The 72,089-nt window shown below is 40.8% G+C and overlaps 4 protein-coding genes across 5 annotated transcripts in view; 3 read left to right on the top strand and 1 right to left on the bottom strand.

The window, feature by feature from the left end:
- The window catches only part of znf385b (zinc finger protein 385B), a 43,258-nt gene extending 23,950 nt beyond the window's left edge, over nt 1–19,308 (top strand). For both annotated transcript variants that reach the window (XM_079667345.1, XM_079667344.1), the window contains exons 5-11: nt 11,784–11,920; nt 12,088–12,198; nt 14,032–14,203; nt 14,312–14,698; nt 15,600–15,784; nt 16,246–16,341; nt 16,667–19,308. In XM_079667345.1, the coding sequence (XP_079523471.1) occupies nt 11,784–11,920; nt 12,088–12,198; nt 14,032–14,203; nt 14,312–14,698; nt 15,600–15,784; nt 16,246–16,341; nt 16,667–16,933 (1,355 nt within the window). In that variant the 3' untranslated portion in view covers nt 16,934–19,308. The remainder of the gene's footprint in view (nt 1–11,783; nt 11,921–12,087; nt 12,199–14,031; nt 14,204–14,311; nt 14,699–15,599; nt 15,785–16,245; nt 16,342–16,666) is intronic.
- Nucleotides 19,309–32,815: 13,507 nt separating this feature from the next.
- Nucleotides 32,816–43,953, top strand: LOC307028159 (solute carrier family 22 member 4-like). The gene is made up of 11 exons (XM_079662961.1): nt 32,816–33,566; nt 34,187–34,390; nt 35,605–35,708; nt 36,061–36,215; nt 36,328–36,499; nt 36,906–37,032; nt 37,114–37,214; nt 40,169–40,383; nt 41,701–41,883; nt 42,349–42,484; nt 42,947–43,953. The coding sequence occupies exons 1-11, from the start codon at nt 33,357–33,359 to the stop codon at nt 43,041–43,043; spliced, it is 1,704 nt and encodes a 567-aa protein (XP_079519087.1). The 5' UTR covers nt 32,816–33,356; the 3' UTR covers nt 43,044–43,953.
- A 973-nt stretch (nt 43,954–44,926) lies between these two features.
- sestd1 (SEC14 and spectrin domains 1) lies at nt 44,927–65,486 on the top strand. Its single transcript, XM_079665121.1, has 19 exons — nt 44,927–45,182; nt 47,165–47,234; nt 47,595–47,703; nt 48,635–48,725; nt 48,820–48,933; nt 52,521–52,634; nt 52,749–52,843; nt 53,286–53,341; nt 54,198–54,263; nt 55,256–55,413; nt 57,710–57,832; nt 58,021–58,215; nt 58,651–58,765; nt 58,855–59,020; nt 61,055–61,136; nt 61,240–61,362; nt 61,769–61,960; nt 62,111–62,214; nt 63,673–65,486. Exons 2-19 carry the CDS (start codon nt 47,165–47,167, stop codon nt 63,959–63,961), a joined length of 2,262 nt encoding a protein of 753 aa, XP_079521247.1. The 5' UTR covers nt 44,927–45,182; the 3' UTR covers nt 63,962–65,486.
- A 71-nt stretch (nt 65,487–65,557) lies between these two features.
- On the bottom strand, nt 65,558–68,024 carry dnajc15 (DnaJ (Hsp40) homolog, subfamily C, member 15). Its single transcript, XM_079665122.1, has 6 exons — nt 67,885–68,024; nt 66,974–67,025; nt 66,805–66,881; nt 66,480–66,556; nt 66,294–66,364; nt 65,558–65,991 (listed from the first exon to the last, which is right to left on the bottom strand). The coding sequence occupies exons 1-6, from the start codon at nt 67,990–67,992 to the stop codon at nt 65,921–65,923; spliced, it is 456 nt and encodes a 151-aa protein (XP_079521248.1). The 5' UTR covers nt 67,993–68,024; the 3' UTR covers nt 65,558–65,920.
- Nucleotides 68,025–72,089: the final 4,065 nt, after the last annotated feature.

Genomic DNA, 72,089 nt, shown 5'->3' with positions numbered 1-72,089 from the left:
GTGTATTAATACCCAGCGTTCTCCCAGGCTTTATCTCCAGCTGCAGGGATTTCAGCTGCAGTGGGAAGCACGTGAGGGATCCTGCAAACGTACTTTTAGGAGGGAAATTAAAATAAACGTGTTTCCCACTCTTTGAAGTAGACTGAGTTTTATAAACTGAGTCTCTTATAACAGGACTGAGCTGAAATATAGCTTTACTTTTCTTTTTTTATCTAATCAGGACATATTTGTAGTAGCTTAAAGCATAAACACAAGAAGCAGTGGAATATAGCTAGCCTTACTGTGTCAAAAGTAATAAAACAAACCTACTTTTAAGCTTACTAAATAATAAAGTCTTGTACACAAAGAGACCGTAACTATTTGATAATCTATTGTTTATCAATTGTTTTGAGTCAATTTTCTAAGAATAAATCCTGCACGTTCAAGCCTTCAAAATGTACAAAACAACAATTGACTGTATATATTTGGCTTTTTAGACTGTTTATTATACAGAACAAGACATTATCATCTTTGGATTTGGAAAAATATCAGGAGCACTTTTCATTATTTACTGAAAAAACTAAAAATGTTGAAGGCAGCGTTCAGAAGTTTAGAAAGGTGAGGGAGGAGGAGGCTTCAGATGTCTAATATAAGCACTAATGTTGAAGCGTTTCGACGCCTTTACTGTGCTGGCTGGACAACTAAAACATCTGGGATCACACTGTGTTCTTTATTTCAACGCCTGTGTGTGAACCAGCTGGTTTTGTGTCTCTCTTTCTCACACACTGTGTTCTGTGTAACAGAAGACGGTGTGAACCAACAACACACACACACACACACACACACACACACACACACACACACACACACACACACACACACACACACACACACACACACACACACACACACACACACACACACACACACACACACACACACACACAAGAGGGAATTACCTGAATGTTTCTATTACTGAACTTCACCGTCTTGTCTTGACGGTTGATTTACCTTAACAATTGTCTACTGATTTACAAACGTCTCATTCCTAAGGTAAGTCTGATGGAACATTTCTTTTTGCATGAGCTAATGAGGCAAACATTGAAATTCCACAATTAAATGGGAAGATTTCCTTAAACCGGGAATTATGCTATCAAAGCATTTTACTTCTCCTTTATCTCACATCAAGTTGGTTTTCTAACCATTCAAGCTGGCTTCGTCCACATCGTCTGAATACACTGTGTCAAACATCCTGGGTGGTTTGATTTTCCTCGAACACTCGGAGGAAAAGACCCAGTTTGCATTCTTTTAATTCCCTGTAGACACAAGTGCTACCTTGGACAGTTAAAAACAACAACACATTTGTTCTTTGTAGATGGGAAATGTTTCAATTTGCAAATAGAGCGGTAATAAGAGATCTGATTACAAATGGTCACGTGATATGCACGAAGAGACACTTTCTGTCCCCTTGTGTTCAGATCACCCAAGACCAATGTTCATGCCAGGTTTGAGCAGGGCTTGTTCTCTCTCTTCCCCCGCTCTCATTTTCACACTATCTCTCCTTTCTCAGTGTGTATGTCTCTCCCCCCCCCCACACACACACACTCCCTCGTTCTCTCTCTTTCCGTTCTCTCACTCCCTCTCATCCCCAGGGATAGAGTTTCTCTCTGGAGGAAATGGCAGCAGGGGATTAAGAAGAAGTAACGCACGCGCACACACGCGCGCACACACACACGCGCACACACACACACACACACACACACACACACACACACACACACACACACACACACACACCTGACGCTCAGTTTGGGAGTTCAGATAGCGACGATGACACATGCCACTCTTAGTCCAGTCACCCGATACACGTCTCTCTCTTTCTCTCACTCTCTCACATATTCACACTCACAGTGAGTGGTCGGTAAAAAGACGAGAACAGAGGAACACGGTCAGAGCGAGAAAAGCAAGAGTACAGTAGCTAACAGACAAGAGTGCTACATACAGACAGCAAACGGAGAGGAAGTTGAAAAGTCGATCTTGATTTGAGATACAGAAAAAAAAGGCTTCTGTTTCAGGTAGGAAATATTTAATTTAAATAAATGCCATCATCTTCATTGCCATCTTCAGGCTTTATCACTTCCTGCTGTGCGTGTGAGAAACGTCTCTCGCTGCTGTCAGTTTCACTTTAACTGCATCGCTTTACAGTCTGATTAACAGCACCAGATGTTTCTCTGCTGGATGAAGCTGTAATAAAGATATACCGATGTTTGTACCACGGACAATTCGACATCGCTCTCGCACAGTTCACATTTATTCACCAAACTCTGAAATGAGTCACTTAATTTAACTTAATTTAAAGAGATTGCAGTACACTTTATTTAGAAAATGAGGGTAAAAGAAGATTTGTGTTGTTTTCTTATTGACATTTGTGTTGTTCTGCTTACCAAAGACTCTGCAGAACAGCAACACTGCAGAATGCTCTCAAAGAAAAAGGTATACAGTAAATTCTACAAGTGTGATTGTTTTAATAATTCCCTCTGGATATTTCAAATGATTTTTTCTTGGATTAGCATGAGTTTCCAAGATTGAAATACTCCGACCAGATTTATTTTTGATTGTATATAATACAATACAATATGATGAGCTTTTTTACTACCGGATCAAGTCTGAAGCTTTTCTTGAATCATTTTGATCCTCATTTTCCCGATCAAAAGCATCTGTTCAGATTAAAAACTTAAATTCGAATGCATATTGGCAAGCATTTGGCGATGTGATGTGATATTATGAAACATGGGGCAGGATTCAATATGTTGTGATTAACTAGGCCTTATAGCAACTTTTGTAATGTCATTTATGGATAAATTGTCATAGTATCAATTACAAACCACTGTATGCAAAACTATGTGGTGGGATCTGCATTTGCATTCCTCACAGTTCCTGTAACATCCAACATCATGGCATTACAATTTGTCCAATCTGAACCACTGTTTCAGATATGATACCTTATCTCCCAAAATATCGCAATACTAACGTGTATCAATATCTTTTCGAACCTTTATCATTTTCAATAATTTAACAAAGTGCACTAAGGGGGGGATTTTAACTTTCTTCCCCTGTTACATTTAGTGAAGAGCAATGATTATTAGTTGCTTTAAAGATATACATTTGACACATAATATTACAATTTATATGACAAAATACACGCTCCACCTCAGTTTGCAAAACGTTTGCCTACACTTTTCTACATTGATGAACATTTTCAATTATATAATTCTGTTACTAATATAACAATGAAAAAAGTAATTATACTGTTCAATGTGACTGTGGATTTTGATCTTGATACTTTGGTAATTTCTTTTAATGCAGAACTTTCACTTAAAATGGAATACCTTGTATGACGTGGTATGGATATTTGTATATAAGTAAAGGATATGAGCTAGCGGGCTGTCAGTGTATAGTTTGTAACGGTCATTAATTCACATAGTTTCTTTGAGAGACATATTTGTTGTACACTCTAGGGTTTCAACTTTCTGCCATCCATTCCTCCTTCGTGGACCAGCTTTTTTGTAAAACTGTATGATGCAATGCATCTCATTAGCCATGATATGCTCTTCTATTTGAGACTTTCCGGGCTCTTTATTCCCTCAAAGGTCAGCTCTTTCAACTTGGCCTACTACTGACCAACAACCTTTTCATGGATTTAAATTAAATCCGCTGCATGTAGTTTGGCTGTAGTGTTTGGCTACTCCATGCCTGCTGAAGGATGTCAAAGTATCTGTCATCCACTGCTATGAATGAGAAACTCTACACAGTGTGCCGGGTAACGTACAGATCATATTAAGCTGTTAAGGTGATTAATGTTAAGCTGTCAAAAGAAGATGTAATTTTCCCCATTGGTTATAATAATGTTTCACCATTGTTAAAGGCTCCACACAGCTCGCCGCGGATTTCTTTTTACAAAACTGAAAATGTTTTGCTTCTAAGTTTAGCCCTCTCTTTCACTTAGGTTGTATTCATTTTATATATCTGTTCTTGGAAAATCAAACCAGAAAGCAAACAGGCACACATAGGGTGAAAAAGAAACATGAGATCATAGCAATTTATTCCTGGAGTCTCTTCTCTTTCTGAAAAAAGACAATCTTCCAGGGATCCTTAATGAGTTTCTAGAAGTTACAGAAACGATATTCTCAATCTTTAAGGAACTTGAAGTTCCTGCAAAAACCTGAGAGGTTTGTCCCATCTGGTTTTATCTACCTGAGGTGGATTAGGGGGGAATTAAATATCATCCACACTTCTTGGTAACCACGGTGGCTGAATTACAGAGGTGATTTGTGACGGATGACGCTGAGCTCCGTAATTTAGATCGGTTGCAGGAGCTTTAGTCTGCAGCTGACGGTACAACAGAGCAATGTGCAGATACGTCTTCATGCTATGAGAGTGTGTATGTAAATGTGTGTGTGTGTGTGTGGTGTGTGTGTGTGTGTGTGTGTGTGTGTGTGTGTGTGTGTGTGTGTGTGTGTGTGTGTGTGTGTGTGTGTGTGTGTGTGTGTGTGTGTGTGTGTGTGTGTGTGTGTGTGTGTGTGTGTGTGTGTGTGTGTGTGTGTGTGTGTGTGTGTGTGTGTGTGTGTGTGTGTGTGTAAGGTGTGTGTGTGTGTAAGGTGTGAATACCAGAGATAACCCTGATTCCAGCCACAAACATAAATCAAACTGCAGCACATAAAACTGGACTGACCAGTGGGAAACTAGACACTGCAAATAAGAAAGGGTTTACAATGAATTTATAGAACATGTAAGCTATGGCAGCTGCTGATGTCAACAAACACAGCACCCGGAAAGAAACGTCACTCCTTTCTCAATCATTTAGAAGTTTACAGCTGCATTTAAAATACAATTCCGCAGCTAAATTAATTTATTTCAATGTTATCACAGATATGTCTGCCCATCTTAACCCTGAGTGGGCTTGTGATCATTCAGGATAAATGAGGGTCTGCAGAGCCGTTGACCTCCTGTCAGCATATTTTAACGGCTCCTTAGAGGACGGTTTGGGGAATTTGTAGACAGGAGTTGTGTAAACCACTTGTCCCGTTAGGGGTCAGTCTAACCAGCTCACCAGGCCTGATAGCTTGTTTCCTTCTTTGGTTACTCTTTATTCATTGAACAGATTCAGAGTGTATTATGCTAAAGGAGACCAAACTAAAGAGTTGAAAATAAAGACTTTTGCATTTCTTATTTTCTCTCACTGTATTTATTATGACCATGCACCAAAACACTGAGGAGAATTCCTCGTGATCTGATTTACACCACTCAGCATACTTACATACATTACAGACACCCGATCTGCAGTCACTGTTGACATCTTTCAAAAGCAGCCAAAGTTCCACTTATTTTACCTGCCATTGGTTTAGTGTTTATTTTGTGTGTATGTTTTTTAATTTTTAATTTATGATTTATTCACGAGAAGCCCTTTGTGTTCAATGTCTGTCACAGTTTGAAACCCCTGAGCACTTTTGTTGTTACTTCATTCTTCAGATATACAGGATGCAGATGCAGGAGAAGCGTTGTTTAAAGAAACGTGTGCTATGTAAAGCTCTGAACTGAGAGTGTTTGTTTACATATTGGGCAGCGTTTCAAGGATCTGTTGACCATTCAGCAGCAGCCTGAAATAAAACTGTCTGGTTAGTTACTTAGTTGATGGCAAGTTTTCAATGCTAGTTTACAGAGCCTCTCAGTGGTGAACGCAGTAGCAGATGTGGAGCTGTATTTATAGCAGCTTCTTAGATCAGCAACTTATTGTAAGTTGTGTGTGTGTGTGTGTGTGTGTGTGTGTGTGTGTGTGTGTGTGTGTGTGTGTGTGTGTGTGTGTGTGTGTGTGTGTGTGTGTGTGTGTGTGTGTGTGTGTGTGTGTGTGTGTGTGCGTGTGTGCGTGTGTGCATGTGTGCATGTGTGCATGTGTGTGTGTTGTAACCAGATCTCAGAGGACAGAATTAAGACGACCCTGTCAACACACCCTCGATCACACACACACATACCAACCCACATCTCAAGTTCTCCCTGATCATACAGGGAACATGTCCGACTGCAAACTTAATATGACTCAGTTTTCAGTGTGTCGTACATTCAGATAGTAAAAATGACAAAATGAAGTGTCGTTAAAAAATACAAGCATGCAGAATAAAGCTCCCTGTATATTTGAGCGGGTGTTTATGCGCCCTGACACACTGACTCTGGAAAAAGTAGGTCAAGATGGGATTTGGAAAGGCATCACAAATCATCGGTATTGTTTTGTTATTGAGAATTTATTCACATTTCCATCTGAGTGAATTCGACCAAACTCTTTAAACTGTCAACCACACACGCTCAGAGGGTCACATACTATGTGCTTACCCCCTCTTGAAAACCCTATAAACTTTAGTACACCATACACATTAAAGCTGGGAGTGCACTCAGTACAGAGTAACTGTATGTTCTCTACTGTTTTGGTTCTCAAATGATATAATACAACCTGGCAATCAAATTGTTCTTTTGAATACTGTTGACTTTTGAATACTGTTGACAGGTTGATGACAAATGTTCTGCCTCACAATGGCATCTTTAATTTTGTATTTTTATAAATAGATCTGAGTTCAAATGTAGTTTAAAAGCTTCTTCATTGTGATACATTGTTGATGGGGTGTAACTCATTGCAAAGTTACTCAAATGACTCAGTGACTTATGACAGTAACGAGTGCTCTAATGCCGGATTTAATTTATTTGCTTGACTAAATTACCGTTACTTAAGGGCTTGTTAGATCAAATGTTATGTCGCAAATGCTCTGGTAAATCCACGACCAGCAGGCAGCTTTGGTTAAGCTTAACCCTCTCTATGCCACTCTGTCTCTTTTTCAATTTCAGGATGCAATACACAGAAAGAAAGTCGGCTGAAAATATTACCAACATTTAAAGAATAATACAAAATATATATACAGTTCATTAATTACATTGCATTGCATTTAGCTGACGCTTTTATCCAAAGCGACTTACAATAAGTGCATTCGACCAGGAAGATACAAACTTGAAGAAAACCGAATCATATAATATATATAATATATATCAGGTTTCATAGAGCCAAAACATTTCAACTGCTACTCAACTGGCTTTAGATAAGCCAGTCCTTTATTAGTATATAAGTGCTTTGTTAGTAATTCTATCGCTCGAAGTGGAGTCGAAAGAGATGAGTTTTCAGTCTGCGCCGGAAGATGTGTAGGCTTTCTGCTGTCCTGATGTCAATGGGGAGTTCATTCCACCATTTTGGAGCCAGGATAGCAAACCCACGTGTTTTTGCTGATGGGAACTTGGGTCCCCCTCGCAGCGAGGGTGCAGCGAGCCGTTTGATGATGCAGAGCGGAGTGCACGTGCTGGGGTGTACAGTTTAACCATGTCCTGGATGTAGGAAAGGCCAGATCCATTCTCAGCATGGTATGCAAGTACCAGTGTCTTGAAGTGGATTCTAGCAGTTACTGGAAGCCAGTGAAGGGAGCGGAGGAGCGGAGTGGTGTGGGAGAATTTTGGAAGGTTGAAGACCAGACGAGCCGCTGCATTCTGGATGAGCTGCAGAGGTCGGATGGCACATGCAGGTAGACCAGCCTGGAGGGAGTTGTAGTAGTCTAGGCGTGAGATGACGAGAGCCTGGACCAGAACCTGCGTCGTTTTCTGGGTCAGGTGGGGACGTATCCTTCTGATGTTGTAAAGAGTGTATCTGCAGCAGCGGGTTGTAGCAGCGATGTTTTCAGTGAAGAACAGTTTGTTATCTAGGGTCACACCCAGATTCCTTGCAGTCTGAGTCGGGGAAACAGTAGAGGTGCCGATGTTGATTGCCAGGTCGAGAGTGGGGCAATCTTTTCCCGGAAGGAAAAGCAGTTCAGTCTTGTCAAGGTTGAGCTTGAGGTGGTGAGCAGATATCCACTGAGAGATGTGTGCTAGACAAGCAGAGATGCGTGCGACGACCTGGGTCTCTGAGCGGGGAAAGGACAGAATGAATTGGGTGTCGTCAGCGTAGCAGTGGTATGAAAAACCATGCGGGCTAATGACAGATCCGAGCGAGTTTGTGTACAAAGAGAAGAGGAGGGGACCAAGAACAGAGCCCTGAGGGACCCCTGTAGTTAATTGACAAGGGTCGGACTCGGACCCTCTCCAAGTTACCCTGTAGGTGCGGTCTTTGAGGTATGAGGTGAGGAGGGAAAGTGCAGAGCCTGAAACTTCAAGTTCTTGGAGAGTGCGAAGGAGGATCTGATGGTTCACCGTGTCGAATGCAGCAGACAGGTCCAGAAGGATGATGACAGAGGAGAGGGAGGCTGCTTTAGCCGTGTGCAGTTCCTCAGAGACAGCAAGGAGGGCAATTTCTGTTGAGTGACCTGCCTTGAAACAAGACTGGTGCGGATCCAGAAGGTTGTTCTGATGGAGATAACAGGAGAGTTGTTTAAAGACAGCGTGTTCAAGTGTTTTAGACAGGAACGGGAGGAGAGAGACAGGCCTGTAGTTTATAACATCAGACGGGTTGAGAGTGGGTTTCTTTAGGAGAGGGTTTACTCTTGCCTCCTTAAGACTGTTTGGAAAGTGACCAGAAGTTAGAGAAGTGTTGATGAAATGGGTGAGAAACTGTAGAATATCAGGAGCGATAGTCTGAAGGAGGTTTGAGGAGATAGGGTCCAGAGGACAAGTGGTAGGACGGGCAGAGGTAAACTAAAACATTATGTAAAAAGGCAAATTTCCAATGGCAGCATTTCAAAGTAACTTATCAAATAAACACATTATTTTGGTTTAAGTAATCTCTTAAATTTGACCTATTAACTGTAACTATTCACTATTACGATTATTGAAGGTGGAGCTCTTTTTTGGCAGGTCCACCAGATGTCCGGTTACACAATCTTTAAATAGACACTAATCTGTATTTACAATCATAAATAATCTCCCAGCTAATAGGAGCGCAGTGACAGTAATCTGAGCTGCTGTGTGTCGGCTTCGTGTTTGATTACAGCTCTGTGTTGTGTCATGTTGTGACAAACTTAATGATGAGCTGTAGTGGTAAATGCAGACAATGACTAACAGCTCTGCTTTATGAGGATAAACTCAGCAGCAGCACGGCAGACTGTTAATCTACAGATATTTTAATGTCAGTCAGAAAACACACACACAGCCCTCCTGGCAGGACCTGGCCCAGCAGATTTTGGCTTTTTAATATTGCTTTTTGTTTTTTTTACAACTGCAAGTGGCGCAAGAGGGTGGACCAAAATGTTATTATTAACGTTAATGAACTGAAAACACAATGTGAAGCACTAAGGTGTTTATAACGTTCAATGACAAAAAACCCAAACAACAACCAAACTTGAAAACACAATGAGGTGTTGCCATGCCCTAGAGCACATGTGTCAAACTCAAGGCCCAGGGGCCAAATCAGGCCCTTGGTGGATTTAATTCCGGCCCGCAGGATAATTTTTTATTATTATTAGATCTGGCCCGCCGGTATATTGCACGCACACCTTCACTCAATCCTGAGGGTGTCCTCAGCTCAGAGCCTGACCCCAAACATTGATGAACTTGCACCCAAGATGAGATGCCAAGTATCTGCTTGAACTAGCATCACAGAGCAGCACACTGAGTTTCAATGGATGTTTCCTTCTGCATTTTCTTTCTTGAGACAACAGGGCATGTTTGTTTTTTCTTTGAGGGAAATTGTTTTTTTAAAGCTGTTGTTGGCCTGTGGAAAAATGTAATCATAAGAAATGACTGAGGAAAAGCTGCAGATAGAGCCATAAGAAATGAATGCAACTGATTATTTAATGTTTAATGTTGTTTTTATAGGCAATAATTTAAGCTTTGTTAGTTCCAGGTTTAATATGTGCAATAAGTTCATTTCAATACGTAAACATTGAACCAGTCGGGCTCTCGACTAGTACAGATTTTTTAATTTTGGCCCACTTTGTATTTGAGTTTGACACCCCTGCATACCCTGCCTAATTGTCCATTTCAGTCCTTATTTGACAATCATTTTCATAACGATTGCATTATGCTGTATTGAAAAAGTCTAAAAACTAGCTAATGTCTTCATAAACTCATTAGAAAAATATTAAGTAGTGTCATCTTCTCACAGACGTCCATAATATCAGGCTTCATTTAAAACCAGTGGATTCTCCCCCTCCTGGATATTTGAATCAATACAAGTTTAATGCACTTCCACATTGGCTTTATTTTCAGGCATGGGGGTTTACCACTTGGATTTACCTTCAATCCAGATGGATTATAATGCATTTAGATTAAGATGTGTTAAACTGGGTTGTGATTGCTTAGTCTGGTTTAAGTACATGTTAACGCTAAAAACCAAGCCTCAATCCAGTTTATCCAGATCAACATCCAGAGCTGTTTTAGTAATCCTCATCTACAAGGGTTAGGGCTGGATTTGGATTATAGTGCATGTGAAATAGGTGTCAGTAGATTTGAGTGCATCCAAAGTTTGCTAAAGCACAAACAGAATGGCTTGAAATACATTATAAAGCATTTAGAATTGCTTAAACTGGTTTATAGTGTATTGAAAATGTTGTCAGGTTGGACTGATGCTACAAATCAATGACACAAAAACTTCTCCTCCTCCTCCTCCTCCTCCTCTTCCTCCTCTTCCTCCCCGGTCAGGGCTGATTTAGTTGCTCTCTGTTTCCACCCACACTGTTGTTATCAAGGAATTTACTGCAGGGCTTCTACAAGCTGTGACTATAATCTACTTAGAGAGATAGAAGTAATACATGAATGTTTATTTAGAACAACTCTCCTGTGATCACTGTGTGTATATGTAACCACTGCTCACACCAACATTTGGATTTACACTATAGAACCATACTTTTCCTCGAAAGGCGCTCCATAACACTGAGTGGCTCTTAAATGTTGAGATATGAGATAACAGTCATTTGTTTTGCAATAGTCTTGTTGTTTTTATTGTGTGCTGTGTGTATAACCCTTCATTTGGTCACTGGGCAGTAAATGTACCTCTCTGCTTCTTTAAACGGAGATGAAGGACTCTTACTGGCCCTGTAGTGACTGGACACATGGGCTCATTATGTGAGCCACTCATTCACGTTCTTACTCTCGATCTCCGCATTATTACCACTCTCTGACTCCAGCTGCTGCAGCGCCATATGTTCCTCATGTTGTTACTGTAAAGCATCAGCATCAGCTGCTCAGGTCTCCAGGTTGAAATGACACGAATATCAGAGAGAGATGGATTTCCTCTATTTGCTTTTCTCAGGCTTTGCCAAGAAGTGTCAGTATCACTCAGCTAACAGGCCAGCTGAAGATACGTTCACCGGCATTCCTATGTTAAAACAAATGGTTACCGTTTTAACAGTTTATCTGAAAATCAGCTTTTTTCAAATCAAATCCCATCTGTTCTCTTCCACTCAAACCAAAGAGAAATACTAAAGACTGTATTTTATAATGACTCCTACAGCAGTGGTTTGTTTCCTCAAAGGTATTTGAATGATGTCACAGCTGTCTCCAGTTTGACAAGAAGCACTATTATACATCTTCCATCCATAAAGACAATGACGCAAGCAAAGTGGATCAATCTGTAGACATTTTATATTTAAAACTTGGTTTCCTGAAGGTGTTGGGTGTTGTCATGTGTCTAGCAATTTTTCTAAATACATCATCCTCTCTGTTTAATGTTAAACAAGTCGCCAATAAGCTCCAAGAACTGAAGAGCTCTCAAAGTCATCAATAACAGTGCCATCAGTGATCTAAAACCCATTATTCAAACCCTGTTTCTCTCTTTTATGCAGGGAGTGTGTGTGGTGCAGTGGGCGGTACGTTGCCAGGGTTGATCGGCGCCACTGGTTCCTCCATGATGATGAAACCATTCCTGTCGTTTCCTGTCGAGACGGCTTCGCCAGTCGGACTGTTCCCAAACTTCAACACGGTATGACTGTGTGAACGTGTGTGTGTGTGAGGGACAGTAAAAGTGACAGCGTGTCGCAGCTGCAGGCCATACAGGCTGACTGTGATAAAGAGACCTGTCAGCATCACTCTGGCATCATCCCAACCTAAGCAGGCTCTTGACCTCTGACCTCTGTTCGCCTCCTGCAGATGGACCCGGTTCAGAAGGCCGTCATCAACCACACTTTTGGCGTTACGTTGGTACCCAAGAAGAAACAGGTCATCTCATGCACCGTGTGCCAGCTGAGGTTCAACTCTGACGTAAGTTTTTATGTTTGTGTTTCCACGTAGGTTTGGCATCTAAATCCGTCTCTTCACACTCTTCCAGTCAGTTTGATTATGTCTCTGTGATCATCGTCCAGTCATATGAGTCATCTCTGTGGTCATGTTGCTATCAACATTTCCTGAAATCCTTTGCTCTGTCTTCCCCAGAGTCAGAGGAGAAGAATGATACCAGTTTCATCACCTATTGTTTCTCCATTCAGTATATGTTTAGCCTAGCTTAGAACTAAAACCTAGACCAAGGCAGGAGGAAAGTGCTAGCCTAGGTCCATGAAAACTGATGGAAATGAAATGCACACTAAGAATAAATCAATGTGGTCTTCATTTATTGTAAATGTTGTCTTTACGATCTGACCGCTCCACAATGTGGACAGGAGTTTAGACATGGAGCATCCTAGTAACTGTCTCCAGGGATTGGTCAACAAATAGCTTGAACGCTTATTCCTGCTAATCTCCTTTTGACTTATCAATGTCTACACCTGCTCATTAAACAAGATATAGCAATGTAGCTGTAGTTGTTGATGGTAGGGTTTATTTGGAGCTAGGCTAGCAGTTCCACACTGCTATTAGTCTTTGTGCTATGCTAAACTAAACCACCTGGAACTATCTCTATTCACTTATAGATTATGATATCCATCTACTCATCATAAGACCGATAGTAAGATGATTTTATATAACTTGTTAGGTGACACTTTCTATGCCACTAATGTTGAAAATGGCAAAGATGTGCAGTATCATTTCTCACTATTTTCCTTTAAGCTCGAGCTAGAATTCATGTAGGTCCAGGACTAAATTCATCCTGGACCTACATGCTTTCAGATGCACAGAGATTCATCTGACTGAAGTTGAAGTGTTTCTTGAATATTTTCTGTCAAAACATTTTGTCCGCAGGAAACTTCTAAGGAAAATGTTTGGTTATGATAAAGCCGAGACGTATACTTTGTGAAGCTTGTTTGTATTTTGTATAATGGATATTCCTGTCAGAAGAGCCAGTGTGTATCAACAGGTGCGACCCCTACCCTCTTTGTTATTGCAGCGCTGTGTGAATGACACACTCTCCTTCAAGTAATGATTGCTGAAAGCTAACAAGCTGCATCGTTAGTGACATGCCAGTCAAACATGAAATATTTATGAGCTGTTCAAATTATTCATGAGTGGACATGAAAACAGGAATCACTTCCGTAGGGAGGAGAGGAGTAAAAGGGAAGCAAGGGCTCGAGTACATTGAATAAAAGCTGAGTCATTGAGAATCCAGACAGTCACATGAGGACACTGTTAACCTGGAGGTTTGTTGGAACAAAGACAACATCTCTACCTTCCATTTGGATACCTTATCTGGATAATGAAAAACAAGATAATGCACACAGGTTATTGCAACCAAGTGAACATTGTTATTTGTTCATTACTTTGGCACAGGACCTACTTCCAGAACTAATTCAATTCTAATCTGGTTCTGTAGTTAAGATGAAGCGGCAAAGTTGAAGATTGCAACCAAGGGAATTACCTCACAAAAAATAAGTTAACTTTCAGGGATTTCTGCCAGTTCTCTTTTTAGGTTTAAGCTGAAGGCAAACTCCGGGAAAAGTGAAACATATGTAGAAGTGCCTAAAACCTACATTCTCTCCAATATTCAGTATCTAAACTTGTTGCAAGTCTAATTGAATAGAAATCTATGAGAAAATTGATGACAGAAACTCTCATTTAGAGTCTGTAGAGACTCTAAAGCTAGTGGACGAGGGGCTGAACAGGAAGTCACATCAGGACTTTAGCCCAAACAGAAAGTAAAATCTCTCCGTGTGTCTCTTGCTTCAGTCTCAGGCAGAGGCTCATTTCAGGGGCAGTCGTCACGCCAAGAAGCTCAAGTCTCAGGAGAACAAGACCAAGGCCAAGCTGTCAATCACCGGAGAGACCAATGGGAGCAGAACGAGTCCTGTTTGCCCCGCCCCTCCTGTCTCAGCAAACAGCATCACCAATCAGCACACAGGTTCATTTTAACTGTTAAAGTTACTGATTTTCATTTTGAGAATTGATTTTAGTGAGTTTTTTAATTTATTACTCCTCTTCTTCCTCCTTTTACCCATCCTTCCTCCAGATCTCTTATCTGGCCTCACAGACTCCTTTACTCTCAATCCCTTCGTCCTCCCCTCCTTCTCCCCTCCCTCCTCCACCTCCCCCTCCTCCAGCAGACCAGGCAGTGAGCCTCCTCCCTCCAGTCCTCCCACCGCTCTCCCTGCCCCGGGCCTCTTCTCCTCCTCTTCCTCACCCTCTTTCCCTTCTTCCAAAGCCTCTCCGCCTCTCCCTCCTCCAGCTCCTGCCACCTACTCTTCATCCCCTACTCCTCCTCCTCCCTCCCTGGCCTCTTCCCAGGATGCTCCTTCCTCGGCAGAGACAGAGGATGAGAAGGCGAAGAAGCTGATGTACTGCTCTTTGTGTAAAGTCGCCGTCAACTCTCTCTCTCAGCTGGAGGCTCACAATGCAGGTGAAGGGGGAATAGATGAAGTATGCATGTGGTTTCAGCTGCTGCCGTTTTTCATGTCTTCAGTTGAAGCTTGAAAACTTTTCAATGACATGCTTCATATACCTGACGATTGGTCTGCTAAGTTTTTTGTTGTTGTTGTTGTTGTTGTTGTTGTTGTTGTTATAGACCTATCAACTGTGTCACCTTAGCTACATGTACAAACTTTTTGCAACAGATAGATGTTGTATGTGTGTTCTCTGATAAGCAGCCAACTCTCACATTTGTAAGTGTCCTTGAATGCATCAACAGGCAGCGCTTTCAACACTCATGTTACCACGTGATGATGATTCCTATACTTTCATGACTTCAACAAGTTGGAAGTCTCCGCAGGTTGATTAAGAAAGAAATGAACTGAAAGAAATGGGCTTGATGGAAGTAAATCTATCTTTAAACAACAGCAAAAAGTTTAGCATTAAAGGTGGGGTAGGACATTTTGGAGAAACCAGCTCGAGTGCGCTAGAATTTGAAAATACACAACCGGAGAAAATCTGCCACTTCCTCACAGAACCCCTTCTCCAACACACACGAACGCGCACATGACCAATGAGGGCACGAGATAAGTTTGTGCACAGATGGAAGGCTGACAGGCAGGTAGGCCACCCAGTTATTTTAGCCGGGCCGGCTAGAATGATTGGTCGTGTTTTTTACAGTACTACGGCTTCCACAGATGACATTTTTTAATGGATTTTTTGTCAAAGCACTTCAGATATTCATTGCTATCGGGATGTTAAGAGCATTCCATGGAATATAACAAAAAGTGTATCTCGAGACGGTTTCTCAAACTTACCTACCCCACTGTAAGGCTTTGTGATTCTGTGTTGTTTTGTATGGAAGTTTAGTTTCTGATTGTTTCTATCTGCAGGTTCAAAGCACAAGACGATGATGGAGGCTCGGAGCGGTGCCGGGCCGATCAAGGCGTACCCTCGTGCCGGGGCCAAGCTGAAGAACGGCAGCAGCTCCGTGCTGAAGGGCTCCGGCCTGCAGAACAAAACCTTCCACTGCCAGATCTGTGACGTTCATGTCAACTCTGAGATCCAGCTCAAACAGGTAGAAACCCAGGGAGCTTTATTCTAATGTTACACAGAGCCCAATCTGTGACTTATCCTGTTCGGATCTACAGATCTGGATTGTTCCTTCTGAACAAAGCCACAAAGCAGCTTGTTTTACCCAACGAGCAGTAACATTGAAATATCAACTTGAAAGGCACCTTTCTATTCATGTTTTTGTTTCTAATAGCTTTTGTATCTCCATTATCTAGCTAGAAAATGATTTACTGTACTGTTTTAAACAACTCAACATTTTGGAAGCAAAAGGCATTAATTGTGAAATATCTGAGTTCACATTTTTGGGAGACTTTACGTATTGGAATTTGGAGATAAAAAAATTAACTAAAACTACAAACTAAAAGAATGTGGTTTCAGGCACTGCCACAGTTTAACAGTGTGATATTAAAGTTATGGTGGAAAGAACAGAGTAATATAATAACTTTGTTTTTGTTGTTGTTGCAGCACATCTCCAGCAGGAGGCACAAGGACAGAGTGGCTGGAAAACCCAGCAAACCCAAATACAGCCCTTACAACAAACAGCAGCGCAGCCCACTCTCTGTAAGTGTCTCTCTCCCGCTCTCTCTCTCTCTCAAATTTAATACAAATTGCTTTATTGGCATGAACTATGTGTACAATATCGTGCAGATCAACAAACTCATCAAGTAATGCTGTTATGGATCAATATTTGGGGACTGTAGTAAATCATTTCAGAATACATTTTTGAATCCTTAATTATTAATCAATTCATCTATTTGCTTTTTTAAATATGTACTTGTTTAACCTACTTTTACCTCCTTTTTTCTACTCGCCTTTCCCAAACTCCTGTCCTCACACTGTTTTCTCCTTGTCTCCTGTCTTTTTTGTCTTCTCCTCTCCTCCTCAGGGCGAGTTGTTGAATCCCTCCATCTCTCCGTCCTTCCTCTCCACTCCCTTTGCTCCTCCTCCCTGCTCCCTCACCACAACCATCTCCCTCTCTCCCTCCTCTCTCTCCTCCCCCCTCTTCACTGCCAACTCCACACCCCTCAGCCCCACCATGTCTCTTCATCCTCGCCCTCTCTGCTCCTCGTCTATCTTCACCACCTCCTTCCTGCGTCCGGCTCCTGGACCAATGAGAGCGAGCCAAGGATCGATCCTCTTTGCACCCTACTGAGCTCGGCGTCGGGGAACGGGAATCAAACCTGTGACCTTTGACGTCTGACCTCCAGTTTGTTGGAGTGACAGATAGTCCAAAAGAGACATAAGCTTTGCCATCGTGGCTGCAGGGATTCAAACCTGCAACCTGCTCACCTGGCTTCGAAGTGAGACTGAACCTCCTCCGTCTTCTGGATGTTCTCGGGACGAAACTTAACAACTGGCCCGACTGCAACCGAGGATTTTATAAACCAGAACCGAACAGAGACTAAAAGAAATGTACTCTGACATTTCAAGAAAAGCAATACCTCTCTCAACTAAATAAACACTCAACTTATGAATGCTTACTAGATTTGTTTCTTTCTTTGACATTTTACCAAAAAAGAGTCCCTATAGCTACTAAAGAAGATGGAGTCTGTTGTTCTCATGTATCTGCGGTTAACCAGGATTTGTGAAGAACCATAATGGACGAGCAGAATCTAAAAACTCCTGCTGGAGGAGCGAACCAGCACACACCTGATGTCAGACGTCCTCCGTCATGAACAAATGCTACTGCTGATGTCTTTATATCATATCAACACTGGATTACGATGCCACGAATGTTGTCCTGCACTAAGTTTTGACCTGTTCCTAACATACATCATCTCGAGCAAACAAACTGGGAAGAAGGATAAAGATAAGGCTGGCAATATTCTTTATTTATTTTATTGTCAACAATAGGACACATAGACACAAATGTGTTTGTCGAGCAATACTTTCTGACCTCCTCAGTCCCAAACCTATTAGCCCTTGTTGAGAAAATGCTTGGCTATCTACCTAGACAGCTGACCTTGCAAATGTGTCTCTAACTGGAGGACATAGTGTTTGGTTGGGAACCATTGTCTGATCTGTCCGTCCAATTATTTTAGAAACGTTACATGAATGAGAGACTCAGCCTCATTATTTTTACTCTAGTGCCATCCTCAGGATACACTCCACACGACAAGTGTCTGAACGCTCTTCTATCATTGGCTATGAGCTCAACTAAAGGATATTAAAAGGATGCAAATAGGTCCTGATCGATCGTCCTTATATTCAAGGTGGGGGTGAAAAAACAAAAAATTATGAAAACACATTTAATAAGTACGATGCATTTCAAATAACTTTTTAAAGCTTACATTTATTTATTTGTCAAATGGCAAATTAGATGTCTAATGTAAGAACCATTTACGGATGAAGTGCAAAAGTTAACTAGTATTCTCCAAGCAATAATCAAAACATTTACAGTGCAAATGAACGCCATGGAGCAGAAATAAGTCCGAAATAACATAACAAGCACCATTTTTATGTAAAATGAGAGTGATAACACTGGAGGTTATTTTCTATGGATTGAAATGGTCGATATTTTCCTGTCCGTCTTCCTGCCTCCTCCTGAAGCACTTGAAGCATCTCGGTCTTCCAATAATGAACAAAAATCTGTTTAAAGGACAGTATGTTTGTGTGTGTTTATCTATGCAGTATTTTGGTCTCATGGTGTGGTAACTATCTCATCTCCTCACCATGCAACTACTCAAATGTTGATGAAGCTGGTCAACTCACGAAAACAAAGCTCTAAACTCTTTAACTGAACTTTTTCCTCCTTTGTCAAATGATGTCTTCATGATGCAATAATGTAAAGATCAGCTGCTGCTTTTCTATTTGCTTCCAACACTGAGGCCTGAGAGTCTTCACTGGGGTCAAGTTACGATTCTGGAATGAAACAAAACTGAATGCACTGAAGTGTTATTTCAGGTTGTAGAAAATGTCTTGAAAACTGAGATTGTGAGTGTGTGTGAATGTGTGTATTCTCTCCGCGCTTCATCAAATTGAATCACTTTGCTTCCAAAATAAAAGCGTGTATGTTTCCCATAGGACATGCGCACATTGAGTAAATTAAGTGTTTTTAAAAGGGGGGTTTAAACTGCCACACACAGGGCTCTTATCTTTCATTAAATATATTTAAAAATGATTAAATCTGTTTTTGAAAATCAAAGTTATAATTGTGGTTGCACATATATAGTTCTCTGACTCACCTATCATCGCCCTTTCTGAGTTTAGATTGAATAATGCACCATTCAAATATTTCATACATGGAAACAGGGTAGCTTTAATCAAGTTTTAAAACAATAAATAGTTCAGATATTTCAAAAAGAAAAGAAAGAAAGACATATCGTTTAAGTTCAGAACAGCAACATGTAATCATCCTCTTTCATTTCATTCTGTACAGTATTTATTCGTCCGACCTTGTTTTTTTTTATGATGATTGTGATGCAAATATGCAAATGAAAACGTGTCAGGTTGAGAATCATTTTTCTTCTTATCATCTTATTGCTGTACATTTGTTTTATTTGTTTTCATTAAAAAATGCTGAACTTACTTAAGCAAAACACCTGAGTAATTATTCCACTGTGATGAAACCTCAACCACTCGCAAAGAACCTAAAAGATCCCCATGTTTCTCTAATAACCCTCTGTCCACTAGAGGGCACTTAACCTACAACAAGAATGTTCACTCAATCATTTGCTTCAAAAGTAAACTGTGGAAAGTTTGGAGGGAAATGTGAAATAAAATGATGTGAAAAAGAGCTGCAGAAATTATTTAGAAACTTTTCATCCAAGGCTGGAAATATCTGGAAGAGGCTCTATTATGCTTCTTTTTTATTTATTTGTTTAGGTTTTTCCCTTTCCTGTAGTGTGTTGTATAGGTTTTTGTGCATGTCAATGGTCTGCAAAGGCAACAATCCCTAAGTTCCCTCCAGAGGGAGTTTCTCTCCCCCCCCCCCCCACTCCCTTGTTGACTTTAATAATATATATATATATATATATATATATATGTATAGATAGATAGATAGCAAGATACATAGCATACAGTTAGCATAGAGGATGAGCGGTAAAGAAAAGCGATTGGCCTTCCAGCGGGTAAGAAAGTCGGCATTACATTGCTGTGTGCCCCTTTGTACAAATAAGTCCCGTTATAATCGGGAGATAAGTTTCCATTCATTTCCTATTGATGCTGAGGTAAAGGCTCAGTGGCTGATCAAGGTCCGTAGGGACAATTTCAGCCCCACAACAAATACCCGTATGTGTAGTAGGCACTTTCGACCAGGAGACTTATTGGTCACAGCTGGAGGACTGAACACAGTAAAGAAAGGAGCTACACCTGTTCTCTTTGCTTGGAATAACTACGAGCTACCTACACCAAGACGTAATGTTTGATGTAACCATCAACAACGGTAAGCAGCATACAAGCATGGATGTATATTAATAATTATAAACGCTGCGAACTATACCACCGTTCACACACACACACACACACACACACACACACACACACACACACACACACACACACACACACACACACACACACACACACACACACACACACACACACACACACACACACACACACACACACACACACACACACAACAACAATCCCCAGGAAAATTTGTTAACTTACAACTGTACCCGTTCTCCCCTATAACAGTATCTACACTATGCCTAACACTTATTTGTTTTCACAGAAACTTCCACCCATAGATGAGCTGCTGCTGTTCCTCATGCACCTGTCAGTGGGCCTACATCTGAGGGATCTAGCAGAGCGGTTTGGCATTCACCGCACCACAGTCAGCAGAATTATTTCCACCTGGACACACTTCCTCTACCAACTGCTTGGAAGCAAACGTCTGTGGATCCCACACGAAGTTGTCAAAGCTCACCTTCCACCAGAGTTTTCAGCTTTCCCTGACACACAAGTGGTGCTTGACTGCACTCAAGTATTCTGCCAGACTCCATCATCTCTCCTGCTGCAGAGTGAGGTGTTTTCTGCATACAAGTCGCATGCTACATTCAAGGCCATGATCGGCATGGCACCACATGGTGCCATTACATTTGTGTCTGGCCTGTATGCAGGATCTATGAGTGACCGGGAGATCTTCAAGCTGTCTGGCATCGTGAGCCTGCTCACACCAGACATGGCGATAATGGTCGACAAAGGGTTCCTTGTGGACAATCTGGTTGAGTGTAAAGGCCCAGATACACCGGCCAGTCACCTGAGAAGTCGCCAACACCGACTGTTGCGTCGCCGGACTCTCCTGCGTATTTGCCGACTTCGCGCACTGGAACACACCGCAAATCCGAGCCGAGCCTCTATGAACTGCGTATGCGTGAGTGGCAATAACTCTCCTTACCAGCAGGCGGCGGTAGTGTGTATTCATCATTCAAAAGAGGCAACAACCGAAAGACAGAGAAGAAGAACAGACTCCGTGATATAAACAAACAACAAATAGCGTTTTTCACTCTCGTCCATTGAAAACATGAACGAACAGAAGCTCTATAAACCGATGAGGTGAAATAGCCGTCCGTGTGTGTTCCATCTTCCATTTTAAATCATTTGTTTACCTCCCTCACTTCCGTCAACGCTTCTCATGCACTGATTCGCTAGCTGAACAGCCAATCGGTGTTATCCCTTTGTCCGACTTCCGGTGGTGTTCCCGACGCCGATTCAACATCGGCAAGAAAAGGCGCCAGGTCGGCAGAAAAGACCCGACGGTGCGGCGCACACCACTCCGAATAGGGCGTGCCCACGCTCATGTTCGGCCCGACTGCCATTTACTGCCGATTTCGGGCCGGTGTATCTGGGCCTTTAAAGTGTACCGGACCTGCCTTTCTGCACAAAAAAACCCAAATGAGCAGGGAGGATGTCAGGCAGACTCAATCCATTGCACGTCTGAGGGTCCATCTGGAGAGGTGCATCAGAGGAGTCAAAGAGAACAAACTATTTGACAAAGCCATACCACTGTCTGTGTGTGGAAGCATTGAGGAGCTCTTCAATGTGGCTTGCTTCCTGGTCAACTACCAGAACGGACCGCTGGTAAAAGCATGGGCAAGCCTGGGCAGCAATTAGTGATGGTAATGATGGCTCTTTGAAGGGAAAATAAGCGAAATAATCACCAGGATAATGATTGACTGTATTATCAGACCTAATGTCAATAATCTTCTTTGTAAACATGACACAAGGTGGCACCATATCCGTGTCAGTGAATGTACTACTTTGAATTTACCCTTTGTATGTGTTAAGTAAATAAAGTTGTCTTGCCTTGAATGAAATTCACGCAACTCTTTATATTAGATACTGTGTTTTTAAGTGGCGATGGAGATTATTTGTTGACCCTGCTTTAAAGGATAGTTTGCCTTTACAAATGGTGCGCTTTATCATTGCCTAGGTTTTGGTTGAAGTGCATCCAAATGCTGGTGCGTTTGGCTCATTTTCCATTTTCAAAAGAATCGGCTAATGAATATAACTAATATATATATATATTATATATAACTAATGAATTATAACCTCAAAACAAATGCACACAAAAATAACATAGGACAATACATAATATAATAAATCCACAATATGATAACATATGATGTAGTGTGGTACACTAATGTTTCATTTCATTTCAAACCTTTATTTATTCAGATTGGTCCCTTGAGATCATAGATCTCTTTTACAAGGGAGACCTGCAGCGATTTAAGTTCCACATGAAACATAAAACAACATAAAAACAAAAAATAGAGGATATCATACAACATATTTACATACTTATCAACATTTACAAATACCCATAGTTTCAGAAAGCATTTCACTTAGACGTGCTTTAAAAACATTCAGAGAAATAAAATTGCTCAATTTCAATTTTAGCTGTAGACTGTTCCAAGCAAGTGGAGCTGCGCACATAAAAGCTGTCTTACCTAAGACAGTCCTTACTCTTGGCACATCTAACAATACTACATCATGCGATCTCAGACAATAGCTGCTTGTAACTTTGTGCTTTATCAGTGAACAGATGTAATACGGGAGTTTGCCCAACATAGCTTTATAAATAAAGGTTTAGGTCGGCGTTAGGTCTTGGAGACATCGAGTGTAAAATAGTGCCATCACGTTCAATCTATGCTATCTATCAGTAACTATATCGCTATCTGTCTGCTATGTATCTTGCTCTCTCTCTCTCTCTCTCTCTCTCTCTCTCTCTCTCTCTCTCTCTCTCTCTCTCTCTCTCTCTCTCTCTCTCTCTCTCTCTCTCTCTCTCTCTCTCTCTCTCTCTCTCTCTCTCTTTCTATCTATCGTATGTATATCGCTAACTCCACAAACAACTCCACAACGAAGACCGGAAGTACTCGGGCTCACACCCAGCCGCCGAAAGTTGATAGACGCCATCTTGTGCAACTAGCCTATTTCGGAAAAATTATGTATTGAAGTCATTGGGGAGAGAAAACGTATCTTTCGATCCCGTTTGTCGTAAAACTGTTGAAATATAAGACTATGAAAAATACGCAACAAGAAAGACTACAGTCGCGTAAGTGATTCCTCCACTAAATATAAGAGATAGCTAAGATAAGATAACTTTAACAAGATGCCTGTGTGCTTAGTACCAGGTTGTAATCATACCAGCAATGGGTCTTGCTCGTACTTTCGCTTCCCGTCTGATGAGAGGACCAGGAGTGGCTGGATCAAGTTAGCTACCTAGCTAGTAGCAAGCCCGCTAGTTAGCATTACAGCCTCCATTTGTATTAGCCTTAACATGAAGTAACATCAAGTAACCCAAAATGTTAAACGTTAAGAGTACTAGTCATATTTTGTGAACCCTTTGAAGAGTACTGTCACACCGGTGTGATCATTCTATAATACACCGTTTAAGCTATTATATATAGGGGGATAAATGCTAACGCTACATTAGCATCTGCAATCTTTTCTACTTCATGCTATCTTCACAAATGGTTAACATTGAACCAGAAAAATATCAGGCCGTTCAGGGAGAATCGAAGGAAGGCAGGCAGGCAGCTCTGCATGACATTCTTCTGGACGTGTTTCATTGGGGTGATAGTGAGGGTAGTCAATACGCTTGTTTGAGATGAGCTGCGGCTCTCCTCGAAAGTAGACGAGAATAGCCGATTGCAGCCGGGGGAGGTCTTAAAAAGCTCGCCTGAAGTCGGACAGCTAAGGTTGCGTTCCGATAATCCAAAAATCAGCTCCTAAGTTCTAACCCTATCTCCTATTCCATGACCTCTGAGTGAAACGTCACGGGGTTAAGGGATAGTGGATAGGGGATAGGAGAATTCAAAAGGACTTAGGAGAAGAGACCGCGGTACTTTAGAGAATCCGAATGCACTTTCACTATCCGACGTGTTTATGATGCGCCAGCGGACGTCATGAATGTGCGTCTGCTGCTGTGGGGAAACTATGGAAACTACAGTTTCTATAGCGGACTACAACATGGATGTATAATAAGAAGGAGGGACTACTAAACTCATCTAGAGACTCTGCACCGTACTCTGATGCTGTTGTTTTATGCTTTATGAACGTGGACAACAGGTTTAAAAGAAACATATTCTTCATGACCAAAGTTGGAATTGAAATAAAAAAGGAAACTGAAACTGATGCTCGTCACCCTCTCCCTCCGGTCCACATTAATACAAATGATCCCAATACGTATGATTGTATGAACTATGAAAAAATCTTACATATACATATACAATATGTGTGACATTTTAAAGTTGGAATGAGGTTTCTGAGTGAAAGTATGAAGGAGCAGTTAGCAGTTGAAGGAGTAGCAGTTGAAGATTGTTGAAGTCTGAAGACTTCTCCATTGACTTCCATGTTAAAAATGAGATGTATTATGGGATGTATCTCTGGAATTATGAAAGTTATGAATGATGAAAGTAATAGCCATTGATTCCCGACCGAGCTGAATGTTTTGATGTTTGAACGGAGTTTCTGCGATGTTCAATGTGGGAGAAGAAGCAGCGCAAAATAACCAGGCGGAATCATAAAGAATTATGTGCGTAGCATAACAGATAGTTGGAATGCTGTGTCAGCAATCCCGCTAAATGATCCCAATACGTATGATTGTATGAACTATGAAAAGATCTTAAAATAAATACAAATTTATTTAATTATAAACGTTAGTCCTTAACATCTATCACTGTGTATATCACCATTCAAACATCTTTTAAAAGTTGAACAAACCCCACACAGCTCAGTGAAATGTTGACTTTATTTGATAATTTCAGTCAAAACTAACGTTCATATTTCTCTTTTTGATTATAATACTGATGAACGTTCAAAACAAAGCATTTTGGCAACTTACCACATACGTTTTAAAAAGCTTAATAAGCACCGTAACTTTCATGATATAATTTCTCTGTCATAATCGGTTGTTTCCGTGCCGAATGTTGTGTGACGGCAAATGCTGCGGCTGCAAGGCATTGTGGGGCAGCATTTTATCCTCTCCTTTCGGTGAGGGAGGTCCAGTGGTTCTTCTTCTTCTTCTTCTTCTTTTTTCTTTAATGGCGAATCGCTTCCACTTGGAGCATATATCGCCACCTACTGTTGAGTTATTACATGTTCATATTAAATCCTTATCCTCAGACCAGTGCTTTTGAGGAATTTGAAGATCAGCTTGTTTGCTTCATTTCTTGATTTACTTTCATATATTGCCTTGAAATCCATGTCCTTGATGTTGAGTTGTTCCAGTGCAGTTTTCAGAATGAATCTTTGTCTGTTATAATCCGGGCAGCTAAAAAATACATGATGAATTGTCTCTGGTTGTTGGCAACCATCACAACTGCCATTTGGATGTTTTCCAATCAGATGCAGTGATGAGTTTAGTCCAGAGTGTCCCAATGTTATCCTGCTGTTAATGCTCTGTTCTCTTCTACTACTCCCCCAAGTGCTTCCTGTTCCTACTTCCCTTTGTATCTGATATAAATGTCTTCCTTTGGTGTTACAGTCCCATAGTTTTTGCCATTGTTGCTTGATAACCAGTTTTGTAAAAGATTTGACTTCTGCTATACTGATGGGTACCATAATATCAATCTGGTTTGCTTTCAAACCACATTTTGCCAGTTGATCCACTACTTCATTCCCTTTAATACCCACATGCGCTGGAACTCACACAAATTGAACAACAATTCCCAGATGAACTAACCTAAACATGCTTTGTAGAATTTCATGTAAAATATCCTGACGACATTCTGAAGAGAAGTTGTTTATACTCTCCAGAGCTGCACTGGAGTCAGAGCAAATGACCACTCGCATTGGCTGTATTTCCTCTACCCACTGAAGTGCTAGAGAGATAGCCATCATCTCTACTGCACTACTCATACTGCAATGTGATCACTTGTACGCTTTTCCACTTTGACTTTTAACTCAGGAACATAAAATGCACAACTAGTTAGACCATTTTCTGGATTTTTGGATCCATCAGTAAATATTTTTATAAAGTGCCCATATTGTTCATGTTGAACAGTGTTCACATAAGCCTGTACATTGAATTTGTTTTTCATTGAATGTACCCGTTTCAATAGTGATAAATCTACTATAGGTTGAGTTAGCAACCATGGTGGAACAGCTGATAACAACACCGTCGGACTAATATTCCATTCTTTAACTTTGAATTCCTTACATATTTCCGAAACACAAAAACAAAAACTTTCTTTTTTTATTTTGTTACTTTCCCAACTTGTTTGTACAGTTTGTTTAGTAGGGTGAGTATCTTTATGACCCTGTAGATTTGCCCAGTAATTAACAATTAACTGCTTTCTCCTCAAAGAAATAGGTACTTCTCCGACCTCTACCTGAAGTGCCGACACTGGTGTAGATCTTACTGCCCCACAGCATATCCTTAGTGCTTGTGCCTGGACTCTATCTAATTTTTGAAGAGAAGAATATGCAGCTGACCCATACACTATTAGTCCGTATTCTATGGCTGATCTTATTAAGGCTGTGTATACGTTCCTCAAAGCAGCTTTATCAGCCCCCCACTTAGTGCCTGCCAAGCACCTCATAACATTTAAAACCCTTTTACATTTATCTACTACTTTATCAATGTGAGTTCTCCATGTGACTCTCTCGTCCAACCATATTCCCAGAAATGTAAATGTCTTCACTTTCTTTAGATCTTGTCCATAAAGTTTTAACCTAACCTCCTCACCTATCCTTTTCCTCGTAAAAAATAAAGTTTCAGTTTTTTCCACCGACAATCTAAACCCCCATGTCAGAGACCAGCTTTCAATTTCCGTAATGGCTTCCTGAATCTTAGCTACAATATATTTTACATTTCTGCCCCTTTTCCAAATAGCTCCATCATCTGCAAAAAGTGACTTACCAATATCAGATCTTACTTGTGTATATATATCATTGATCATGATAGAAAATAAAAGAGGACTGATGACACTCCCCTGCGGGGTTCCATTTTCAACTTCATGCCCGCGAGAATATGACTCGCCAACTCGGACTCTGATGGCACGGCCAAACAAAAAATCCATAATCCAATTATATACATTACCTCCCAGACCCATAATGTCCAGTTTTATTAATAATCCTTCCTTCCACATCATATCGTAAGCTTTTTCCACATCAAAGAATACAGCTACAACACACTCCTTGTTCGCTTGGGCTTTCCTGACTTCAGACTCCAGGCACAGCAGTGGATCTAAAGTACTCCGCCCTCTTCTAAACCCACTCTGATAAGGAGTCATTAGTTGATTTTTCTCAATGTAGTATGTAAGCCTTTCTGTTATCATTCTTTCCATAACTTTACACAAGTGTGATGTCAGAGCTATAGGTCTATAACTGCCTGGACTGGTTGGATCTTTCCCAGGTTTCCTAATAGGAATAATGACAGACTCTTTCCATATTATTGGCAGCTTCCCTTTCTCCCAGATCTTATTGTACATCTCCAGCAGCTTTCCTAATGCAAAATCACTTAATTTGGTCAACATTATATAACATACATTATCTTTCCCAGGAGCAGTCATTTTACACTTACTTAATGCTCTTCTCAACTCTTGAATAGAGAAAGGTATATTTACAACACTCTGCGACGAATGTCTTTCTTCATATACATTAGGATGCTCATCTAACACTTCCTGCTTCCTGATCTTACCTTCTTCTGTCAAATTTGCCGAAGAATGAACTTTGACAACATTTTCAGCTAGAATTTCTGCCTTCTCCAAAGCACCAGTGGCAACTTCCCCTCCAATCTCTAATACTGGCAGGTTACTCTGATGTCTTATTCCCCTCATCTTCTTAATCATTCCCCATACTTTATCTAATGGTGTAGTTCTCCCAATACTTGAACAGAATCCTCTCCAACACTCCCTTTTTGCTCTTTTAACAATGTTCCTTACCTGAGCCTGTGCCTTTTTATATTCTAATAAATTATGTAATGAATGTGTCTTTCTTAACTTTCCAAACAGCCTGATTTTGTTTCGGATTGCATCATTACAGTCTTTGTTCCACCATGGTACCATCATAACACATTTACCAAGTTTCCCAGTTTTATTCCCAATAGTTTGATTAGCGCTTTTAATTATATTTGAAGTAAATTGCTCATTTATTTCATCAATACTTTCTGCCATATCAATCTGATCCAATTCATTATCGCACAATTTAGCAAACATCTCCCAATTTCCTTTAGAAAAAGTCCATCTCATGATACCGTCTAGCTCAACCACATGATTTATATCAAACTTGATTATAATCGGAAGATGATCACTCCCAATACTGTTATTTGCCAATACTTCCCAACTGCTACCAGAAGCTAATTCACTTGTTACAAGATTTAGGTCGATCGCAGACTCTGTTCCATCTCTAAAATTGATCCTTGTACCTTGCCCATTATTTAAACAAACTAATTCCTTTGCCTCCATTAAGTCCTCCACCACCTGTTCGTTGTAATCTGTTGATCTCCCTCCCCACATTGTATTATGTGCATTAAAATCACCACACCATATTATTTCATTTCCTTGGCAAAGACTGTCTAATTCCTCTATTTTGAGTTTATTACATGGATTATAAAAATTCGGGACACTAATTTTCCTTTTATTAATCCAAACTTCTACACCCACTATTTCTAAATCATGACTGTTCTTAAAAGTTAGCTTACTATAAGACATGACTTCTCTGATACAGATTGCACATCCCCCTCCCTGGCCATCATTTCTATCTTGTCTTATAGCATTATATCCCCCAATTATGAAGTCCAAATGAGTCTTCAGCCATGTTTCTTGAATACAAATAACGTCTGGTTTTTCTTTTAACTGATATATATAGGTCTTGAATTCTTGTCCATTTGCAATAAGGCTTCTAGCATTCCATTGCAGAATGAGAAAAACCATTCATCAACTCACTAATCTGTGAATCATCATTATTGGTGGCTAGCATTTCATGTATAATTTCAACGGTTATATCCTTTATCCCCAAAAATTCACCTGCTGCTTCCACTATTGTTTTCAGTCTTGACCTCTTTTTTGTCTGTTGTAAAGCAACATTCACCACTTTTCCAATAAAGGCCACAAACTTGTACTTATTAACAATCAATGCATCCTCTCCTATCACAACTTATGTGAACACTTTGTGGAGCTTTCCTTTGCCTGTGGGAGTTTGGGAAAATCTTTTGAAGAGAACATACTTGATGCTACTTGGGATTTCCTAGCTATGTTTAGTGAAACCTTTTCTGTTGCTTCAGCATATGAGACTTTATTTTGCACTTTGTATCTCTGCACCTCCTTGGCCTTTTTCTGCACTTCACAGCCCTGATACGCAGCACTATGTTCCCCACCACAGTTACAACATTTCACCTTAGCACCTGCAGTACAACTACCATATTCATGTTCCCCCGCACATGTTGGACACCTGGGCTTAGTTGCTTTGCACTTGTCTGCCACATGCCCAAACCTTTGGCACTTAAAGCACCGCAGAGGTTTAGGGATGAATTCTCTTACTGGAAAGCTCATGCAACCGATCATTATCTTCTGTTGCATTGTTTCTTCAAACTGAAGAAGAACAGACAAACTATCCACTATCTTACCTTGGTACCTAGTAGGAAGACGCTTTACTACAGTCACTTTCCCCCCTTTAATTTCCTTCTTGAGTTCTTCTATGCCGATTTCTATGGGAACTCCACTGATAACTCCAAGTATTTTCCGATTTGCTCCAGGAACATGGCATTTAATTCGAACTTCATTCAGGGTCTTCATTTTCAGTAACTTTTCCGGTTGTCTTGCATTAATCAACTCAACCAACATCCGTCCTTTGCTCACAAATCTTGCTTGTTTTATCGATCCAATTTCTTTGTGAATTGCTTTAGTCAGGGCCACAGGATGTAGCTTAGCTGCGGATTGCTCACCAAACTCCACAATCACTTTCCACTCTTCATTCTCAATCCTTTTCTTTACTCTCTTCAATTCATTCTGTGAATCAGATTCACTAAGACTGTCACTTGACATGTCTATCTTCTTTCTTTAAGTCTTTTTCCTTACTTCATTCCATCCTCTTTCAGATGCACTTTCCATATCCTCCTCTCCAGGACTCAAAGAAGCCATTCCACCAGCTGCTCTCAATCTCGCACTCACTTCAACGTTCACTCCTATCTCCGTCAACTCAGTCTCAGCACGTGTCCTCCGGATCCTTTCAAGAGCAGTTCAGCCTTCTCCTGGTCAGCCGGTCCAGTGGTTCCTAAGCTAAGGGAGGTTATAAAGGAAGTTTGAAACATCCTTTCCTATCATCTTTCAAACGGCACTTATCATGGCTGTCACTGAGGGACTTCCGGCTCATTTCACTCCGTTAGGAAGGTTCCTAAGCTAAATGGACTATTCGACTTCAGTCAAGGTCCCATGGAGGTCCACCGGAAAGGGAGGGACTTCATCTCTCTATACACTCCAACACATTGTACGTGATAAACTAAGGGGCGTGACATCTCTAAATGGTTGACCAATCACAACAGAGCTTGCCAGCTAACTAATCAGAGCAGACTGGGTGCTGCAGCACAGGCAGTTTGAAAAAAAAACTTTAAACCATGTTAACATGTCACAGTAGAAGCACAACATACAAATATGAACCTGAAAATGAGCATCATATCCTCTTTAAAGAAAAAAAAAATTAGAGCTTTTCTTTGCATGTTTAACAGAGCTTTCTACAGAAAGGATTCAACACCGATACAGAGTACATGTGTTTTACATTCAACCTTTTCAAAGTCAGAAAAGGTTGAATGAAGAGTGCTTGTGTTGTTTAATCTTTATCTGGTTGGCCACAGCCAAAAACAGAACTGTTTCAAACTAGCTGTAAACAGTTTGTGTTCAGATGTATAAAAAAAAGAGACTGTGTTTAAAAAGTCCTTATATGTTGAAACCAGACAAAGCAAACAGCACTTTTTGATTTGTGCTGACATCAAACATAGTGTCATGCAAACAAAGTTTATTCCTAAAATGTCCTGTTCAATCAATCTGTTACACTCCCCAAGGGAAAGAAGTTTTCTGACATAATTACAAAACAGTAACTCTTCCACCCAACTCCAGTGACACATTGAAAACATGTTGTACATCCAGCCCTGGATGGATAAGACATTAAGGCCTGATGGGAACAGCTCGCTCACATCCTCCTCCCTCCTTTAGTAATTCGGAGTCTGCATGCGTTGCTGATAAGAACTATCAAAGGAGCATTTGTGTTTCCAACACAGACTTGTGATTTTTTTTTTGGTCTTATTGTCACTTCAAGAAAGTAAAATACACTTTTTGGGGGGTTTACCATAAGTCATTGAATGCAGCTTCAACATCGTCTGAAGAGAAATAAAAACACTGAGTTAGTCTGACCTGAACAAACTGGTACTGCGGATGTTATCTGACAGGCAAAGAGAAATCTGGACTGGACTTGAATCTTTGTACTTGTTTAATCACTTACTTTAAGTCCCTTGCACAGTAGAAATAAATGATCAGGCTTGAAATGTTAAAAGTTGACAAACCGTGTTAACATCCAGCTCACACCGATCATGAGCCTGTAAAACATTACTACACTCACACACTCATGCAGTACACACACAATGGCTGACTTTCTGTTAGATCAGGGGTGTCAAACTCAAGGCCCGGGGGCCAAATCCGGCCCGTGACTTCATTTAATGTGGCCCACAAGAGCTTGCAAAGAATATAGTATGTTTATTATACGGTTACATGCAGTTTACAGAAGCACGTCACCCATAAACTACATGTCCCACAATGCATCTCAAATTTGACCTTTTTCTCAGAATTTGTCTTGTTTCTTAGCATTTTGATTTTTTTCTTCAAAATATTCATTTTTTCTCAAAATCTGACTTTTTTCCCATAATGTTACTTTTTTTCAAAATGTTACTTTCTTTTTCTTTTCTTCTTTTCTTTTTTTCCAGAATGTGGCTTTTCTTTTTAAATCATTTTGTGACATTCTCACTGAGGAGACTTGCATTTTTTGCCCTAGACTTCTGCTTTCAGACGTAGTTAATTATGAAGTTATTACCCTATCTGATATGAATCCAATGCAGAGGCAATGATGTAATATAATACATTATTTTATTAAATATTTATATATGTATTTTTATATAGTCTTAAAGTTACAACCGGCCCCAACCATAATGCTAATGTGGTCCGAGATGAAAATGAGTTTGACACCCCTGTGTTAGATGATCACATGCAGGACAGATTATTGTCAGAAGTCAATTGAGAACAGGAAATGTTAGTGATGTTAAAAACAAGGGTATTTTCTGGAATCCTTCCTCCTGACCTTTCAATTGAAGCATGAAAATAACCATCAGCCTCTCACGAAATGATTTGATCATTAATACATTGAAAATCTTGCACACATTTTCAAAATAATTATTTCTACAACATTTTAAATAATAAGAACTTTAACTTTATTTTTAATGATAATCTGCAAAAGTCAAATTCATAAATAGAACATCAAAAAAATGTTACGTATTTTTTTCAAAAGCACGTCACATAAGCTTCACGTTTACCCTTTAAGGGAGACACAGTGTTTCTTCCCAACTTGCTCTCTCTGTCTATTATCTGTAAAGTGTGAGTTTTTTCCCAACATGAGGAGTTGCAACAAGTAGTTAGTATACTCTGAGCTCAGACTTTGGGAGGAGGAGAAGGAGGAGGAGTTTTTTTTGTGTTGTCTGGAATAAATGAGGTTTAAAATCTTCAGAGAGATCCTGCAGAGAGAAGCTAACAACTGCCGAAACAGGAGTATAAGACGCCTTTTTGTATTCACATAGTCCAAATATTTGTACTTACTGTACTATTTATAGTTGGGAGATGCAGTCATTGTACTTGTAGTAACAGAGGATATTATATTTATTTTTTAATGATGCCCATTTATCTGTCATTTTGGCACATATTGTAAAAGCAGTACTTTGGCAGTCGTGGCTATATATTGAAAAGTAGTTTATAAACTATTGTATATTCTTTCTGCATTTACAGTCAGCGTGAATGTCAGTTACTCAAGTAGTTACAGAGTCAAACAGAAATAAACTATTGTATATTCTTTCTGCATTTACAGTCAGCGTGAATGTCAGTTACTCAAGTAGTTACAGAGTCAAACAGAAAAGAGTATAAGTAAGGAAAATGCAGGACTACGAGGAGTCAGTGTCGTTCCTGGGGACTTGGGGTCCGTCCCAGAAAAGAGTCTTCCTCCTGCTCTGTCTCACCTCAATCCCAGGGGGATACAACGTCCTGTCCGTCATCTTCCTGTTGGCCAAGCCATCACACCACTGCCACATCCCCGCCCAAAGCAACCTGAGCCAGGAATGGATCCAAGCCAGCATCCCAGTACAGGTCAGAAACAAGCCTGATCAAAATGATTCCGAAGATTTTTAATTAAGTAAAAAGAATGATGGATTCCATGTGATTTTCATTATTTAAATGTTACCATCTTTATTTAATCAATGGATTTATTATCTTTTAATGCAATTAAAGCAGTTTTTTCTACCCAAAAGGCTTAAACTGATTAAACAAATTCCATTTAATACAAAGCTAGCAAATTTTTCTTTACTTAGAATGTTAGCATGCCGCTGCTTTGTTTTCAGGTTAAAGTTAAGTATTTTGAGTTGGTTGAATGTGTCTTGTTTGATGAATAAACTTGTTAAAAAATTAAGTCGCATTTATTTTATCAGTTCCACATGTTACCCCCTGCAGGACAGTAATACATCATTTGTAGCTAAACTAATTACATTTTTTATCTAGTTGAATGCTGAGGCACAACATTGCAGATTTCTGTGTACAAGCTAAGGGTTTTCTAATATTTGGAAACGCAGTCAGCTAATTATTTACTATACAGCTTTGGGGCTGTGCTCCCTGTGCAGGTCAGAACCAGTCTGGTTAAAACTGATCTGAATGAGTGCAGCATACCTCCTGTTGTTGCAGCAAGTTGGACATAATGATTTCCTGGTCAGCAGGTGGCAGGAGGACAGCTGGAGAGGAGCAGTTGTAGCCGGTATGAGCTGGACCTGGTGCAGAACCTGTCTGCGGTCGGAGGCAAACCTGCCCTGAACCTTAACCAGTCCAGTGTAGAAGTCCTCGTGTCCAGCCTGAAGAGGGAGGGCTGTAAAGACGGATGGACCTACAGTACAGAGCACTACCAGTCTACTGTAGTCAGCGAGGTACTGAGCTACTGATGCTGTGGAATTTACACCAACACCACTTTCCTCCGTCTGTTTGTTAATGTTTAGACTTTGAAATTGTTTTATGTGTATCAGTCAATTCTGTCTGTAAAACACTAATAGGTGACCTGTCTCAGTGGCCTCGGATCATTGATTTGCCTCAGATGTCACACCTAAGAAAAGCAATATTTTCAAAGTCAGGTCCTTTGAAAAGCTTTCAGAGTTAACGGAATATAGATTTGAAGAACATAGCAAATGTTCGCAAGTGTGTAGAAGTATGCAGTTTGTTATTACTTTTGTATTGGTCTTTAAGAGTGCTGGGACTGCCTGAGCTAGAACAGAACATTTAAAAAACAGAAATTAAAGGCAAGCAGGACATCAACAGCCATATGTGAGGCATAGGGATATCATTGGTGGGCAACTAATCAATTGCACAGGGAAGTAAAAGCTCAGCATGATGACCGAGAGGGAAAACCCAAATATTGACAAGCCGATGAAACCAAAACCAAGTAAATTTGAGGCTGTTCAAACCAGCAGCGTGCTAAGGAGGAAACTTGAAAGCCTTTTGAAGAACCAAACACTGGAGGATCATTTCTCAGATTAGGGTTACCAAACAGACACTTAAGGAGCCTAAAGTAGATGGGTGCTGATGGGCTGTGCTCAGAGGTGCAAGAATTTAGAGGAAAACTGCCAGCATCTGAAAAGATGGATGTTAGAGGACCGCACTAAAAGAAGATGGACACTAGGAAACCTCCCTCTTAAGAGACTCACATTGATAGAGCAGTTCTGAGAGGATCAGAAATAGGGATTGTCTCTATGAGTATCCTTCCTGAAGGATCAGAATCTGTGAAGCTCAACACTGGAAGACCTTGCCCCTTGGATGAAAGAGGAGAGGACAGGGAGGAAGAACTAGTTGAGAGAGAAGAGGGGTTCAGAAGCTTAGATCGAACTCTAAAGCTTAAGAGAGTCAGGACATACAGAAGATAATCAGAATAAAGTACAGGAACAGAACAATTGAGCACAGATACAGTAGATGAGGTAATTGTGACCAGCGGATCTCTTTAGTTTTTGTAGTATTTAGTCGTTTTTTAAAAAGTTTGTTGTATTATTTATTCTGTGTTCTCCAAGTATCTCAGTGTTGATTCCTGCAGTTTTACTCCAGTTTATATTTACATTTCTGCTGCATATTTTCCACATGTCGCTTTGTCTTCCAGTTCAACCTGGTGTGCAGTGACCAGTGGAAACAGCCTCTGACCTCGCTTTTCTACTTCCTAGGAGGACTCTTTGGATGCTTCATCTCTGGACAGATCTCTGACCGGTACTTTGCACTTTCAGTTCAAACAGGTGTTTGTTTGCCGCCCCCTCAGCTGATGCAGTTAGCAGAGGTAGAACGTTTTGCCTAAGTTTAGCTATGTTTTGCTGTTAGCTAAGCTACCACTTTGAGCTATGCTATCTCGATCCACTCCATGAATAAGGAAGCAATGCAAAACAAATTGAAGAAGTTGAAGAAGTTGGGTTAGCTGACCGTCCTGAAATCTAGAAACCTACAAATACATACCCATGCATATGCAAAAACATGAAGCTTTCATAATTTGCGTTGAACTAAGACGACCATCGTGCTAGCAACCACCAATATATTTGTACTTTTGTCTCTGTTCTTTGTACTTTAGGTTTGGCAGGAAGCCTGTTCTGTTTGGTTCCATCTTCGCGCTGAGCCTCTTCAGCAGCGCTGTGGCCTTCGCGCCATCCTGGCCCGTCTTCATCGCGCTCTTCTTCATGCTGGGCATGGGTCAAATCACCAGCTACATTGCTGCGTATGTACTGGGTATGGTTTTTCATTATTACTACTGTGACTGCTGTCTGAAAAACTACAAAAGAAAAGTCCATTGTGGACAGTAATGTCATTGCCTGACTCATTTGAAACATTTCCTTCACAGGTTCAGAGCTCTTGATGGGTTCGACGAGAGTTATCTTCTCCAGCCTCTGCTTGCCTTGCGTCTACGTGAGTGCTACGCTGCTGCTGCCTGTCACTGCCTACCTGGTGAGCAGCTGGAGATACCTGTCCTTGACCATGGCTGTGCCTGGCCTGGCCTGTCTCCCCTTCTGGTGGTAAGACCTCAGTTACCTATCAAGATATATTTACAGCTTGTGAACCATTTGATAAATCAGTTTTCAGGTAAACCATTTTTTAATATAAGTATGACATTCGTCTGGGTCAAGTTGATGAAAGGGAAACTTAAAACCCAGTTCAAGCGTGGTTGTGCCCATACTAAGAAAACAAATTTAAAGCCAGGCCTAAGGCACAAGGTTAATGTCCTGTGTTTAGGAACGTGATCATTTTTACCAAATTGTTCGTCTTGCGCCATTGGTAAGATAATTTCTGACTTGGGTGAACACCTTGATCTTTCCCACCATAGCTTGATAAAGTCTGTAAAACACACAGATAGATTACCCAGAGTGAACTTGGGTCCTTCTCCTATTTCTAACAAAACATTTTCATACATCTGTCCACCAGGCTGATTCCAGAGTCCCCTCGCTGGTTAGTATCTCGTGGTCGTTTCCAGGAAGCAGAACTCCTGCTTAGGTCAGCGGCTCTCCATAACCGTGTTGAAGCTCCATATGTCATCTTTATCCCAGCCAACGTAAGAACCTCAAACCTCAGCTCTATTCTACTCAAACTTATCTATGATGGACATTGTACTGCAGTTTCTGTCTCTCCTCAGGTTGAAAAAGAAACAAGTGAGAAGGTAAAGTCAACGAGCATCCTGGACCTGCTGAAGACAGCAAACATTCGAAATATTACACTAATGCTGTGGATCATCTGGTAAGTAAAAGCCCTTTTACATTTCAAGAACCTGAAATTCCAGACCTTACTTACTGTGCTGCTAGCGATAGAAATAGCAAAGTGGACTTGTTCGCCCATCCAGAAACTAGATGCAGTTTACACATCATTTACTGTGTTATTATCGCTTGACAAACCAGGACAATTCTTACATTACATTTTAGCTCCACCACACCTATAGCTTTATCAGTGTGCTGTTTGCTCTGTCCACACATGTCATATTGTTGCTGTAATCTTATTGCTGGGACCAAGACTTCAGCCTCTAGGGCAGGGGTGGGCAATTATTTTTTCCATGGGGCCACATTAGAAACAAAAAATATTGTGGAGGGCCGGGCCAAAAGGCTGAACTCAATTCTGCATAATATTAATTGTATTTCTTTATAAAAAGCAGTAAATAGCATTGTTTTGACAAGCTGGTAAGAGTATATGTTATAGTTGAGCAATGAAAAAGTGAGGTTGCCTTACAAAAAATGTAATTTATTCAATCAAATTTCCCAAAACAATGGAAAACAAAATGTGAACGTTTTTCACCATTTCTGACTCATATTAGTGAACATTTTCAGTCGCATTCACTACAAAACACATTTTGAGTTTCATATACTGTTGGAAAGTTGTGTAAAGGTTCTTAGCATTCTTAAGACATCACAACATTGTCTTTGTGCTCCAAACATTCAGCAAGATACATCATATTGAACTGTCACTGAACATCACTGAACTGTGATTTTGAGAAAAGGCTTCCAAAGAAAGTGTCCCAGTTCACTGCTAGTTGGTTCCTTTACATGCCTACATTTGTAGTCTAACCACCTCATTTGGTGTTTTTAAGTTCTTTTTTCTTGTTCAGTGAGAGAAATCTAGTCTCTGCTGGGCTTTAACGAGTGCATCGAAGTCAGGTTGAATGTCTGAGGTGGAGATGCGAAGCACAGCTGACAGATGATCATCAGTGAGAGAGGATCTATACCTGGATTTCATAAACTTCATCTTTGAAAATGTTTGTTCACATATGTAGGTCGAGCCAAAGAGAACCAACATCTTCTGAGCATGTCTCCTCATGTTTGGAAAGTTCTCCTCCTCGAGAGAAGAGTAGAAATCCAGCAGAGATCCTGACTTAAAGCGCTCTGCCAGTACTGCATCAGACTGCAGGTCAATGAGTTCCAGCTGAACATCACTGGGTGCATTATCCATACTGCAGGTAAAGGGAGAGGAAATCATGAGCATTTCATCCTCCATTGTTCGGAGATCTTCAAATCGCCTTGAAAACTCACCATGCAATGCTCCTAACATGGATGAGTACCTGCGGAGGTGATCAGCTGATGGTGTGACTTCTTTCAGGGTTTGCATGTGAGTGAGAGTGTTGCTCTCCAGTTGGCTTGAAAGAAACTGCATCTTTCTCATGAAAGCCTTCACCAGGCTGTGCATTTCATGAACAAAAAGGCCCTTGCCTTGCAGTTTGGTGTTCAGTTCATTCATCAGTGCAGTCACATCAACAGCAAATGCAAAATCTGCCATCCAGTCCTCGTCTGAGAGCTCTGGGATGTCTTTGCCTTTCTTCTCACAAAACTCTTGAATCTCTGCTTTCAGGTCCCAAACTCTTTTTAGCACTTTGCCCAGGCTGAGCCATCTGACAGCTGTGTGGTAGCCGATGTCACTATGCTCAGTCTCATGCTCCTCCAAAAGTGCAACAAACTGTCTGTGATTCAATGCCCGTGCCCTGATGAAGTTTACTATTTTAGTAACAACATCAATAACATGGTGAATTTTTAGCACTGACTTGCACAACACATGTTGGTGTATAATACAATGCAAAAATACCAATTTCTGATCTGCGTCGATTTCAGTCACTTTATCTTGCATACGTTTCAAAAGTCCAACATTTTTACCTGTAAGATTTGGACAACCGTCTGTTGTGACACCTGCCAGTCTGTCCCATTTCAGTCCCAGCGTGTCCATGCACGCATTTACCTCCGTGAACAGATCGCTCCCTGTCGTCGTCCCTTTCATCGGCCGCATTGCTGCCAGCTCCTCCGTAATCTTGAAGTCCGGCGTTATCCCACGGACAAATACGAGTAACTGCGCTGTGTAGCGGACATCACAGCTCTCGTCCAAAGCCAAGGAGATAAAGTCAAAACTTGCCACTTCATGTTGCAGCTGAAGCTCCAGATTCCCCGCAATGTCCTCGATCCTTCTCGTCACGGTTCGCCTGGACAGCGGGACTTGCTCAAAGGCTTCTTTTTTTTCAGGGCATATTAGTGCTGCAGAGTCCACTAAGCACTCTTTGACAAACTCCCCCTCTGAGAATGGCTTACTGTGTTTAGCTATTTTGTGGGATATCACGAAGCTGGTCTTGGTTGCTGCATCCTTGGATGTGTGAAGCTTGGTAAAAAAGCCTTGCTGCTTTTGCAGCTTAGCTAGCAAAGCGTTCGATGTGCGCGCCCTTTCAGCATCAGTCAAGTTTTTGTATTTCTCCGCGTGTTTCGTCTCGTAATGCCGACTCAAATTGTAGTCCTTGAACACGGCGATCTGCTCCCCGCAAACTAAACACACGGCTTTACCTCCGACTTCAGTAAATAAATACTTAGCAGTCCAATTGTTGTTGAAAACCCTACATTCGGCATCTACCTTTCTTTTTTTAGCATCAGCTGACATTTTTGAGCGCTAAAGTCATCTTGTGACAATTATCCAATAACGCGCACGTCTTGATTTGACGTATTGCGTCATTATGTACGTGAATAAAAAACAACTTCAAAATAAAAGCATTGCAGCTTTAGTCCATGCATGAGGTAAAATTAGAAAATATGTTTATTTTGTAATTTCCAATTAACCTTACACGGGCCGGTCAGAGTCAACCAAAGGGCCGTATGTGGCCCGGGGGCCGTACAGTGCCCAGGTCTGCTCTAGGGGGTGTGAACACTGAAGTCTGGTTTTCTTGTTGTTTGCAGGTTTTCTTTAAATGTTAGCTTTTTCGGATTGTCCTTCAACATGTCTGCTCTCTATGGCAACCCCTTCCTGAACTATATCCTGCTAACGGCTGTAGAGCTCCCAGCATACACTGCTAGCTGGCTGGTGTCACGCAGTTTTCCTCGCCGTCTGTCCTGTATCAGCTTCACCCTGCTCGGGGCGCTAGCTCTGCTTCTCATTCAGATCACTCTGGACAGTGAGTAGGACCAGCACAAGCTAGCTAAACTCCTACACTGCTGATGCAAAACACATGTTTACATTCAGTGTTTACATTCAGTGTTACTCACCAAAACGCTTTTTCCTTTAGGTCTGATACATGTGTTAAAGGTCCCATGGCATGCTTTTCCGGTTATTACCCATCTCCTTGTGTGCTATGTAGCTTTTTCTGCATGTAAACGGTCTGCAAAGTCACAAACCCTCAAAGTACACCCTGTAACGAGTACAACTCTAACACAGAAAATACCTGTCTATGCTGCCCCAGAACGCCTCGCTGGAGATTTTTCTCTTTCCGTTTTTTTCTTGCTGGTCATAGTGACGTAACGGTCATAGTGACGTAACAGCTCCGCACGCACGCACGCGCGCGCGCACACACACACACACACACACACACACACACACACACACACACACACTCAGCCTTATCTTTTGAGCTGTGAGTGTGTTTGTGTGCTCAGGCTGAGTTCCGTGGTGTCTCGCTGTCTCGCAGACCCCACGCAGCAACCAGGAAACGACACCAGTAATCCAGCTCACACTGTCCGCTCCTCGAGCCTCAAAGAGTGGAGCAGCGAGTCCCGCCAACATGGCACCCAGACCCCACGCAGCATTCTCATCTGTTTGTCATTACTGGTGTCATTTTCTGGTTGCTAACAAACGCCATTGTAACACATAAACACTGATGTTCCGCTGTAACGGTGGTAGACTAATCAGAACAGAGTGGGCGAGCTGACCAATCAGAGCACAGTGGGCTCATATAGGGAGGGGGGGGTAGGAGCTCCAACAAGGCGTGTAGGACAGAGAGTGAATACACATACTATACAGAGATGCTGTATGAGAAAACCAATGTGATTTTGGAACATTGAACAATGTATACCTCAACAATGGAATTATGATCAGTAGAAATGGCCATGTCATGGGACCTTTAAATGTATTTCATTCCTCATAAAAGATGTGCAACGCCAATTCTTTAAGGTCTCTTAAATCAGAGTTGTTTACAAACCTGTTCACCAATCCTAGCATGTAACAATTACATGTAAGCAAGGTTTATTGTATTGCTTGCATTTTTGCTGGGTGGAATTTAAAAGGCATTAAACAACACTGTACAAAACATCCCTTTTATTTCAGCCCCATGCACGCCACACATTTCAAGACAAACAACTCTTGATGGCCTGCTATGCCTAGTTATGGTATTATTGAGAAATAACTTTGGGGAGGAGTTGAATTAACAGTCAATTGGTTCATATATACAATAACTTATTTTACCCTCATCAATAATGTACCGCCCTTTTCCCTGCAGGTAATCAAGCTATCACCCTGACCCTGGTGCTGCTGGGTAAATTTGGGATTCTGGCCGGCATCGCTGTGTTGTACATATTCACTAGTGAGCTGTCTCCCACAGTCATCAGAAACACAGCCATGTCTTCTTGTGCCATGTTCTCCAGAGTGGGCTCCTCTGTTTCCCCATACTTGCTGCAGCTGGGTGAGACCTTCAACTACATACATCACACTGTGGAGGTTATAGAGTATATTAGGGGTGTCCATGAATTTTCAACGAATACACAAATGAATCTAAAGAGCCTGATCCTGCTTCCATTGTAAAACCTAAGCAGCTGTGTTAATATGTGGTTATGAAATAAAGGATCATTCGATTTGGGCTACACAGGTGCTGAATTTCTGATTTGACATAGACTCATCTGTTAATAAATCAACATGTAGCGTAGTTACACTATCCACATTTGCCCTTGTGATGCTTTCTGTCCTACCTCTTTTAAAGGGCTAGTTCTTTGTTTTTTCAGGTAACCTCAGTTAAATATGAATAAATCTCAATTCTTCGGTTTTATCTGGTTGATTTTTTGTGATTTGGATAAAGTGACCCTTTAATGCCCATTTAGGTCTGTGTGGGACAATGTATGAGCTCACTGATATGATCTGGTTTTGTCTCCAGCTGTGTTCAATCAGTTCCTGCCGTGGATCATCGTGGGTTGTCTGTCGCTGCTCAGTGTTCTAGTCTGCTTCTTCCTGCCCGAGACTTTCAGAGAGCCTCTGATCGACACCATTGATCAGATGCCGCCCGTACAGCGGTCAGTCTGCACAGTCATTTGAGTCTTCATGTGTTTAACATTGGAAGAATGTAGTCTACAAATAGGCTTATTGGTCTTTGAAATAAAGTGAAAGAAAATACACATCTACAAAGCAATATCAAAGACTCAGAATCAGAAAAGGTTTAATTGCCAAGTAGGTTTGTTGGTTAGTTTTATTTAAGACTTTTTGGGAAAATAAGCAGATAAGGCAGTAGGCCTACCAACACTGAGAAAAAAAAACAATGCCAGCAGAGCTTTAATCTTTACAGCTTAGCTCCCACAACACATGATTAGAACATTAAAAGACTGGCTGTTTAAATGTATATATTTAAAAAATATATCCCAAAAATATAGGATGCAGGATCTACATGTATACTGTATATATTATATTAAAACATTAGCAGGATGAAAATCATTGTGTATATTCAGCCTGAATAATGCAGCTCTCCTCATGACTTCCAGGTTCCGATGGCCATGGGCCTCCACGCCTCCTGATGATGGGAAATTAGCTAAAGACCAGACTACTGCACCTGAGATCATCTGCACATCTCGCCTATAAGACTCAAAACACACCAATGGATAAGATAACACACTACAGTTGACACGTAAACTGCAATTTACTTTAATTGCATACAGAGAGAGATTGCTGCAAAAATTAACAAAGGAGGAAACTATTGAACGGCTTTGTTGAAAATGTAGACTTGCAGAATGCTGGATTGTTTTTTTCATTCATATTAGCCTTAACTTTAAATGGACATGTAGATCTAGTTTACTGTGCACTTGACATGTATGTGGCAACTAGTCTAAGTTGAAAAATATATACATTATAAACATGACTTTAAGGTGAAAGTTAATTTGATTGTACATTCTGTACAGACTCCAGAAGACAAGATGAATGCTGCTCCTGTGGCAGCAGCAGCAGCAGCAGTAGCAAAGCCACTTTAAGAGATCCAGAATTCATTATAAAACTTTAATTTTTTAATGTTTTTGTCTCTATCAGTACAATGAAGTTTGTGTAAATATCGTATGCCATGAATACGTTAATAAACAAAGTAAATTAAATCAACATCTCTATTTTTTTATGTTTTTAGGGGACTCATATTCAAAGTAATAAATCTGATCCTGAAAGTTTGGTTCTGCAGTTTCTGATTGCACCTGAACGCCTCTGCGGTCTGAACTGGACAGGGCAGGGCATGTCTCGCGCTGGCTCCGCCCCGGATGTACCACTCCAGCTTCGTGAGCGTTCATGAAGCCAGCAGTGTTCACCGGAAACGAAGCAACTCGGCCTTCAAAATGAAAAATACACATTTTTAACCAAAAAAAGACAAAATGGAGCGAAGACTTTTGACAAAATAACATGGGCTCCTTAAGTTAATTTATACATAAAAATGAACTGTAAATGTTGTGAAATGTTCAATGTTACGTATGTTATTATTATTGAGGTAGGTTATTTAGATCATTTAGGGAGGAGCTTGGGACTTATTTTATGGGACTTCCAGACTTCCATTGCCCTTTCTAAACTGTAGCTACTGTGCATATCACATTAAAGCCTTTGAATCTTTGATGTTTGGATTTTTTTTTTAAACATTTACCACACATAAACATAAGAGGCCTACAAAGCCATGAAATAATGGATACTCATATTAAAGGTGGGGTAGGTAATTTTGGAGAAACCAGCTTGAGTGCGCTAGAATTTGAAAATACACAGCCGGAGAAAATCTGCCACTCCCTCACAGAGCCCCTCCTCCAACACACATGAACGCGCACATGACCAATGAGGGCACGAGATAAGTTTGTGCACAGATAGAAGGCTGACAGGCAGGTAGGCCATCCAGTTATTTTAGCCGGGCCGGCTAAAATGATTGGTCGTGCTTTTTACAGTACTACTTCCACAGATGAATTTTTTTAATGGATTTTTTGTCAAAGCACTTAAGATATTCATTGCTATCGGGATGTTAAGAGCATTCCATGGAATATAACAAAAAGTGTATCTCGAGCCGGTTTCTCAAACTTACCTAACCCACCTTTAAGTGAAATATTGACTGAAATAGTCATAATATTAAAACATCCAAATAATAATTTCAAGATTTTAATGCCAGTACAATTTGCTGCTGAACAAAAATTATTTCCCAATTTGGGATCAATAAAGTATCTATCTGTCTGTCTGTCTGTCTGTCTGTCTGTCTGTCTGTCTGTCTGTCTGTCTGTCTGTCTATCTATTTACCTATCTATAAACATTACAAATCATGATAAGTATAAGTGGGAACAAAATTATAGCCAATGTAAATGCAATTTAGCTTGATATATTTCTATAAATAACCTTTAATGAAACAGAAACAACTTATTTCTGTCAGCAAAGCAAAAGTTAAGAAACTTTCAAGCTTTTATTTTGAATGTTCCTTGACCGGAAGTCGTCTTCTTTTTATGAGCTTTACTGAGTCTGCGCAGAGCAGCAAACCCAACCGCCTGCTCCCTGTGTTTCCACTGTTGTTCAAAACCAACGCAGAGCAAACTGATGTCCTCAGTGTTCAATTGAAAATAGATTGAATATCTCCTGATAAAACAAAACGGAGAGGAAGAGGGGGAGGAAGAGGAGAGGAAGAGCTATTGGGGAGGAGAAGAGACACGGGAGGGAAAAAAAGGAGGAGGACGTGGAGTAAAAATCGGAACAGGATAATGCTGCAGATTTGACTGAAAGGTAAGAAAATGCGACGGATCAATACTGATAGATGATGGATCCCAAAGTTGTCTATACGGAGTGGATTGAGGTTTAAGGTGAGGGATGTTTGAGCCGCAGCAACCGCAGCCCGCAGCTGCTGAATGTAGGTCATTGTGTCTGTGGGCCGAGCCGAACCAGGCCGAGACCAACCGAGCCCAGCCGGACCGTCCTGCAGCTGCAGCGAGGCCGCAGGCAGGCTGGGGAGGAAGAGGAGGAAGAGGAGGAAGAGGAGGATGAAGCCTGCTGCAGGACTGGTGCTGCAGTGGGGGTCATTCATCATCCTAAATACTTCCAATATTCCCCTATTACTAATGTGGGCGTAGGGATGATGATGGGAACTTGTCCCAAATAATAGGATTTCAGTTTAGCTGAAAAGTCGAAAACAACAATGAAAATAAGTAAACATTACGAAATATTTAACTCCATGAAAACTTGGATTTATATTGTATTTGAGTATTCGCTATTACATCAAATGTTTCTGACCAGAAAAGTGACATTTAGAGTTAAACTTTCTGGAGGAAAAACATTTGTTATTAATAAATAATAACTTAAGTCTAAAATACTTTGCTTCTTCTGGGGGTGTGGCTGTTCAGATGTGATGGGAAACATAAAGTAACATCTCTTGTAAAACAATTCTCCTCATATTTAATTTTAAACATTGCTAAATAGTGATTGCTGCACTTTATAATGTGACATCTTTTAAGAGAGTTTATTATGTTTCCTAATGTAGGTTGTTATTTTTTACAAAGTATGTTCCTACATAGCACAAACAAGTATGTCATACAGAATTATAATAATTAACATAAAGTACTCTAAAACACATGCATTAGCCCACCACAGGCTGCATTGCTTGTAACTTAATAGCAGGTTACTATTTTAAGCTTGTAAAAGCTTTTCCAAAGATCAGACACTTCAGACAATTGAGAAGAGGACATACACAAAAAGACTGCCTTTACTTTTGTGAAATAAACAACACTAATAAGCAACTTTTGTTTGACTCTGGTTTTCAGAGGCATGAAGTAAAAAGGAGCTTTAAAAATGATTGGAAAACGAAACAATACAAACACGAAGGCCACAAATGGACTCCAAATAAGGGGATTAGTTTTGGATTTGTGCTAAATCATCTAGCATGCACTGTTTCAATGGCTTTGTCACACAAAAGTGTGTCAGGATAAGATTAGGATTTTTATATTATTAATAATTAAATACATTAAGTATACACGTGCATATACAATGTATAATGTATCAAGCACATAGTAAGAAATAAAGTATAACAAAAAGAGGTTTAAATGTCTGTTAAATATGAAGCTGTTAGCTTAGCATAAAGACGTAAAACAGGGGGAAACAGCTCGCCTGTCTTCTAACTTTCAGAGCATTGTATAAGAAACTATACTGTGTTTATAAACCAGATTATATTATTGAATGATACAAATGAAAACACTAGTAATTCAAACCAAGTACAGAGAGAAGTCAGAAACATACGTATCTGTAAAAATAGAAACATTTCTGCATTGCTTTCAAATTCAAACTAGAGTTGCAACTAACAATTATTTCATCACCACTTAATCTGATGATTATTTCACTAAAATTAAACATTAAATCAACATAAATGCAAACTCACTGACAGCTCTGATGAAACAGACTGATCTGCTGGGAGGAGTGCCAGAGGACAGAAAATCCTTATGGAAAATCACTGAGCTGAGCTCTACATAATATTCCTATAATACTACTGCTGGGGTCTGTGGTTTATCTGTGCTGCTACAGAGTGTATTTGGGACCCATTTATAGTTTATTCATCTCTTATTATAAGGCTGCTATACTCCTTTTGACCTACAACGTATTTACATCTTAACAGTAACTAACACTGGAATTTCTAACTGTGATATGATAACTTGAAAAATATTGATAGTTAAAGAAATGTAAACCTTTCCTTTAAGAAGCCTTTTGTATGTGTGTTTCAGATGTCCAAGGTAAATGCGGAAGCGACCACCATGCTCCCCCTCCTCAAGAAGAAGCTGGCGTTTCTGTCGGGTAAAACACACACACAACATTCAAATCTTTTCTCAATTGTTTTGCATTTCTATTCATTCCATTTAAAGCTGGTATTTCTGAACAGTTGCAGATACTACTAAGGCTTCACTCATGTTGTTAGTATTATACTATTGGAGTAAATCCAATCGTGGCTCTGAAGGGTTGTTTTTCAATGTGTGATCTAAAGATTCCCCATAGATCCAGAGTGCTGTGACGTCAGATACTCTAAATGTATTGAAAAAGCATAGGTGTTATCGGTTCCAAAATTCAAACCTGTTTTTATTTACAGAAATACCCTGCTTCAATCAATACTTGGTGTCTTTAAAAAACTGAATTTCATGGTGTTCTGTATCTCTTTAGGGGGGAAAGACCGGCGCAGTGGTCTGATCCTGACCATCCCTCTCAGCTCAGATCAGACCAGCATGGAGGAGCTCAGCGCCACACTGGACTACCTGCTCAGCATCCCCAGGTACACACACACACACACACTCACACTCACACTCACACTCACACTCACACTCACACTCACACTCACACTCACTCACACTCACACTCACACTCACTCTCACACATCAGTGACACCCTGGTAGTAAGTCTCTGTTAACAAAATGTTTCATCTCAGTTTGAATGTCTCTGGAACTGTTTGGAGTCGACCTGTCACTGAGGAGCTGATGGATCTTCTCTGTATCTTGGCCGCAGTGTTTAAATCCAGTATGTTCTCTGTAACTGTGAAAGGCTTAAAAGATGATTCCAGATTATCATTGGTTTTTATCGTATTGGCCCTAATATGAGGGGACCCTGATTATAAGATAACCCCTCCCCTTCCAACAGCTGTTTTTTGAGGATACAACACTTTCAGACCAATCCTGTCGGGGACAAAAAGGCTGCATCCTTTGACGACTGTTATCAAATAAATTAAGACTATCAAACACTTCTAATAACATATTTTATTTTTAAGTGACACACTCACTGTCTCCTGTTTTCGATGCCTCTGGTTGTTTGTATTCCTAAGTCCTTTTCTTGAGCTCCACATCATGACGGGCTCTGGCAGTCGTACTTTTTGGCAGCTTGTCAGATTTTATGTTAAATGTCTGCAGTAAAAATGTCAACACAAGCTTTTCAAACTCGTTAATGCTTGTCAGGAATGTTTTTCTTCCAGAACATGTTATCAAAGCTGTTTTAAAACGCCTTTAGATTATACTGGGCTTCATAAAAACAAGACAAATATAAATCTGTAAGAGATGTACACATTCAGAAGAGAAGAAATACAACAAACTCTTACACTTTAAATCAGTTTCCATGGGCAACCCAAATACTGCAAGAACAAGAAACTATATGTAAATGTGTGTGTTTTTCATAGTTTAATTAATATCCTCGTATTATAATTTGTTTTCTCTCAGTGTAAAGTGTAAAGCTCGAGGTTTCACCGTTATCGTGGACGGACGAAAGTCTCAGTGGAACATCGTGAAGACTGTGGTGCTCATGTTGCAGGTACAAACCCGTAATATGGATCCAATAAATGACTTTATTATGTTATCAGGATGTTTTAAAGCTGAGTATGCTAATGCTATTGATGTTGTTTCAGAATGTGATCCCTGCCGAGGTGTCGCTGGTCTGCGTGGTGAAGCCAGATGAATTCTGGGATAAAAAGGTCACGCACTTCTGCTTCTGGAAAGAGAAAGACCGCCTGGGCTTTGAGGTGAGTTTCTGAGCTGGTTTACGCTATACTGTTTCAGGTTTCCTTTTCACTCACTGAGCGCCTGCTCTCGTGTTGAGAGGTAACTGATAGGAGTTAGAGGTCTTTGTGGTGCTGTTTTTCCAGACTGCGAAAGGCACATTCTCAGAGGTTTTCCCAGTCTGTGGAACATCTTATTGTAAGTCGCTTTGGATACAAGCGTCAGTTAAATGCAATGTAATAATAATAAAAGAGATTTTGGTACATTTGTTAATATATTAAAGCTGTAATGAGCTCAGGTGCAGTCCAAGAAGTATCTCTGATCAACATGAAATTGTTTTGGTTGCTTCTCCCTCTTTGGGGCCTTCAATAATTATAACTTTTATTAACCAATGTGAGGTTTGAGTGTGAGGTTTGTCTCTATGTTTCCACAGTGTTTTACAAACTGTGACTTCCCAGATATACACTATCTAATAAAAAGGCTTCAGGAATGCTAGTATGACATTTAGGCCATTGACGGGCTGGTTCGTCATTTATATCCAGATGTGAAACCTCAAACTACTTGAATTCTTTGCAGCTAAGTTTGCTACTTTGGGATATGCATACATGGAAATAGTGGAGCTGATATTTTTAAATGTCTTTCATATTATCACAGGCTGAATCCAGGTGCATGCTGAAAAGCACACAAGCCTGAACCAAAATAGGCATTTGTTCCAATGCTCTTTTTTTCTTTCAACTTATTTCAGCTTTTCCCGTGTCTTAACAAGTTGCTGAGAAATCTTTTGGCAACGTTTTGGTGTTTTATTGCAGTTCTGAACAGACTCACTGAAGGCGAGATGAACTGCCTGCTGTCATGGAGAGAAGCAGTTTGAAGAACCCAGTTCTTATTCTAGCTTTGAAACAACCTAAGAGACAAACAGACCGTCTGTTTGGTCCAACACACCCAAACACACATCTACACACACAAATACCGGAATTGTATTTGTTACTTGATATCAATCCGAGACAGAGTGAGCCAGTTATGATAACCTTGAACACCATTAACTGTCCTGAGTGCTGCTTGAAACCTGAGCCAGGGTCGATGGAGTGTGTGTGTGTGTCCGTGTGTGTCTGTGTGATTGTCGGCCAATCCGCCTCCTCTATTACAACAGATGGTTTTACCGACGGAGATCAGGAGTCGCTGTGACCCAGATTTCCACAGCCATGTTGGCTCAATAGTTGTTGCCACGGTAACTGGAGCAAGTTAGTGGGTGTGAAGCAACTTGAAAGTTGCCGCTCATTATAGATAATCCATCTCAAGCAACATTTAGATGACTTTATTAATTTCAAGTCAATGTAGGGTTCTCATTGTGTGCTGATAGCAGAGAGTGTTACGAAGACTGTCCCTGATGGTGCTTTCAAGGACACAATAATAATAATAATAACACTTTTTATTTATATAGAGCTTTTTTAAACACTCCTTTTTTAACGAAAAACATTTCATACAAATAATGGAAACCTAAGAGGCAATATTATGAATAAGAAAAAAGGTAGCGGTACAAAAGTCATCAAAAGCGTTAATGATTGATTCAACTATATATATTTTTTGAAAGATGAAATGCTTTAATTAATCATGTGCTCAGATTGAGGTTGTTATTTAAATCAGTTTGAGTGGTCACCATCCACACACACACACACACACGCACACACACACACACACATACACATACACATACACATACACATACACATACACATACACATACACATATACACATACACATACACATACACAGGGAGATTCAAGTGTTGAAATGTGACTCATCCCAACTATGGAGGGTGTGTGGATGTCACAGAGGGGTGTGTGGCCTACAGCTGCTCTAAAGTCTTCCCTTACATTTAAATAAACACACACGCATACAAGTCCAATTCCTGTGACAGCATCTGCTGACAGCTAGAAACCAGCTCACTGCCAGCTGTCTGACTTTCCAAGTTTATTTGCAAAGCAACCTTTTATACAAGTGCAGTTCAAAGTAAAGATAATATGAAGGGACAGAAACATACCGTATGTTTAAATGCCTTAATTTTAAGGGAAACTTAGATGTTTGTTTTTTTGTTAAACCTCAGATCAACTCGCCGGCTGTTCATGACCATTGAACGCTCTATGTCCAGATTTAGAATCGCTCTGAGAAACTACAAGAATATTTGTCTTGTGATCCAATAACTTAATAAGTAGGGCTGCTCGATTATGGCAAAAATCATTATCTCGATTATTTGGGTCAATAATTGTAATTGCAATTATTAAATGCGATTATTCATTGACTTTGAAAACATCAATTTATTGGAGAAACAGTTTTTAACAGTTGATTACCCTGAACTTTAAGTATAATTCAACTGAAAAACCGTAAAATAAATAATAATAATAATAACAAAAACGTTTTATTGCGATTACGTTGTTTTCGTAATCGTTGCAAACCATAATCGTAATCGCGATTTAAAATACGATTAATTGAGCAGCCCTAGACTGAAGCAACTCTAGATAATAAATCTGTGATCAGCACTGCTATGAACAGCTGGTATAAAACATCTAAGAAAGAAGAACACTTAACCTTTGTTTTACGTGTCAAAACTTAGAAAGAACCAGAAGAAACTGAGTTTGAAGGCGTCTCTGTGTGCTTCTTTATTGCTGACTGCAGTGACTCCTAGGTCTTAAGAAAACAAGGGGCTATAATTATGTCTCCCTCCCTGAAATACTGAACCGGCCAATAGCAGCGCTCCAGAGGTGACGTGCCTGAGGTGCATTACAGCTTCATGCATGGGATCCTCACCTCCCTCATGACTCTTTCTGCCCCTAAAGGAACTGCTTTGAAGACACAGGACTCTTTATGCACAGCAGCACTCAACCTTCATATATCTGTAACAGTGTTAAAGAAAAAGACCTGAACCCTAGGGTTAGGAGGAATACAGAATTGTAAGTTTTACATTACACTTTGAAATCTGCGCTGGAAAACTAAAAATGGTCAAATATATTTTTATGTCAAAACCAAGAAAAAAACTGTGATTTGATATGATGCCCATATCGCCCAGCCCTACTGGCACCCATATTACTGCCACTCCAATTACACCAATTATAGATCCTTCGTGGCGTCAGGGCGTCTCAGAGTTTGACATAATAATAAGAAGCGTTTTCCCCCAAAACATGATCTCCGACCTCAGTTTTTGGGTCACTTGGCTGGAGGACATAGAGGCAAGGAAGCATAAATTACAGACTGAAAAGCAACCATTGTCCAACGTTAGCCATTATGACTACCCATCCAACATTAAATATGCTTTAGTATATTAAATCATGCAGGAAGAATGGTTCTAAAACATTTCCCCCGACATGTCATCAATATTAATATATGCTTGGATTTGTTTTTCATTGTCCTTCAAACCTATTATTTTATTTCACAGTGTAGATTAAAGACATATTCTCAAATCATTAAATGATATAGATGTTTAATAAATTACACTCGTACTTTCTGTGAATATCTAATCTGTCATGTCATAACCTCTTTCATGCTGTGTTTGTATTGTTTTGTCTCTTTTACACTTAATGATCAACATTTTAATTGTACTCTCCTTCCTGTCAGGTGATCCTGGTTTCGGCCAATAAGCTGACTCGTTACATTGAACCGTGCCAGCTAACGGACGACTTTGGAGGAAGTTTGGACTATGACCACAACGACTGGCTGAACAAGAGACTGGTGAGTATTTCATTTGAGATAAACGTGTGTATTTGATATTTGAATTGCCCAATTAGGTAAGCTTGTTGCTATGGTCTGGGCATGCTTGTTTATTTTCATTTTATTTGTTGTCAGGTTTTTGAGAAGTTCACTAGGGAGTCGACGTCATTGCTGGACGAGCTGTCAATCATCAACGACAGTGACAAGAGCAGTACGGTGGACAAGGAGAAGTACGCACGCGCGCGCACACACACACACACACACATACATACCATGTATACATAACTTCAGGGGACATTACATTGACTTACATGCATTTCCTGGAGACTTAACCCGTAACCTAACCCTAAACCTAATCAAGTCTTCACCCTAAAATTAATGATTCCCCTCATGGGGCCCTCCATTTTGTCCCCATAAGGGAGGCGACTGTGTAAACAGATTTAGGTCCCCACAAGTATAGTAATGCTAGGCCACACACACACACACACACACACACATACATACATACATACATACATACATACATACATACATACACACACACACACACACACACACACACACACACACACACACACACACACACACACACACACACACACACACACCTACAGTTTAAACTGACAAACAGTAGACAGAGTTAATCAATAGCTATGTCTCTCTCCTCTGCAGATCAGCTGACCTCGCCCTCTTGCCATCCTTCGACCCTGAGACTGTCCTTCAGACTGGTAAATATCATCGCCTCTCATTTAAGTCCCTTTCACTCACGATCATTTTACTATTTTGTCTGAAACCGATTGACCAAACCGTCCCACCACTGCAGCGTATCAGGGACACACAAATAGGGGATTTTATGGAATATATCCGCTTGACTAACTGATTTCAGCTTCAGATAAACATTGCAATACACCAAAGTGGGACACTGGATTATGGCCCTCGTAGCTTGCGTTCAAGAGCATTAGCAGGGAATCTTTTAATGACCAGTATGAACAGGAGAACTACTCACTGCCAGAAGAACCTGTTTATTGTCAAAGGACCCCTTTTACAATTGATGTAAGACTGTTTGAACCTATCCCCTTAAGTTAACTACACAAGTATGATCTCATTTGCCCAAAAAAGACAGATTAATAAACCTAGAAATTGCTGATATAAAGCTTTTTGCATAGATTCTTCTAGTTTTAGGCACTTTTTCTGTGTTCACAACTTCTTTCCCTTGTGGTCATGGACTGTGGGTAGAGACTGAAATAATTGTGGATTCAAGCTTATTATCGGGGTCTCTTGGAGGGGAGAGGGAGGTCTGAGGTTAAGACCTGGAGCTAAATAGACACTAAGGATGGATGGATGATGGATGGATGATGGATGGATGATGGATGGATGATGGATGGATGATGGACGGCTGTGTTCTCCGCACTGAGCAGCCTGTGTCTGAGTGTTGGGCCGAGGTGAAAGGAGTCTTTGTTTGTGGTACCACCCTCCTCCCTCTGCAGCATGTACACAAACACTGACACATTACTGTTTCAAATGCTTTCATAACAGGCTTTTAAATCTCATACCACTCCACACACACTCTCTGTCTGTCTGCAGGTCACGAACTGCTGTCGGAGCTGCAGCAGCGTCGCTTTAATGGCACGGAAGGAGGAGGACAAGGAGGTGAGGAAGCAGCTGTCAATCATCCAGGTGTCACTGGGCTGGTGCACAGACAGACAGACGGACGGATGGATAGATCTGTATTGTTTTTAGCCATTTCAGTTTTCCCAGAGTACTTCAAAGAGTACTACACTTTGACACAGTGTAATAGGCTACTTCAAAGACTGCTGGAGTATTTAATTCAATTCAAGGCTAAATTGTCACTTGCACATTAGCTACAGTGTAGATATGGCAATGAAACACTTAGTTCACAGGCTCCTCCAACAGTGCAACATATATATAGGACATAGAACAAATAAAACGGATAAAATAGTGCAAAGTAGGTTCTGTTTAAGGATGGTGTGACTGTCACCTCTGTTTCTGTGTCTGTGACCCTGACCTTGTCCCCCAGCATCCGATTGGACCTCACTAATGCCTTGTGTCTGAACTGGAGATAATCTCTGCAGACAATAGGGCAGGGAACAGTACTCAATACCTTTTTAGGTATGGACAAAAATAACCCAAGAGCACATTTAATCCAGCCTCTCCAGTCAAACAATACCTGCATACGATCCTTTTAGTACTCAAATAATTAATATTTGTATGGTTTAGCTCGCAGTTGAGCTCAGTTTAAGGGGACTGGTATCGATACCAGTTTGAGCATTTTGTTTTACGATACCAAGCCCCAGCATCCAGTTCAAATCTGGTAGAAAGCCTTCATCTAGAAGAGTGGAGACTGATATAGCAGCAGATGAATGCCCATGATTTAAGAACGGCATTAACAATCCTGTAAGGCTGCAATGTTCAGTGTCCAGATACATGTAGAGGTTACGTCTTTTTTATGAGACGGACATCTAGATCACTTGGTTAACAAATAGTTTAATTTAAAATATTACAATTGATTGCCCTGAATAGCATGTACCATTTTGTACATTTAGACTAAAGATAAGAAGATGTCCAGGGCTATCACCCCCACAGGACTCCTGCCTGACCTCTCTCTGACCTTTGACCCCCAGGTCCAGCATGGTGTCCCATGGACGAGGAGCTGCTGGCTCAGCCTCAGGTGATGAAGCTGCTGGACTCGCTCAGGGAGCAGTACACCAGATACCAGGAGCTCTGCAGGCAGCGAAACAAGCGCACCCAGCTGGACGAGATCCACGCCAAAGTCATGCAGGTAACACACACACACACACACACACACACACACACACACACACACACACACACACACACACACACACACACACACACACACACACACACACACACACACACACACACACACACACACACACACACACACACACACACACACACACACACACACACACACACACACACACACACACATACACATACACATACACATACACATACACACATACACACACACACAGGTATATGGACAGCTGTGAGCCTGGGTCCCCATCTGTTAATGATTGTCAACATGCAGTTCAACATCATTTGTTGGCCAGAATCTCAATTTGAGGTTTTCTTTTTCAACCAATGGGGATGTGTCATGATTTTGTTTTGTTTTATGCAAAATTCAGCAAGACTTAAACATGACTGAGACATAAATGGTAGGTGGATTTTTTTTAACCTCTTAGGCAGGGCTATTTTCCCTTGTGTCCCGTCTGTGTTTCGCACATGTAGACAAATCAATGTGCAAGTTGTTCAAGATGTAGATCCCTATCTAATGAACTATAATTGGTGGATACTTTCTGTGTTTATGATTCAGAAACAAGTGTAGTAAAATGATATTTATTTGGAAAGCTGTGGCAGCTTTTCCCAAATTAAAGTTTATTTGCTTGTTTTTCCAATTCTCTACAACAAACTGTAGAACCAACCCAAATCTATTGTATTGAAGTTAGCTGCTGGCTGTAGCTTCATATCTATTGGACAGCTATTTGGAATATGCCAGTCTCCTTATCTAACTCTCCTCCACGTCTGTTTCTCTAATCTCAAACTCTTGCTTTTATAATGTTCACTGCTCCTAATACAGCTCTTGAAACTACAGTTCATGTTCCCAATCATTGTAGAAATGTATAATTGCGACCTTTACATCTGTAGACTTAGACGCAGATTTGACTCCCTCAGTATTTAAGTCCTTTGCTCTGATTCTTTTATCATCCAGTCTTTGACCTTTGACCCTCAAACACAGTGTCAGTGAGCAGCACTTAAGTAGAAATAGACTATATTGTAGTTACTGGGGCTCCCGCAGCCGCAGGGGCTGGTGGGTAACACCAACGTCTTGGAAATAAGCCTGGGGTTGCCATGGGAACCACAGCACGTCGGTCTACAGCCTGAAGGGCTTGTTGGGGTGGGGGGGTTGTTGGCGGTGGCCTAGTTCTGTATCATACTTGTCTGTGTGTTTGTTCTTTAAGGCATCACTGACCTGATAAATACAATTAAATCATGACACTGGCGCACACATCTGGAAAGTTCCAGATGTTCATGTACTGTATTATACAAATGTGAACATTTGAACTCATAAGGAAATCACTGAATAAGATTCCATTTTGTAATGAACAAACACATCATTTAAAGAAAAAAACATATAAAGTCCACAGGACATGAGGTAACTAGCAAACGAGGCACATTCACAGATTGTTCACAATAAGCTTTAATTAACATTCTAAACATTGGGGAAAATACAAACATTTTTAAGTATAGAATAAATAACAGTAACATTCATGCTCGTGCAAAGAACAGGGAGACCATATACAGTATGTGTAAAGAGAGTCTTTGTGTTTTGAAAGCATTTACTAGGAAGAGAGAGACTGACAAAGGACACATTCACAGGCATTTTGGGAAATGTAGGCACCAGTGTTTTGAGTTGAGGAGGTCTGTGTGATCTGAAATCATTCCTAGCCCTCACATGCTTCAGCTGGATATCAATGTTCCATTTCAATTTTTTCTTTTCAGTTAAACATGATGCAATATGTTGATGTATTTGTGGAAAACATAAACGGGTGGGACTCGGGTAAAGTGGTTTTGACAGAAACTATTTATAACAGCAAATATCAATGGGCAGTGACCATGAAAGGGAATAATACATGTTGTGATGGGATGTCATGTTGGATATTCTGCAGCCATCAGAGACATGCAGAGCCTCAGAGCCCCCTGCTGGTCGCTCTGCTGAACTGCAGTCCACAGACGTAGAGAGTTCCTCTCAGTAGAGATTTTGACACGTCATAGTGGTAATCAAATGAGTTGCTTTAGTTTTAGAATCTTGTTTGGTGCACGTTTAATCCATAGACTGTACAGGTTCGCTCACATGTCATGTCTTACTGTTCAAAGCGTGTGGAAATAACTGCATTTATAGCTTTTTGATTGTTTGAAGGTTTCTCAATCAAAGTTCATTTTGTGAGTCATAGTTAACTATTAATATTACATGTTCACATGCTCTCTTATCCTTTTTAAGAGATCACTAAGTCTGTATTGTCTGTTTTCTGTTTTCTTCATCTCAGGTGGTCACCTGGCTGCAGGGTCCAGGTTCAGAGCTGTTGAAGACTCAGCAGGCGATCGGAGACTCAATGCGGGCGGCTCAGACTCTGCAGCAGAAACACGAGGAGATCGAGAGCCAGCACAGTGTAAGGCAACATATCAAAAATGTACATACGAACATATACGAATGAATGAATGAGATTTGGGGTCAACACAGTTCTGAGTGGAGTTTGATGCTGTCTGTAGTATGGACTTTAATTGGACTGCTATATTCTTGGCTAGGTGACTGGTGGTAAATGTAGGCATTGTGCTTACTGTTTGTATTTTTGTACAGGAATGGTTTGCAGTGTACGTGGAGTTGAACCAGCAGATTGCTGCCTTGCTCAGTGCCGGGGAAGAGGAGGAGGTGGCGGAGCTGAAGGCGCTGCAGCAGCAACTGAGCGACGTGTGCTACCAGCAGGCCGCTCAGCTGGAGTGCAGACAGAACGTCCTGCAGGCAGCGCAGGGCTTCCACACCACCACACAGGAGGTAACACACACACACACACACTCACACTCACACTCACACTCACACACACACACACACACACACACACACACACACACACACACACACACACACACACACACACACACACACTCACACTCACACTCACACTCACACTCACACTCACACTCACACTCACACTCACACTCACACTCACACTCACACTCACACACACACTCACACTCACACACACACACACACACACACACTCACCCCCCACACACACAAACACACACACACTTTGTATCAGCTGCTGTTCGTACTGGATGTTTCGTACTGGAAACAAATTTAGGGAAAAAAAACACTATTCCAATAAAAGAGGAAACTAAAGCCAGAACATTTCCGGATGAATCTGAATGTGGGAAAGTGGCTACAGATGTATTCTGAGTAATCAAAGCTCTGTGTCTGTCCCTGCAGTTGTCCCAGCTGTTGGACGGTCTTCTGGGCATGCTCTGTGCTGATGTGGCTCCAGCTGACGGAGCTTCAATTCAACAAAATCTCAAACTGTTGGAGGAGAAGCTGCAAACTGTCGGTTCGTGCTCTGACTGATGAGGCTTGTCGTCCAAAATACTAATGTTTTGTTGTTTTAAAGAATATTTACATCTCCCTTTATCAATACAGAGGCAGGTCTAACTTCTCTGCGTCAGAAGGGGGCGCAGTTGATGGAGCAGATGTGCACGCAGGCTCCGTGGCCCCTGGAGGAGACGGAGAGTCCAGCTGGAGAACAGCAGGACAACGTGCAGCACATCCAGGGTGTGATGGAGGAGATGCAGCTCCGCAAGCAGAGGTACCTTTCTTCTTACGGCCCATCCACACGGCGGCGTGCGTTGAAGCTTCAACGCTTCTGCCCATTCACTTTGAATGGGGTGACATCACGCTTTGCCGAACTGCATTGTGGTTCCGTCGCTTCGCTTTGCTCGCTTCAAAAGTAGAGCAATGTTCTACTTTTGAAGCTTCAACAGAAGCGTCAGCCAATCAAATCATATACCAGTACAAGCGCTAGCCAATCAAACCGTGTGCTTGTGTGTCCGGGGCGGGAGATTCATGTGATTGGTTGTCGGTCGAGCTTCAGACACGCCCACCGGCAAGCTTCAACGCACACCACCGTGTGGACGCTGCGTTAGCCATGAGGGACTTCATTTATTATTTAAAGATGGAATTCACTGTATATCTACTACTGATGTTTATGACCAGATTCTAACACCTGGAAACTCCAACATGCATTTTGCTAGAATTCTAGAAACTATAGCTCCCATAAGTCCTTCTTTACTTTGTTTACAGATCAATAATCAATCAAACAAATGTTATTTACAGTAAACAACACTTTACAAACGACTTGGTTTCAAAACAAAAACAAAAGCCTAGAACAGCAGCAAAGCATTTGTTTCATTACATTGTTCCCTGTAGAGTTTAAATCAACGTTTATTTGTGTAACATTAACTTTAAAGAGCATCTTGCAGGTTGTTTGTTTTTCTACATTTATGCTTAAACTTGCTTGAAAATTACAATTAAAAAAGTGAATGTAGGATTTGATATGTTTTACGAGACATAAGGGCAGGAATTCAGAGGGAGAGGAGCAATTTTGAGCTCTGCTCTTAAAAACTGCTTTTTTTTAAGGTCATACGTCAAACGCGTCATATTACATCACAAAGGGTAAACATCTCCGCTCTCTGACCGCGGGTATAGTTAGTAGTTGCGTTGAGTTAAGCGGTTGTGTTTTAGTGAGCTGGTATTTTTCGGTAGTTTTACATTGTATTTCACCATTTGTAATCATGGTGCAGTATTGTGTTTGTGCAGGTTGCACAAATACCAGCCTGTCAGGACATCGAGTCCACAGTAAAAAGGACCGGAGCTAGCGTTCGTTCCTGGGTGCGTTGTCCATCCACCTCCCTGCAGCACATACTCTCCACAGCTCCACAACCGTATTACTTCTCTCTCTCCCCTCCGGTACACGGCACCGTAAGACATAGTGTGGAGTTGCATTAGGTAACGTTGTGGTGGCTGTACTGCTCCAGCCGTCTCCTTTGTGTTTGTTTGTTTCCCCCTGTCTGTGTTGTTTGTGTGTGCGTGGTGGCTGTCACTCCTGGCTCCCCCTCCACTCACCTGCTGCAATCAGCTGTGCACCCTCCCCGACTACACACCTGCTTTCCATCAAGCCATTTACAACGACATATCAACGGAGGCTCCACAACCTTTCTCCGCCAGATCGTCAAGTATCAGCCGTATCTCGCGTCTCCCCTCCGGTACACAGCACCGTAGTGTGGAGTTGCATTAGGTAACGCGAGATACGGCTGGTACTTGCGCATTAGTTTCTGTTTTGGATCAGTTTCAACAGTCCTGCCAGTAACGTTACTATATTATCAATGCTACGTTAGTTATAGCCTGATATATGATAGCTAACTTTACAATGTTGTGATGTGACGTTAGCTAACATTCTGTAGCTAACGCCGGTCACTCACCAAGATAGCTGCCCAGTTCTCCACTGGTTCTCCTCACACCACAGCTCAATTTCTTTCCGATGGCCGTTATTTCTTCTAATCCTTGGCTGCTCCTGGTCTCTTGGATGCCTAGCAGGCTCAATAATTATAAGGTTGTGGTCCGTCATATGCATTCAAATATTCATGTTCAACTTCTTCTGTGTCTTCTGTGTCGAAACTAGCATTGGGACCCATGTTTATTAATACGTTACACCGGCCGCTCCCCCCTTGTTTCCCCCGTGTTACGTCACACGCGGGAGGTCACGAGGTCATCTCTAAAACATTGACACTGTGTTATAACCAGTTATCAGTCCCACGTGGTAAGTTTGTGTAACTGTGTGCAGGTGTGAGGACATGGTGGATGTGAGGAGGCTGAAGATGCTACAGATGGTCCAACTGTTCAAATGCGAAGAAGATGCTTTACAGGTAGGACACACAACAACAACAACAACAACAAAAACAACAAGAACTACACACTTAATACTTTCTGTATGAAATAGATGACCATGTTTCGTGTGTGTGTGTTCAGTCAGTAGAGTGGCTCGGCGAGCTGTTAGACGCCCTGCTGAAGACTCACGTCAGACTGGGGGACGAGTCTCAGGAGACGACGACCATGTTGGACAAACACAGGAAGTTTGTGGACGTCGCTCAGGTGAGATGCTCTTAGTCATGCTGCTAGGGTGGTTTAATGATTTGTGTTGAGTCTCAAATTCAACAAAATGAACCTCAAGCAATTTGAGGTACTTTTTTTGCTCCACTCTACTTAACTCACCATGGATTCCTTTTCAACGTCCATTTATTTGAAGTCCTATATTTAGTAGGGCAGAATGTCCTGTTTTTTTTTTATAGGATCTGGTTGTTGCAAACAATATATTTGAAGATGTTCAAAGACTGTACGGAGTTTGAAATGCCAATGAGGATTTTTGTTTTTACATTTTCTGGCTATCATTATTGGTGTAATATCGGTGATTTAAAAAGAAAATGTGTATTTGGAGATAATCTCTAGAAGACAAAAAAGAATGAAATAATAATAACTGTCTTCCTGTCTCTTCCTTCAGAGCACCTATGATTACGGCCGTCAGCTGCTGCAGGCGACGGTGGTCCTCTGTCAGTCTCTGAGATGTACGACACGCTCGTCCGGAGACACCCTGCCGAGACTCAACCGAATCTGGAAACAGTTCAGCGTCTGCGGTGAGGAGAGACAGCAGAGGCTGGAGCTGGCTCTGAACTTCCACACTGCCGCCGAGAGGGTGAGAACTGTTGTAGCAGCATAACAATAACATGTGCTGTCAGGGCACTTGTTGGTGTGCTCGCACAGCAGAAGCAGCAGATGTACACCGTTGTAACCAAACAAACATAGAAAGCATAAATTCAGTGAGTGGCTTGTTACTGTGTTTCAGGTGTTACAGCAGGAATGTGTCGACTCAGAGTCTCTGGATGAAGTCGACTCCTCTGGGAAAACTCTGCTGGACAGACTGACCATGCCTGTTATCTTCCCCGATGGGTACATCTTCACACACACTGCTTTTCATCCCCCTAATAATTACCACTACAACTAAACCATTAAACCTGCAATAAGTGTTTTTATTTGGCCAAACAGTTGCTTATTTACACATCCATCAGATACACAGGGTAACATTGACATGTATTTGGATTCTACCTGTTGAATGTAATCATTTATTCAATCTATCAATTATAGAGGGAAAGAATTAGCTCTTCACCTAATGAAATGATCTACTATGTTCCCCAGATAATCTCTAAATGTCTGTAGAGCACTTTGAATTGCCTTGTGTTGAAAGGTGCTGTATATATGTGACCTACTCTATCGAAATCAGTCGGAAGTCGCAACAGCTCATTTCAAAAATAAACGTGGATTTGCGTAAAAAACAATTTTTCCGGGGTTCGGGTGTTTTGTTTGATTTTAAACAAACAAAGTCCAGGCTTTCAGAATATGAAACTTTTATTTCCAAACTCACACGATAAATACATTCTTTAAGCTTTTAAAGGGAAGATGACAGCGCCGCCCCCCCTCCCTCCGGCTGACATTATGAATGTAAGCGTATAGTAATCATAGATAACACGGCAGGGTGCGTTACAGTTTGTTTTCATCTGATTTCAATTAAACAAAGTCTTGGCTTTCAGAATATTAAATTTGTTTCGGCAAATTCAGATGATAAATACAACTTTGAAGCTTGTGACGGCGTAATTACAAGCGGAGAACGGAGTAACTTGACGTCACAGCAGGCATTACAACAGCCGGTGTTTCTCGTGAGGGTTTTCCCCGGGAAACAAACGCAATACACACAAACGCAAAATTACACACACACGTACACACACTCGCGAGCTTCCCCCAGACCAGTAATCCAAACGAAAATATCTCCCCTCCGTAGTATTTTGATCATTTGCTAATAATCAGTCAGATCAATGGATTCCAGAGAAGAGGAAACTTTGAAGGCCTTTTTCTCAAAATGATGACTCGGTGTCAGTCATTATATAATGTGACATATTTCGCTTAATATTTGGAGTACAAAAACAATCCTGATATCATTAGAAAGCTAGGAATCTCCTCTTTCCAGCAGTGTATACAACTCAAAATGTATCTTCGGGTCAATGCGACTGATTTCGATAGAGCAGGTCACAAATAAACTTGCCTTACAATAAGAGTGGGAAAGTGAACAAAATGTCTGTGCTGTAAAAGCAAAACAATGAGTTGAAAGTCAGTTTAAATCAGAGCTAAATGGCACCCGTCTTCCTCCACTTAATCCCTTTTTCCATAATTGAAGATGCAAAAGCAACAAAAAAAGAAATCAGTTGTGTCTCTACGAGGGACTCCTTTCCCATAAACGTGATATGAGCCACTGTTTATATAAACGTATGGTTGTTTTTCCTCCATTTAAAGGGAGATTAGCCACAATGTTGAACACACTTCACACAAAGTCAACGACTCATTGTGTTGTTTCAGGACGGAGCAGTACTTTGGGAGTCCCGGCGACACGGCGGCGGCAGCAGAGTGCGTCAGGGAGCGCCTCCTGCTGGTGGAAGAGCGGCGGCTGCAGCTGCAGGAGCTGGGGCTTCACAATGAAGAAGAGGAAGATGAGGAAGAAGAGCATGTGTTAAACGGGCAGGAGGCACGGCTGGACGTGATCGGAGAGGAACTGAGCGAGAAAGAGGATCAAGATGAGGAGGAGGAGGAGGAGGTGGCGGCAGGGCAGCAGGATGAAGACTTGGAGAGGGCGACGCAGGACTGCTAATCGAACGCTGATGATGTTCAACTGAGCAGCCTTGATGAAGCTCGTTAACGAAGGGCTGCTGAATTATTTTCCGTCTAAACTTCCGATTGGTTGCTTCCGTCTCCCTGCAGCAGTAGGTTTTTCTGTCTGCTGGTATATAAAGGCTCCATCAGCCTCGCTTCTGAAAAGGATAAACATGTTGATGAGATTACTTCCCTCCGCTCAGCAGAACCGCTCTCTGCCCTGAAACAACAGCGCCCTTTCAACATCTGTTCTACCATCAAGCAATCCAGCAGATTTCACAAATGTAAAAAATACTGGAATCGTTAATACTCACATCTCCGGATGACGACGACGATCGACTGTAAAATAATCAGTTTGGATAAGAATACTTCTAATGTACAGCTAAAAACGCCTCCACTTTCCCAGCATGCCTTTCAGTGGGTGGAGCTTCCATGGTGCTAACATTGTTACCACGGTTTCTGTCTGTGCCTCCTCCGACGTCTCGCCTTTCTTACCTCCTCGCCTCCCTTCATTTCCGTCCTCTAACAGAACATGAAGCTGCAGTTTATCAGGTGTGCCGCCACCTGATCCTTTTCCTTCATCGATGGTCTTTTCCCATTTTGTGATTGTCAGTTCGGGCTTTTCAGCACTGGGATGAACATGACACGGTCCTGATTGTATAAATAAGCCGAAAGAAAAACCTGCTTTATCGAAAAAAAACTCTAATCTACAAGACTGTTTGTATAGAAACTTGAGAAAAAAAACAGCAAGTCCCAAAGAGCCTCGCGAAATTACAAGAAATAACATCCAAATATCTGTGAAGTCTTCTTCTAAGCTTTCAGGAGAAATTGATCAAGTCCACCCAAAATTTGAAGTCTTCCTCTAAAGTCGAACTGAAATTTAAATTATTTTCATATCTTTCCCAGAGTGGGAGGTATGCTTCCCTTTTTCTCAAGCATTTTTGTGGAAATTAACGATGAGCCTGTCACACCTTAAACAAGATAATGTGGTTTTACCGCTGCCTTTTTCCACCAGGGATTAGGACACCCTCAGGAAGCTGCCTCGAAAAACAGATTGGAACAGAACTGCTTACAACTTTTTTTTGCACAATTTCTTCTTTTTTTGGGCTCAGTATTTTGGCAATGAAAGACCAGAAACACAAAACAAGGAGAGAAACTGATTTCAAAGCAAAACATAACTAATTTCCTGTTTGAATGATTTGATGTTTCTTGTTGAAATTGTCTTGGACGTAACATTTCCAAGGACCCAGAGGCTCCTACCACTTGGCTGCTCTATAGAAACCCTCTGCCTTCATGATGAACATTAAACCTGTGCTGCTTCGCTCTGATCCACACTGACATCAGGATAGAAGACTTTTTCTATTTATTTGACTTTTTCCAAGCAAACCTTCTTGTAGGTATTTCGACCAATAACTGCTGCTGTAAGTGTAACCGTTAAATACTGTGTCCTGCTTTCTGTCCTCCCCGTCCAATAATATATACATATGACATCATCCTCTAAATAAAGAAGTGTTTTGAAGGTGCGGTCTGAATGGGTTTTTGTCTGCAGCACAATGAAGCACTCATTCACTCATAAAAACATACAGTAGGGTGGTTGGATTATAATATCAAGTTTATTTAATAAAAAAAAAAAGAATGTTCACATCAACTGTTTAAAAATGGAATTAAAGTATTGTATATTCATCTTGTTCTTTCAAAAGAAACAACTCTATACAAAATGTTGTGGTTGATGCAGTTGACCCACCTATGCCTTTACTTATATACAAATTCCCTTCAAGGCAATCTCCTTCACTTTTAATTTACATATGTATTTGTTAAAACATGAGGTTGGAGATAAGTTAAGAAGATAACTGTCATGATGAATGTATATGTTTGCTTCCAGAAGCGGCGCCTCGATGTTGATGGAGCACCTACACCAGATGATTGAAGTCTTTAAAGTGTTCGTTAAATCTGCAGTTCAATGCCGGTTCTCCTTGTCAAAAAGGTCTTTGGCCTCGTTGATCTTAGCAGCGAGATACGGTGACCCACCTGCAGAAACACATACAAGTTTGACCTGTAATTGCTCCTTTAACTCAACCATCCACAAGCTTTTCAAACATGTAACATAAATGCTTTGTTTTACACGAGGGCCTATCCAACATTTGGCCCATTTTAATGTGGGTATTGATAACCACACACAACCAACCACAAGCTTTTAGATGACATAAGTTAGGCACTGGGTGACATGTCAGTGTTTAAATAGAGAATTGTGAAGAAAAGCAGTCAGGTAAAAAAAACGAATATAATTGAATTACTTTTTTTCCCCCCCCATCTTTAGAATTTTAGCTTACCTTTATCTGGATGATTCAGAACCATGATCTTCCGGTGTGCATCGCGTACCTTGACTTTAGTGCTGGTTGCGCTGGACAGAAAGAAGAAAAACAATGTGAGCGATCATCCCTTACCTCTGAGCAGTAATAAACACACGTTTAACTTATATGTTAACATTTAAGAAATATTTACAAACAAAACATTACCTGATGCCAAGAACGAGGCTGGCCTCTCGTTTGGACATCTTCCCCTCAAAACCTCCTTTGTAATATGGTGAGAAAGCCTGTGGGGAAAGAAAGGAATTAGAGCTACATCTATCAAAACATTTAGTACTGGCTCTACTTTCTCTTTGTTTTTTTTCCCACTCCCCAAAATCAGAGAGTGTGAAGCAATGCCAGGGAGTTCTCTATATATGTTGGGTATCTCAAGGGCACAACATTTCTTTAGTTTGAACCTAAAAACGGTATGAGGTGCTACATTTACCAGAAGAGGGGTGTAGGCAGGGTTACAGGAAGCTTAATAATTACTCACGCCGTATGTGGGCACCTTCCTGACAGTTTCAGCGAAGACTTGTCCAAGAGGCTTCCAGAGCTGGAATGCATAGCGGCCTGTCGACCATAAGCATACATGAATCTGATTAAAAACAAACATATTTCTGAAAATGTTGTAAATTACTGATTTCATATCAAACTATTCTTACCTGCAAAACCTGCAGCAGCCACACCAAGACCAACTGCAATCAGAGCCCCTCCCTGTCCGCAAAACAAACCCCCAACAGTTAACACACTGGGAAGTTAAACTAGTCTAGACACAAGAAGCAAAACATTGGAGATAGAAGCAAGCCAAGGAAAAGAACATAACAATTAATTTAATTAGGAATATCAACCACATTTTTTTCCTCAACAATGACTTTTATAAAATAATGTGTCCTATATATCACACAATATAAAAGTTCCATATTGATGGTTTGTGTTTAATGGCTTACTATTCCTGATTGTGTTAATTGAAGATTATGTTTTAAATAGGATTTTACATCTAAGACTGATGTGCAGCCCCCAGAGTAACTTTCTAAACACCATTTTCCAAAAGGCTTTTCTATCACAATCTTCATACGAAATTGAAGCAGTAAAACGAACAAACATCTAACTACAGTGGTAGATTGTAGGATGAGCATCTTGTGTGTATGCGGCATAATATTTACATTTGAGCATTTCTATTATGTTACAAAATGTGTAAGATCAATGAGTTGCAGAACATCTTCATACGCAAAGACAATACACTTTTCCGAAGTATTTATGTATGCAATATATGGGGACAACTTGCTATACTGTTGTTTTAAATGCGTGAGCCAGAAGACAATATAAGCAACGATAAGAGCGTTTTCTACATCTCTTTGTCTCTGTAAGTCAATTGAACATTTATGTGGCATTAACCTTACGTTTAACCAACATCCAAAACACATGTGGACCAAGATGTAAGTTTAAAATAGTGATAAGCAGCCGTGCCTTTAGCGGTCATTGAGGTTATGTCACACACGTTAACAGGTAAAACCCACAATGGTCCATTCAAATTAACCCAATGAATGTATTCAGTTTGAAAACAGACTCTTACCAGCCGTGAATCTATACCGGCATCGCTCCTGACATTTGTTTTTGAAGTATATTCAGCATATCGCAGCGTTTCTCCTCCGTCTACGGTCATCCTACGAGCATCCGCCATGTTGCTTTAGCGACTGTCACGTGATTAAACTCTGACTTATCCGGTTTTGACTTTCAAAATAAAAGGCAACGAACAATTAGCTATACTTTATTTTTCACATGTGCATCTATTGGATTGTTCAGAAACACAATGTAATGTCATTAGGCGATTATTTCTTCAGTTTTTTCAGGGATAACATAACAGTTTTTAAAGGATTGTTGGGAGGTTTCCCGATTTTTTTAGTCCATCTAGCAAACCGTTGTTTTTTCATATTTGTTCCACTAGATGGAGCCCTTGATAAGTGAAAGTTGTGCTATTGTAAAACGTATGTGGGTGTGTGTGTGTGTGTGTGTGCGTGTGCGTGCGTGCGTGTATGTTTGACTCTTTTACTATATTTACTATATATACATATTTTTGTATTTTTTTTTGTAATTTGAGCAACTGTCATTTAATCCATTTCATATATAATAATAAAGTATTCTGATTCGTATTGCTCAATGGCGCAGGGGTAAAATAGCTGACTACCTAAAAAGTCAACAAAGTGTCCCTGGGTAAGATACTTAACCCCACATTTCTTTCGAAGGCATGCGTACGGTATTAAAATGAATGTGAGTAGCTTTGGAAAAGTATTTCATGAAAAATAACAGGATATCTAACTCTCTGTCCTGTGTTTTCTTGTTACAACTGTGTTTGTCGACTGTTGCAGTTGTACCTATGTATTCTTTGTTTGCATTTCGGCTCGATGTATGTTTGTATTTCTGTTTTTCCTTTGTACTTGTATCTGTGTGTGCGTGTGTCTACAGGTGTACTTTTTGGCCCTTGTGGACCCTTGACATGATTAGGGGTCCAGCAGGAGCCTTGGAGCAGGGAGCAGGAGCGCAGAGGAGCTGATGGAGTCCTGAGGCTGGAGCTGGCTTCTATTGTCCCTGGTAATTGGATTTGGTCTGGAAGAAGAGATGGCTGCCAGTGAGAGGCTGCGATCATTAGGTGTGAATGAGGCGTGGGGTGCAGGGCTACACACACACACACACACACACACACACACACACACACACACACACACACACACACACACACACACACACACACACACACACACACACACACACACACACACACACACACACACACACACACACACACACACACACACACACACACACACACATTTTCATAATAACATTTCCAAGCAAATATCATCAGGTTAGTTTACAAGCCTAACAGTCAGTCAATCTGAAAGTTGTCTTTGTTGAATGGCAGTGGTTTGTTTATTGCCTTCTTGTGATAAGAGGAATATCCTTGGTTTATTTTAATGCATTTGGTTTCGTCCTTTGTCCATTAACTCACCTGTTTTGGCGATCTGGGAGTTTTGCAGCCTGTTTAGATGTTTTTTGTATATGTGTGAAATTACATCAACTGCACAAAGTCGATTCAGCCAGATTACAAGTGAAAATAAACTGGGGGTGATGAATGAAGGAAGTGACCTCTGTAGCCCTCTCCTCGTGAGGCAAGCATGAGGCTACGTTAGCTGTAAAATAAATGCATAAAGTATATCTGAAGCTAACGCAGGGCTTCACTTGTGCAAGTTATTTTTCAAATGGAAAATCTCTGATAAGTATTTGATGTTATGATACTATCCCCCACTGCATTTACTCATGGAAACACCAAGTAGGATTAAAGAGAAAAGGGCAATACATTTCATCAGCCATTACTTTCATTGAAAATGCATTAAGAAGGGGTATTTCAATGGCCAGTATAAAAAGGAGAAATAATCATAGTGAGAAAAAACAGTTAAAATTGTCAAAGAATGCCAGTTTTTTTTTTTAGGACTATCGTAAAAAGTTATACTGTATGGCTTGTTATTATTACTACTCCATATTAAGGTTTATAATGCAGCAGTACACAGGTTGCAGATGCTTTGTAAGACAAATTAACCCCTACTTCTGTGTGTTTTCACATGTACAACTTAATCTCAGCGAGGGAGAGACATTTACTGAAACACACACATACACGTGCAGTGTTTCCATGGGAACCAAGCAGCCCCTCTGCTCTTCAATAGTGGCTGAGTGAGTCGAGGTAGATGGCCATTGTGCTGTGTGTGTTTGGGGGGTCGGGGTTGCGGTTTGAGAGGGGTTAGGGGGGGCAGTATTAAACAACGCACTAGACAGATGAAAGCACTGCACATGCTTAAATCTAATCATAATTTAGTCATCAGTAGAAGATAGTATGATCAAAATAAAGAAGGAAATAGGAAAGACTGACAGGACAGAGAGGACTGAGTGCATGAGTCAAGGGAAGAGGGACGTGTGATTGCTGTTAGATGGAGAATGATGGAGCCTCGTGGACAGAGGTGGTCTTATTCCTAAAGTTGAAGCTTATTTGTTGCATAAATCACTATATCCAGTCACAGGCACTTAGCTTAAAAGGATTTCTAAAGCTCAGATGTGGCTTCAATGCTGCAAACACTATGAAGTCTGGAACCACCAATACCTGGATGCACATTCATGCTTTTTCTCATGTCAAATTATGACTCAATGAAAATTCAACTTAAAAAGAAAATAGAACACATTTTTTCAAGTTATCTCTAGCTTCACAACAATCTATGTTAAATATAGTGAATGTCAAGTACTGGAATGAGATGTTTTATCTCCATTAATTTACTTTTGCTTAAAATATTTCAAAAGTAATTTCTGAAAAAAGTTAAATAACAAGAAGTTCTTTTAAAGGAATCTGAGACATGCAGGACTATTATCCTGCAACAATGCTGCAGAGAGAGTAACACAGTAGAGATCATTAGAGCGGCCTGGACCTCCTCTCCTTCACTGGGGAGAACTTTTGAAACAAATTCAGACAAAGAGCATTCAGAGAAAGGAGGAGGAGGAAGAGGAGGAGGAGGAGGAAGAGGAGGAGGAAGAGGAGGAGGAGGAGGAGGCCAGGGGTTTCCTCAAATGGGCTTGTGAAAGCTGATAATGACATTTGTTTTATTGCGGCTACCGATAATACGTTTTGTGTGCTGATATAGGAAATAATCAAATTAAAACATTTTCCTAACAAACCATCTTGAAAAACGTTACATTATGCTTAAGCTTTTCTCAGCCAATGAAGTATACATTCTACCTGCAAACAGTTTTCATACATATCTTAAAATCCTCCATGTCTTGCTGGAGGTGGAAAATATTGATTCACAAATATGGTTTTAATAAAAACCTGTTTTATTTAAACATATCGATTCAGCCCTGTTTGAGGAGAATCACTGCTTTCCTCTGAATGATGCTTCTCTCTGCTGGACTGACTCTTTGGGTTTGGGGGCAGCTTCAAGCTGCCCATTAGGGGGAAACTATTCTCCACCTTTGCTTTGTCCTCCACTCTCCGGTCCTTTTCCCATCTTTTTCAGATTCTACTCTGAAGACGTGTGTCACGACCTTTCTTTGTGAGACTAAATAAATGCACCACCCCCTGCTATCAACTGTGTTGTTGGTCATGCCTTTTAGTGATTTGTATCCCATTTTAAAATAATGAAAATGATGGAAATGCCCTGTATTTAAGTAAATGACCTTAACACATACCACATGATAGTGAAAGACGTAAAACAAGTGGTGAGAAAGAACAGCAACAACACATAAATGGCTTAGTGTTACAAATACAATGATAGAAAAAAAGGTATTATAATTTGAAGAATTGCTATAAATCAATAAAGCCAAATATCAGTATGCCCCACTGTGATGACTACACACATTATGAAATGACATGTGACAAGGGTGCTGATGTTGGTTGTTGTTGTGTGATTGTATAGGTTGGAGTAACTATTGAGGTGCATTATTATTGTACTGTGTTGTACTTTCCATTGTGTTAACTAAATAAAAAAGTATAATTTTAAAGGGAAATTAAACATGTTACATGTTTATGTGACCTGATTCCAGAATGAGTACACACATGAGATAGTGTCATGAGTTGAGATAATTAACTGAATTATCACTATTGACTGGACTTTTCTGTATTAGTTCATAAGTAGGCTATCCTATAATGTACTATACTTGAAGTATGTAATAAATCAATAACATTGGGTAATCTTCATATTGTGTTCAAACATTAAACGGAACCTTTATGCCGCAGCTGCA

This window comes from Notothenia rossii, assembly GCF_949606895.1.
Source record: "Notothenia rossii genome assembly, chromosome: 2".
Lineage (NCBI taxonomy): Eukaryota > Metazoa > Chordata > Actinopteri > Perciformes > Nototheniidae > Notothenia > Notothenia rossii.
The sequence above is the reverse complement of the archived record's forward strand: the minus strand, read 5'-3'. Positions and strand labels throughout refer to the sequence as shown.

Excerpts from the sequence above, each read along its gene's own strand:
- LOC307028159 (XM_079662961.1), top strand. The coding sequence starts at position 33,357 with ATGCAGGACTACGAGGAGTCAGTGTCGTTCCTGGGGACTTGGGGTCCG. Across the intron at positions 33,567-34,186 it reads AAGCCAGCATCCCAGTACAG|GTGGCAGGAGGACAGCTGGA; the intron begins GTCAGAAACAAG and ends CCTGGTCAGCAG. Across the intron at positions 37,033-37,113 it reads TCATCTTTATCCCAGCCAAC|GTTGAAAAAGAAACAAGTGA; the intron begins GTAAGAACCTCA and ends GTCTCTCCTCAG.
- sestd1 (XM_079665121.1), top strand. The coding sequence starts at position 47,165 with ATGTCCAAGGTAAATGCGGAAGCGACCACCATGCTCCCCCTCCTCAAG. Across the intron at positions 48,934-52,520 it reads AAGACCGCCTGGGCTTTGAG|GTGATCCTGGTTTCGGCCAA; the intron begins GTGAGTTTCTGA and ends CCTTCCTGTCAG. Across the intron at positions 59,021-61,054 it reads ATGCAGCTCCGCAAGCAGAG|GTGTGAGGACATGGTGGATG; the intron begins GTACCTTTCTTC and ends AACTGTGTGCAG.
- dnajc15 (XM_079665122.1), bottom strand. The coding sequence starts at position 67,992 with ATGGCGGATGCTCGTAGGATGACCGTAGACGGAGGAGAAACGCTGCGA. Across the intron at positions 66,365-66,479 it reads AGCCTCGTTCTTGGCATCAG|CGCAACCAGCACTAAAGTCA; the intron begins GTAATGTTTTGT and ends CTTTCTGTCCAG. Across the intron at positions 65,992-66,293 it reads TCTGAATCATCCAGATAAAG|GTGGGTCACCGTATCTCGCT; the intron begins GTAAGCTAAAAT and ends GTGTTTCTGCAG.